We start from the raw sequence: 51,636 nt of genomic DNA on the forward strand, positions 1-51,636 counted from the left end.
AGCCCCATAAATACGCTCACTGAAGCAATTACAGCTTGCTCTAGGCGCCCCCCAACCCCGGGGGTCAGACCACGATCTGGCTGCTCAGAGAATAACTGCTCCTTCTTGAACTGTCCAGCAAAGGAACAGCCATAAGTGGGAGGTTTGGGGGACTGAAGAGTTGTCACTTCTGGTTGGTTTTTTCCTCAGGCACAGTGAGTTGTTAACACAGCTTGCAAGAGTCCCCTCTATTTCCAAAGTGGTGTCCTGTTCATTGTCTCATTGGCCGTGTCTCACACCAGCTTCCAGGCGCAAAAACAGCCTGTTTGGGGTAAACAAATGCTTAAGATAGCACAGAATGGCCAAGTCAGGTCCAGACCCTGCGTCTCTTGACTCAAGCCAGCCTCTGCCCAGCCCATGACAATGTCTGCCCGTTAGCAAGGAGGAGCCTGCACAGATGTATGAGACTCAAGCCAGCCTCTGCCCAGCCCATGACAATGTCTGCCCGTTAGCAAGGAGGAGCCTGCACAGATGTATGAGGCACAAGCGTGGCCAGGGCCCCTAGGCCTGGTCCTGGCACTTGGAGAGACTACTGTCCCTGACCGGGGAGCCCACAAGGAGGAGCAGGGAAAGCAGAATTGAGCTGGCTGGGTAGGCTGCAGAGAAGATAACATTTCCCTACCGCAGTGTGGAAAAAAGTACAATGAATCCAACCTGCGCAACCCTTCTGGTCCATAGATCAAAGGACGTGCAGAGAGAAGGATTTGGTGCCAGCTTCAGGGCTACGGCAGCTTCCCCCTTGCACCCTGCTAGGCCCTACTTCAAGGCCTCTCTTGCATCCTGTTGTGGCTGGTCCTCGTTGCCCATTTCACTGACCACTGACAAAAAGTGACACCCAAGGTCAGGGGCGTCTGCAAGCTGGTCAGTCCAATCCCCACTTGGGAGAAGTGGGCTCTAGGAATTGGGGCCTGGCCAGTGGTGCCCTGGCCAGTGGGAGGGGAGGGACCTGGGTGGGGTGAGCCCTGGCCTGTCTCCTTGGTGAGGAAGATATAGGTCTGCTCGATTCACGCCACAGGGAGCTAAAGCACGGTGACCAGAAACAAGACTCTTCCCTGTGTCTTAGACAAACCCCGCTGTCATTCCTCATCTGGGCCCTGAATGGCTTATCACAGAGGCTGCATTTCCTTTAGATTAACTGCACAGGGTTTGAGTCAGAAATGGAGTCTTGGAGGGAGGGAGGCAGGCTCAGGACAGACAAAGGGAGCCCTCTTGACAAAACTGGGCACAGCCCGTCAGATCCTGGGCTTCCAGGCAGGGGCTCCGATGTGCTGGCTCCGTTAGGGCCCCGCCTTTGCATAAGGTAGAGGAGTCCCAGACAGCATTCCTAGAGGGTAGTTCTCGGGGAGAGATACACTTTGTAAGGCAGATTATCTAGTTACACATTACACTGTGTTTTTTCCTTTTGCTGTAATCCCAGGCTTTTAGTAAAGTCCTGTTTAAAGGTCTGGACTTGACTCAGCGGTGCTGGGGGCAGCTAAGGAGGACCCAGGGTGTGCCTGTGGGCCAAGGTGTTAAAGGAGAGCAGTGGCCCCTGGGGCCTGCCCAGGGGGTGGGGAATCAGAGGAGGAGAAGGTGACTATTGCGTGGCGGCCCCGATGCCGTATCCCCCCGCCTGCTGCCAGCCCCAGAGGGTCAAGGTTCTATCCCATTAGGGCAGTGTTCCTCCCAGGTCCTCTCTCTGCATCTAGGACTCCAGCCATCCCGGCGCTTCACTTCCACAGAGATCCCTCCTGGCAACTTTAAGTTCTGGGCAAGACTTCTTGGAGGAGATAAAGAAATAATCATAGATTTGTTTAAAAAACCACAACCGCCCCAGATTTCCCGGAACGAAGCCCCTGCCTCTGCTAGGCCTGCTTTACGCCCACCCTCGACCACGCCACAAAAGATTCCATAAGATGAGATCATCCACTGAGACAGAATTTAAAAATAATTATATTAATAATAAATATGTTAAATTACATTTAAAACAATAAATAGAAAAATAAACTGATAAATAAAATCAACAGGTACAAAATGTTTCAAAATTCCAACCAAAAAAAACACACACAGCCGACAGACGAGACAAAGGACAGGATGGAGGGTGCTAAATGCAACCACGGGAACCCTTCACAGTTACGTCCCGGCTCCCGCCTCGCCTGGTCACCCTCTTCTCTCCTCAGCTTGGAGACCAGGACACTCAGTGGCTGATATCTTTGGGGACTCCAGCCAGCGTAGGAAGCATCTGGTCCCACCTCAATGCCTTCTGCAAAGCAACCCTGAACCCTGGGGAGGGGGTTCAGAGGACAGGAGTGTGAGGCGGAGGCTGGATCACGGTGGGGCAGAGGGTGGCGAGGACCAGGACGTCCCTACAGAGGCAGGTCAGTGCTGTTGTGCCGGGTTTTCCTGGCAGTGCCATCGTCTCGGGGCAGAGCCCTCTGCAGGTTAGACATGGCCACGGTCTTTTTGAGGTCAATCACGGCATAGGAGTCTGAGCTGCGGGCAGGGTGGGTGGTGGGCACAGGGGCTCGGGGGCCCGAGGGGTTCTGGGGCCCCTTGGGTCGGTCTCCACCCCAGCCCTTTAGCTCCACCTGGATGTAGTTGAGCTGCCTCGGGGGCTCGGGGCCCGGCCGGCGGAAATCAAAGTTGAAGACCCTAGGGGAGCCGCGGCGGCGGGTCAGTGGCACAGGGAAGCTGCCGTGGCTGCGGATGGAGGCCCGGGTGCTGGTGGGCTTCTGCAGCGGGGTCTCGTCCTCCTCACCATCGGGGAAGCCATTGGAGGAGGGTGTGAGCCCATCCCTCGAGTCCCCGTCATCCCCGGCCTCCCCACCCGGCTGCTGGGCGTTGCTCTCCCACACAGGGGGCAGCGGGGGCAGGTTCTCATAGTGCAGCAGGGCAGCCCGGCGCTGGGCGAGGCCATTCCAGCCCGGCTCCTCCGGGCTCAGTCTCCAGCCGGCCCCTCGCCGCGGCCCCCCGCTGACGTTCTCGTAGGTGCACTTGGGCTGGGCTGGGCACTCGGAAGGGCCCTCGTTGTTGTTGTTGTGGTGGGGGGCGTCATGCAGGCTGGGACAGAGGCCCTGGCACTTCATCATGTGCCGCCGAGCAGGGGTCGGGCCCAACACGAACTTCACCTGGCCCGGCTGCAAGAACACCTGTGGGTCCCGTTGGTCGGGGCCCCGGGCCTGCGGGGGGAAGGGTGCCTGACCCTCAGGCAGCGGCTGCAGGCAGTGCCGGCTCCTGCGGTGGTCATCCTCGCTGGCCGGCGTGTTGACATAGGTGTGGGACTGCGGGGAGAGAGTCCAAGTGAAGCAGGAGGGGCCCGGGCAGGGAGGAGGGAGAGAGCAGAAGGCACAGGATGAGAGGAGAGCAGCACACGGGAAAAGGGCTGGAGTCTCTTCTCCCCTGTCCCCCAAACCTTCCAGGGAAGCTGCCTCCCTTTCTAGGGACAGCTATCAATTTACTTCCCCTTCCTGTGATCCTTACTGGGAGGCAGCGGCCATATCTCCTATCCCCCATCCCCGCCCAGACAAAGCGGGCAGGGGCTGGCCAGCTGCGTGCTCACCTGCTCGTCGGGGGCAATGAGGGCGTGGGTGGACTCTTCCCCAAGCGAGGGGTGTCGCAGGCTGCTTGTGGAGAGCCGGCGGGGAGCTGAGAATCGTGGGCCCTCTCCAGGGCAGCCATTGGAGAAGCTGGAGACAGTGTAGCCTAGAGCTGGGCACAGGGGAGACAAGGCCAGGTGAGGGTACATGAGCCACCTGACAAGCACTGGCAGCTGCGTGTGATGTCCCAGGACTGTCCAAGGGAGGGGAGACACCGTCAGGGCCCCCACGGGGGCAGCACCACTGAGCTGGCAGCACCCACTACCCTTTCCCTTTCTCTCTGCTTTTCAATCCCTGCCCTTTCCCTCAAGGCTCAGCTTGAAGCCCCCTCCCCACTTTCTCCACTGCAGCCTTACCTGCGACACCTAACACACCTTGTCATCCCCAGACCATCCCTTGGCCTCATTCCAGCTCAGCCAGGGAGCGCCGGGGAAGCTCCTCAGACAGGGACTGGGTTTCTATTTCTCCTGCCCCCCACAGGCCAACCCAGGGAGTGCAGAGCACCGAGCGGGTGCTCGGGCTGGACTGCGCGCCTGCTCAGGCAGAAGCTGCAGGAACCTCTGCAGAACGTGGCCGTGGCCAGGGACGCCTGCACCAGCAGCCGGGAAAGGTGTCCAGACATGACCCAGTAGACACAGGAAGGAAGCAAAAGAGCTCTAGAGTGCCGTTTCTATGGAAACCCTACGTATTCCTGTCTGCTTCCCGACCATCAGTGGATACAAGGCCCAGGACTCAACCCCCTCAGCTTGAGTCACCTGACTGGCCGTGCCAAGGACGGACGCATCCTCGAGAACAGTTCTGACCATGAACGACTGTCCTGGAAGGCTGGGTGAGCCAGCGCCCCACCTGCTTGCTTGACTCGCCCTCCACGACTCGTGCTTCCCGGGGCCTGTGTGTGCGCGCGCGCGCGCGCGCGCGCGCGCGCGCGTGTGTGTGTGTGTGTGTGTGTGTGTGTGTGTGCATGCGCATGCGCACACTGGGATACCGAAGAGGGGGTCTCCTCACCGTTGGGTGGCTGGGGGGCCCGAGGGAGGTCGAGCTCAGCAGGGTGGCTATTGCGGGTGACGATGACTGGCTCCTCCATCACATTGATGCTGTTGCACTGCATCAGGTCCTGAAGGAGGTTGAAGATTTCCTCAGCCCGGGAGCACTTGAATGCAAATATTCCTGGAGGAGAGGAAGCAATGAGGCTCCTCTGACCCTGGGCTCCATAGGGAAGGACCAGAGGAGTTCAACAGGTACACAGAGTGCAGGAAATGTCCCTGAACTCTAGTCCCAGGCCTGCAGAGGGTAGGAGAGCCGCTCCTCATCCTGACCATTCTTTCCAGAATCATTTCTCTAGAATCCAAGAGCTGGAAGTGCTGGGCCCAAGGTACCCTCCTGCCTCCACACCCACACAATCCATCACCATGGTGTTTTGTTTTGTTTTTTTAAGAAATGGAGTCTTGCTCCATCACCCAGGCTGAAGTGCAGTGGTACAATCAACTCACTGCATCCTTGAACTCCTGGGCTCAAGCAGTCCTCCCACCTCAGCCTCCCAAGTAGCTGGGACTACAGGTACACGCCACCACACCTGGCTAATTTTTTTCCTGTTTTCCGAGACAAGGTCTCACTATGTTGCCCAGGCTGGTCTCAAATTTCTGACCTCAAGCAATCCTCCTGTCTCAGTTTCCCAAGTTGCTGGGATTACAAGCGTGAGCCACCATGCCCTGCGCCATCACCTTAAGGGTGAATACTTCAGCCATATTCCTCTGAGGTGCAATCATTTTGTGTGTGTGTTCAAGGGTAAGGGGAAGAGACTAAAAACCGAAGTAGAAAAGGATAGTGTCAGATGAGTGAACGTTCCACCTCATGTGTTGCCTCCATCTTCCTCCACCTACCACCCCTGCTCCCCAGGAAAATAAGCTCTTCCAGGGCACCAGCCCTCAGCTGTCTGCCCACTAGCCACTAAGCTCTCTGAGGGAAGAGGGTCTGCCCTGTTCCCCGCTGGATCACTGGAGACTTAGCCCAGTGCCCGGCCAGAGAGTGAATGCCTACTGTGTGTTGGTCCCTGACCTCACAGACCTTACATTCTGGTGCACAAGGGAAGAAAAGATAGCAGACTAGCTAAAGACAAATATGGCAAGACAATTGAGGGGCTCCTCAATGCAGCCAGCCTGACAGCCCTTCAAACTCCAGCTGTAAGTCAAGGTCCTGGGCACAGCAGGACTGGGCTCAGCACCTGTGATTCGGGAGATCCAGAGATGCCCTCAGGTACTGGGCCTGCCTGGGATTCTGCACTGTCCTCTGTACCAGTGGGACCTGGGACTTGGGGGGATCTACCTGGGGTGTGCGTGTGCATACATCCACAACCAAGATAACTACAATTAGGCTGGGGAATGGGACAACTGTGGATTGCAGGAATGGGATGGGAAGGATACAGGGAAGAAAAAGATCTATTCTGGCAAGATATGTCAAGGGCTAGAAAAGACCAGGAAAGCCTGGAGTTTTAAGAGAACCCTGTGTTGGGGCCTAGGGCAGCCCCTTCGAGATCACAAGTATAGATCAAACATCCCCAGGAGGAAGGAAGCCTCTTCCTCCCCTCTCTCTACTCACCCTTACGAGCTCCAAGGATAAGACACATGGAGGGGAAGGCTCCTCCAGCAAACACAACCTCAGAGACTCATTGTTCTGCTGGCAGCCTCGTCAGACAAGCTCGTTCATTCCACCTCTGCACAGTCACAATCCCAAACTGCATTTAACATAATCCCATGCAGGATTCCTTTTGCAGAGCTTATGTCTGGATCCTAAAAGATAAACCCAGACCACGCCGCTCCTTCAAAGAGCCATGGCTGGCTCTAGCCTCGACCTCATGGAATAACCCACCACCTGCCCTGACCTCTGGCTTCAGGGGGTGAGGGGAGGGAAAATACATCACACCCCACTGCCCATAGGTGATGGGGGACAATGATTAACCTCTCGAGGGTTAAAATGTACTTTAGGGCCCCAAGAGGGCTGCCTCTCTAAATCTCTCACTCCCAAGCCACTCGGCCCCACGGTAGCCAGAGTTTCCTGCCTGACCTTTCTTTTCATTACTCCAAGGTATATAATCTGGAGCTCAGAGAAAAGTGCCTTCCTACTTAGGGGGCAAAGGGATCCTTGAAACTGGAGTAACAGAGGGAGGAGGAGCACCATGGGCCGAGCAACCAATGTTCCCACAAAGGGACTGGACCGGAGCTGCAGTGACTGAAGAGGAAGAATACTGGCCTGGGAGTCCACCTGGTTCTGCGATAACATGCTATGTGCCCTTGGCCAAGACCCTTCCCCTCTCTGGGAAGCACCTGCCCAATCTGAGGGCCGGGTTGCATGTGGAGGCCCATTCTTGAATTCCACAACTTCCCCACAGTCCCCTGAAGCGAACCTTCCACAGTGCTGCCCCAGGTGCATAAGCCCCTATCCCAGGGTAGGGCAGGGCCTGGGACTCACCCTGGCCTGTCTGACATCGGCGGCCACTCTCAAAGGAGAAGAGGTTGGAGTCGTAGCCATAGCGCCGCAGGCAGAGGTAGGGCCAGCGGACAGCCTCACGCCGATGCAGGTGCAGCACCAGCTCATTCTGCGTCAGCTCCATCACCCCGGAGCCCAGCTCCACCCCCTCATCGTCCACATTTGTCACCTGCAGGGGACAGCAGACAAGGGTCAATGAGTAAGTCCAACAAATGTTCGCATGGGTCCCTGAGCCACTGGGAGGTGGTCCGCTGTAGGGCTAGAGCTGGGGTACCAAGGGTCTCGCCTGATGCTACCAGACCCTCCTGAGTGCCACAGGATTACTGGGGAAAGCAGGGAGCAGTCCTCTGGGCAAACCCTCCTCTCTGGGCCTCGGTTTTGGCATTTGGACAGCGAGAGAAGAGGTAGTTGACCTCCAAGGTCAGATGTTCAGATGACCTCAGACTGCGTGTGGCTTAGTATCCAAGGCCCAGATATTAATGAGGAAGGGGTTCAATTGTAAACTCAAAATCTTAAGACCCTGGGGAGTCAAGCCCAAGGCAGAACCCATGCATACTGCCTCTCCCACCTCCCCAACTGCATGACCTTGCTGAGGGCCCCCTCTTTTGGTGGGCGGGAGAAGCATGCGCCTCCACACGGCCAGTGTGAGCACGGAGGAGGTGGCTCCCCCTACAGGCAGGTGTTGAGGGGCGCAGGCAGGTCCACTGGGCCTGCCCTTGGTTTCCCAAAGCAAACAGCAGACACGGGAGGAGTGCCGACCATGTGCTAAGCATTTAAAATATGTTAACTCACAAATACAGACTTCTTGTTTTCTCCAAAAAAAGGTATATACACAGTTACTAAAATACAGTGACAGGAGTAAATGCTCTAAAAGCACCACTACGGCATTTCTTCATTTTTGTTAGTATTAAAAGCTGCAAAAATGGCAGTGGCCTGGGCCTCTTTTCCTCAGGCCAGCTCAGTGGACTTGAGCTAGAGAAGTCTTAAATCAGCCCACAACTTCCTATAGAGAGGGTGGGGCAACTCCACTACATGGGGCCCGGGCCCAAGAGGCCATGTTGGGAATGCGGGAGAGAAGGGGGCTCTGGGTACCTTGAACTTGGTGGGGTGGTTGTCTGGGACACTGTCTCTGTTCAGGCAGCTGCAGCAGCTCCCCATGGTGTCAGAGCAGCCAGCTCACCCTAGGGAAAAACATAAGGGATAAGCAGGTCACCATGTCAGTTCCAAAAAGCCCTTCTCTGGGGAACTTGGACGAAAGCACCTCATTGTGATCACCTACTCCGTCCAAGAGACTGAATGACACAGACCCTCCCTCAAGGAACTCACACTCTCAATCCAGGGCCAGACACACCTTGGATAAACATTAATTCAAATTACAACGTGTTAAGGATTAATGCTGATGGGGGGAGGGGGGAGAGAGCTTCTCGGAGGTAACGTGTGATGTGGACCTTAAGAAGTATCTAGGGTTCTGACCCATGTCATCACAGAGAAGGGGGACCTAGGCAGGAAGAACAGCACGAATATAAACAGAGGCACAGAAGTGATCTACAGCAGATGGAGTCGGGTGCCAGCCCAAGGCCTTCATTTGGATTCGGCAAAGAAATGGTCACTTGGGAGTTCCAGACACTTTGCTGTACCTTTCTCTTTTCTCCCCCACCCATTCCACTTCATGCAATCCTCTCTTCTCCGCCCTCACCACCATCCCAATGTCTACTTCAAAGTTCTCTCTCTGATGTTCTCTTCAAATGAGTTGTTACATTATAATCATAAAGATACACTCAGAAGATTGAACATTTGAAATAGAGCACAAGTTTTAGAACCTCAATTGGGTATTTCTTCATTAAAAACAAAAGTGCTGGGTTTGCTCCCCTTTATCTGAAGGAGAGACCAGAGGCCTTACTATCTGGCTTTTTCTTCCAGGATTCTGGTACTTGAATTATATGTTACAATAGTCAGGCCCGTGCTTAGGATGAAGGTGACACCACCTAGGCTTCAATAACCTAAGGGAACAAGAAACACATGGACCAATCCCATGTGTGGATTTTAAAACTGTGAGTTTTAAGGGTTTGCAACTTACTGCAAGAAATGAGTCTGCAGGGACTAGCTATCCTTCTATGACTCCTGCTGAATGCATAAAGCCTTGACAATTCAGTGAGCTGCACCCTCTGTTCCCCCCAACTTGGGAAACTCCAGAAAACGGACTCCTATACACAGCTCTTACCTCACCCAGGCCATCGGGGAGCTGACCATGGGAGGGGCATGAGGAAGGATTCCCACTTTATTCCCCCTGTCCTTGGTGGGGTGTCATGGCAAACAGTCTGCAGAGAAGTCACCTGGATCCCTCTGGGACACACCCGGGGCTCACCTAGCATAGGAGACAGAGACCACTGATTAATGGAAACCTATTCTCACCCCCAGCTGTTAATGAAACTGACCTGCTGTCAGTCCATCCTACCTGGATATCTGTTCCAGGACCTAAAGGGACAAAAACACCAATGAAGAAAGCGAGATCAAGAGCAAAAGGACCACAAATCCCCATAGGCCCTGAGAGGGACAGACTCCCCTAGTGCCAATGAGTTTGAAGTCTAAGAGTAACCCAAGACCTTTTCTGTCACCTTTCGATCCCCTTCTGAGTCCTATTATAACCAAAACCAAAAATACCACCTTACTTTTGCAGAGAACTTTAACTCTACAAAGAGCTTTCTCAAAAGGAGACTATGATATAATGGAAAGAGCACTGGCTGAAGATTCAGGAAACCAATATTCTAGTCAGTTTTGTTTCTATTAAGCATCTGGGAGACTGTCAAGTCAATCCCCTACCATTCCTTCCAACTTCCACCCCAAGGCCTTAGTTTTTAGGGGAACCATCTGTAAACTGTGGAGTTTCCAGATTAAGTAAATTCTAGAGGTAAGTAAGTAAAACAAACATCACGAAAATGGACATACTCTTCTTCCGAGACAGCCTCCTTTAATTTCACATTTGGAACCTTGATAGGTTTTCTGTTCCCCAAGCTCTTAAAGGCCTAATTTTAAACATAAATGTTAACAATATGCCAAAATTTCTGGGCATCTGAGTCCAAGGCAGACAAGTTGACAAGCCAGGACTCCGGAGATTCTTGAAAGCCCACTAATACTTCCCAGGGTCCCCTGTACCCTGCATCCTTGGAAAACTTTCAGGTAAAAGAACCCCGTATCCCCTTCCTCTGGCTTACTCTGCAAGGTGGAAGCAGGCTGGAGGAGGTGTGCACAGACTAAAGACAGGTCTCAAAAATACTGGGGCTTGAGCCAGCAATGGGGGTCAGGGAAGTAGGGGGAATGTGAAACCAAGAACGATGGGGTGCAAGATGGGGGAGGGGTTGCACTTTTCCTATCGCCATCTCTTCAACATATCAGGACATAACAGACAGCCCATTGATGGGGATTACATCAGGCAGGCTAGGGGAAGGGGCTCTGGTCTAGGATAGGTGTGGACTGGGGGCAGGAGTTAGAAGGGGTTATGGAGACTGAAAATGTATGGGAAGGCTTTTGGATCGACAAGAATTTTGGATTTAGGCATTTTGGTTAGTGCAAGGAGACACTCGGGAATATGAAGGAGTGGAGGAATTCCAGGGCAATAGAAGCATTTGGGGGTGTCCAGGAGAGAATGGTGGGTCTGTGGGCGAATCAGGGGATTTGCAGAATGAGTGAGGGGGTTCTGAGGGCTCCAAGAGATGCGAAGGTGTGCCCAGGGTGGAGGTGGGAGAGGGTGGGGTTTGGGAGCGAGAGGTAGATTTAGACTGCAGGACTGTCAAGGGGAATTTCTAGACACCCGTAAGCAATCAGGAGGTCGGGGTGCGCGTCGTCCCTGGATTCCCGCCCCCAGCCCCGGGGCTCCACCGCCCGCCCGCCCGGGGCTTCCTAGGGAGGGAGCGGAGATTGCGGCGCGGCGCCACGCGACGCGGCCTCGGTGGAGCCGCATCGTCCCCGCCCCGCCCCGACTCACATCGCCCCGCGGCCCGGGCGGCGCCGGGCCCCGCTCCCGGGTCCCGCTGCAGCAGCCGCCGCCCGCCCGGAGCTAAGGCCTCCCCGCCCCGCCCCACGGCTGCGGGGTCGGAGGTCACCGGCAACACCAACGAGACGCTGCGGGCGGGCGGACCCGAGCGGGGCGACCGGCGCGCAAGCCTAGAAGGTCCCTTTGGAGGACTTTGCAGTCGGGAGCAGGGAGCATGCGCAGACGCCAGAGGGCGCTCCCGGCCAGCGGCTGAGCGAGCCTGGTGGGAACGGGGCGGAGCCTGGGGCGGGGCCTGGGCCGGGGGCGGGCCGCAGAGGCGGGGCTGAGGAGACCGGCGGTGGAGGGTACTCCGGGGAGCGGAAAGGGGACGGAGGGTCGGGGGAGAAGCACGAATGATAGGGGAGGGGGCCTGAAGGGACAGAAGGGAGAAGGGCAAGACAAGGGACCCCGGAAAAGGGCTGAGGCGAGGGGAAGAGGCGGGGGCCCACTAGGGACAAGGGGGAGGGACTCGGGGGAAACATAGGGAGAGGGGCGGGGCCAGGAGACCAGAGGGCGGTTCTAGGGGTCCCGGGAACGCAGAGGGAAGGGTCTGGGGGGCGCGGCAGTGAGTTTGCGTTCTGCCAGTGGTTAAGAGCCCGGCGTAAACGCGGCTCCACGTGTGTGAAGGATGCCTGCGCGGACGCAGACACTTTCCACCCTGAGATCCCTTAAATGCTTTCCTTCGGCCAGGAGGGCGGGCGGGGCTGCTGGGGGCGTGGGAGAGGAAGGGCCGCCCTATCGGGGCGGGTAGAGGCTGGCGCTGAGGCCTCGGGTGGGGACTGAGTGAGGGGCCCGACGGCGGGGTGGGTCCAGAACAGCCCGGACTCCGGCGCGCAGCGAGGGTGAGACCCCAGAGGACTCCCCCCACTTCCCTTAAACTCCCAGAAGCCAGACAGGGAGCTCCGGCGGAGTCGGGAACCACACCACGTCCCTGCCCCGGAGGTGGGCCCCGCCGAATCCTTGAAAAACGTGGGGGATCTGTCCAGAGGGCACTTGGTAGGACCGGGCACTCCCTTTGCTTCTCCCTCCTACTGTCCCGGGAAAACTTCCCATTCCTCCACCTCTCTAGGTCCTAGGGCCTCTCGGGCTCTTCTCTTCAGGGCAGAGGTGGGTTGGGGAGGTTGAGCTCCTGAGCCCGGTTGCACCTGTGTGGAGGCGGGAGCGGGTAGGGGTGAGGGTGAGGGTGGCTCAGCCCTGTCCCTTATCTAATGAGGGAAGGAGAGGGGAATTATGGAAGGAATCTGGCATGTTATAAGGTGGGTTTCAGTGCTAGGTGGAGATGGAGTTTGGCCACCCTGCGTGGGGTGATAGAAGGGTGGCGGGAAGGGGCCTGGTTGCTGAGCATTGTTTCTGTGTTCGTGCAAACTAAAGCTAACCTGGAAGGGGGTGCAAGTCCCCTTCTGGGCCCCAGATGCCCCCTCCTTCCTTGCGGCCTCGAGCAGGGGCAGTGCTGTTAGGGAAATGGCTACTCCTGGCCCTGAGTGTGAACAGCCCATCCTGGCCACCTTCCACAGGAAACCTGACCTGAGAGACAGAAGAGGAAGGAAGTAGGTGGGTGTGGAGCCAGGAAGGAGGAAAGGGTGGCACAGGACATTTGAAGGGGGGGGGGTTGAGGAGGGGTTTAGGGCTGGGAAGCAGTATAACTGTTATGGTCCAAACCCTGGCCCAGACCCCAAAGCTGGGTCTTAGAAGAAGCCAGGGATTTGATGATGGCCCTCCTGTGCCCAGCTGCAGTCAAAATCCGTCCCTGGCCAGGTGTGGTGGTGGCTCACATCTGTAATCCCACCACTTTGGGGGCTGAGGCAGGAGGATTTCTTGAATCTAGGAATTTGAGACCAGCCTGGGCAATATAGCAAGACCCCAAATTTACCAAAAAGCAAAACAAAACAAAAAAGAATCTATCCCAGCTCTCAGAGGCTACCCCCTCCTAAGCTTCCCTTGGCCTTCTAATGTGATCTTGGGTAAGTTAATTAACCTCAGTTTGTTTCAACTGTCAAGTAGGATAATAGAAACTACCTCATAGGATTATTGTGAGAATGCACTATATTATTAAAAAAATCTAAAATAGTCCCTGGTACAGAATGAATATTATGGAAAAGTTTGTGCTGGTTATCTGCCCCCCCCCCCCCCCCCCCCGGTGTATATATATCTGCCCATAGCTCTGGTCCCACTCTACTTGGTTTCATCTCTGTCTTTCCCACTAGACTAAGAGCTCCTTGAGGGCAGGGCCCATCTCTTCTCTACATTAAGAGTCACTCCTTGCCCCCCAAATACTGTGGTCATATCAGGACTTGCCGAGAGGAAGGCTGAAGAGATGCACTTAGATTATCCAGTGAAATTGCTGCTATAGATAGAAGATAGAAGCACAAGATTTTCTTCTGTCCTTGAGGAACTTACAGACCAGATGAGGAGCTGAGAGAGACGCAGGGCGCAGAGAGAGAAATGTTAGGTGCTAAATCTTGGAGCATCAACTGTATTTACTTCTGGAGCTCATAGAAAGGGGAGCTGGTAAGGGCCAAAGATGCTGAGAAGGGCTTCCTGGCGAGGGGGTCCTTTAGCCAGGCCTAAGCCTACAGAGCAGGAAAACCCGGGTCTGTGCAGGGAGTTGCGAGGAAGCGGCTCACTGGGACAGTGAGTGCACAATGAGGCCGGGGGCTGGGGGTACGGGCAGTTAAGGCTGGTGAGGTGAGGAGGGAAGGGCTAGCTTGCCCAAAGGGTCACTAGAAAGGCAAGGCGCCTTCTCCTTCCACTGTGGGCCACCTTTACCTCCAGCCCAATCTTGGGAGACCCCAGAATTTGAACTTCAGAAACTCTGGAGTCGGAAGGCCTGGCCTCAAGTCCTGGCTCTGCCACTTACTAGCTGTTTGACCTTGGGCATACCATTCATGCTCACTGATCCTCAGTTTGGCCATCTGTAACATGGGGACAATACCACCTAAGTCACCTGGGTGTCGGGGGGATTGAGATGATGACTGTAAAGCACTTAGCACTGCCTAGCACATTGTAAGGGCCCAATAAATGGAGATGTTTTTATTGTTTTAGGGTAGACTTTGCCACCAATGTCAGTGCTGAACTCTGGCTGGCCCCACCCAGAGGACAGCCCCACCCCTGGGGAGCCAGGTCCCGCAGCCAACTCAGACAGTGACTCAGGCCGCCTGCCAGGGGAGGACCCTGAGGATACCTCTGCTCAGGTAGTAAGAGTCCTGCCCTTCCTCAGACCAACATGCCCTCTATCCTTCGGACCTCCTCTCTTTTCTGCCAACCAGGAGGCAGTCTGCCTTTGTGCATAACCTCTTGTGGCCCTTTTCTATTTTCAGGAGTTCCTGTCGCTATACCCTCTTAGGACATACGGTTTTGACTTTAAACTCATTCACATGAATACACATTACCTCTCCTAGGTGGTCTGTTTTCAAAGCAGACCTTAGGGGCTTTGGCTCCAAGGAGTGAATGGGGTGTTTTCAAGCATAAGGGAAGCTGTTTTGGGACGTGGGGCCTCCCCAGCCTCCCTCAGGGAAGACCCCAGAGGCAGGAGTGGATCAACTGTCCTTATACTCAGTCAGGATCTGGAAGGAGGACTCTCCAAATGGAGGGGCATGCTCAGAAGTTGCTCTAGATTGGAGGAGAGGTGGCCATGAGCAGGGGGGAAAGAAGGGGAAAGGAAGGAAAAGCCTAGCTCCACTCCTCCTCTTGTACCCTGTCTCCTTAGGGTCCTATGGTTCTGAGCTTGGGTCCCCCTTTCCTGGACACCAACCAAGCCCCCAAGTGGCCTGGACTTCGGACCCTCCTGCAGCAGCTCCCTCCACAGGACAGTGATGTGGGTCTCCCCTCCCCATCTTCCCTTGTGCCTCTTTCTCCCTCTGTTTACTTACTGTGGAAAGAACCTTCGTCCAGAAGTCAGAGGACATGTATTTAAGGCTCAGCTATACCACTGTTGGGGGAAGTCATTCCCCACCAGCCTGAGTTTTCACATCTACATAATGGGTGCAATAGCATCCGCTCTGCTCTGCCCACCACAATGCTAAGCTCAAGAGCAAATGAGAAAATGGACATGAAAGACTTTCGAAACAGAGCATGGAATGTACAAATGTAGAGAGTATGGTTGTTAAGTATTTATTGAAGCCCTACACGTGCCCAGCTTAAAGGCTTACAATTCAATTGGGGAGGCAAGACAGGAGTCTATGAAATAATACTGAGCTCTAGCTCATTGGGGAAAAGGACCTAGATACATGGTGACAGGGCTAAATGTTGTGGGACTGTCAGGACCTGAGTGATGACCATTCCTGGGGGTGGGGTGAGACTGAGGTGGACTTTCTTTTGCTCCTTTCCCCCTCCCTTCTCAATGCCCTCCCATGCTGCAATCTCTGGCTCGCCTTCCTGAGGTTCTGCAACCTTCCTCCGGCCCCGCAGCTAAGCCTTCTTTCTCCAGCAAGCCCCAGTCTTGCCCGCTGGGGCTCTCCCAGTCACAATGGAGGCCTGTTTCTGCAGGAGCGCTACTGCCTGGCCCTTGGGGAGGAGGAGCTGGCTGAGCTGCGGCTCTTCTGTGCCCAGCGGAAGCAGGAGGCCCTGGGACAGGGGGTGGCCCGTCTGGTACTTCCCAAGCTTGAAGGACACACCTGTGAGAAAGTATGTGGTGCTCCCCGGCAAAAATTCCCCTTCCTCCATTCTTTGCCCTCTTCTGCAGAAACGGCTAGCTTCTAGGACTCTGGTTGGGAAACAGGGTTTAGGGATTGGTAATTTGGCAAACGTTAGGAAAAAGAAACCAAATTTGGGGGCTCTTGATGGAGGCTGCAGTGGGTGCGGGCTTGCCAGGGTATGGGGAGAACAGGTTGGCGTTGGGGTGGAAGAGCCGGGAGGGAAGCTAAGAGGGTGGTGCCAGCCTAACCAGCCCAGCGCCCCCGCCCGGCAGTGCAGGGAGCGGCTGAAGCCAGGGGAGTACGGAGTGTTTGCAGCCCGGGCAGGGGAGCAGCGCTGCTGGCACCAGTCTTGCTTTGCCTGCCAGGCCTGTGGCCAGGCCCTGATAAACCTCATATACTTCTACCACGATGGACGTCTCTACTGCGGCCGTCATCACGCCGAGTTGCTGCGGCCGCGCTGCCCCGCCTGTGACCAGGTACAGCTCCGAAGGGAGGGGCACGGGAGGGGGGGATGTCTGCCCGGGGTCCAGAGTGGCAGGATGTAAGGGAACACCCTCCAGAGCCGAAGCATCCTCCAGTATCGCGGAGTTGGGGACCGCAAGCAAAGTCCCTCAAATTTTCTTGGACTCAGAGTATTTCTCTGGAGTAGGGACTCTTGGACAGATGTTCATCTCAGTATGCTAAAGTGCCCAGTGCTGTGCCTGATCATGCTAGAAATTCCCTTAATGTCAGGTAGAGCCCTGGGTTGGGGGTCCAGGCGGCCGGGTCGCACTTTGGGCTATGCCACCTGCTATCTGGGGGATCCTGGCTAAGCCAACCAACCCTCCCCTGCGTCCACAAGTGGCTGAGTAGAACCAATGGGAATGTCTGTGGACGTGCTTTAGCGTTAACTGAATATAAGGCGTGGTTATTGGATGAATGAATGAGTGAATGAATGAATGAACCGTTCCCCTCTCCCTCTCCCAGCTGATCTTCTCTCGGCGCTGCACAGAGGCGGAGGGACGTCGCTGGCATGAGAACCACTTCTGCTGCCAGGACTGCGCCGGGCCCCTGGGCGGGGGACGTTACGCCCTGCCGGGGGGCAGCCCCTGCTGCCCCAGCTGTTTCGAGAGCCGCTACTCGGGTGAGCGGGCTCGAGCCCTGCCGGGGCACTGGAAGGGCGGGCGTCCCTTGGTAAGGGAGAAGGCGCAGATCAAAGCGGAGGGGGCCGGTGGCTTTGGCTGGGCTGAGAAGGGGGTTCTTCCGGGTTGAGACCCTCGCCCCAGTCCCACACCGTCCCGTCCCTCCAGCAGCCCCTGTTCCCCCACCGCACCCCCCAGACCCGAGCCTCGGGGCCCGCAGCTCTCACCGCGCGTCCCTGGCCGGAGCGCTCCAAGGGCCTCCCGAACCCACCCAGCGCCGTGGTCGGGGCTGCAGCTCCGGACTCACTCCCAGGAGGGGGACGCGGCCGCCCTCTGGTGGGCGGAGGCGGGGAGAGGCGGGAGACCCTGGAGAGGACTTGCGGCGGCGGCGGCGGCGCGCACGGCCCGGGGGTGAGGCGGGAGGCTGGGACCAACCCCCGCTACCTTCAGTGGGTCGCCCGCCTGGCTCTGGGAGAGGGAAACTTGGGCTCTGAGATGGGCGTTTCTGACCCGGCCCGGAACAGAAGAGACCGGACCCGACCGAACTGAAGGAAGGGACCGCGCCTCGCTAAACGCCGTGACCATCTCCCGAACAGCCCTTCACGCTGCTGCCGGCGGTCCCCGCCTGGAAACCCAGACGGAGCTGCTTGGATCCAGCCCGGAGCAGGAGGGCCGAGCTGGGGACAAGGCAGCGGCATCCAAAGGGCGGGAGCAATATCGCCTGGAGACGCCCCATGATCCCAGGGAGGACGCCCACTGCCCCACCTGCTCCTCTTCCTCTGACTCGGAACCCGAAGACTTTTTCTTAGGCCAGCGCCTTCCCCGGCTCTGGCAGACCCCCGGAACCCTCCAACCAGGAGACAGCGACACCTCCAAGAAGCACTGCACCATTTGCTAGTGGCGCAGCCCAGAGACGGGGTGTGAGTGGGGAGGAAGGGATCGGTAAAGCAGAACAAGGCTCTCCTAGACTGAACGCGATCAGGGCCACGCCTGGGGGAGGGCCCGAGACGACAGATTTAGAGTGCGCCCCCTTCAGGACAGTGCGATCTATGACTTGATGGAGACTTTTGGGGAACCTCATCCCCAAAACTGCGCGTCCCCTGCTGATCTACGCCTACCCCCACAGGCTGGGACAGCCTCGTCTCCGCCATCCCCCTCCTGAGCCAATTAAGTGTTCACTGAGCACGCGTGACTGGCTGGCCGGAGAGCCTGAGGTGGGACCGGGAACCAGCGACGGTAGAGCGGGGCCGCGCTCCTCCCCTCGTGCAGTTCGCGGACGCGCAGCCGGGGGCTGTAGCTCTTGTCCTGGACGTCGTACCAAGCTAGGGGAACGGCGCCCTCTGCCGGCGAGTAGCTGGCGGAAGTGCCGGACCGGAAGTTGCGTGATCCGCGGGCGCCCATACAGAGCGTCGTGCGAGGCCTGTGTGGAGCCCAAGGGGACTAGCATGGCTTCCAGCGGGGTTGCCGTGAGCACTGCGGGCTCGGCAAATGAAGCTCCTGAAATTCCGGACAACGTGGGAGATTGGCTTCGGGGCGTCTATCGCTTTGCCACCGATAGGAACGATTTCCGGAGGTAACGGATCCCCGGGAGCTTGGTCCCGCTCTGGCCCTCACGTCCGTATACGCCTGTATTTCCCCTTCCTTGCGAGGCTGGTGTCCCCGGGGTATTTTGGTTTTGTGTTTTAATATTGCCAATATAGTGGGCTCTTCGTGGCTCTGACCTTGCTTTGCTGAGGCCTTTGACCAGGAGCTTTGTGTCGCGAGGCTGTATCTATAGACAGTAGCACCCTGACCAGGGAAACTGGAGAAGAGGCGCCAACACGTAAACTAGCTTTTCGGCCCTGAGCAGGTGTTTGGCTGACCTTTATATTTGATCCTGCTCTTATTAGGCACAGAAACAAACTCCAAATTCCCGTGCAGGTCTTGGGCAACCTGCCATGTAACCATGTTGTCGATGCTTCAGGAAGCCCTTTCTCCCAGTACTTTTCTTTAAACATAGAGTTAATGAAATACATTGTTTTTCCAGGAACTTGATCCTTAATTTGGGACTCTTTGCTGCGGGAGTTTGGCTGGCCAGGAACTTGAGCGACATTGACCTTATGGCGCCTCAGCCAGGGGTGTAGCCAAGTAGGTAAGCACTTAACTACAGCCTCCCATGTCTGGAGGCTGGGAGAAGCAATAATTTGTATCAGTTATTCACTAAGTGTAGCAAAGAGACTGCATGTAAAACCCGTGGCTATTCCTAGTTAAATGTGTTTCCAGATGTTGCAAGAGATTTAAATATCTCTTACCAGTTTCCCACCAGTGCTTTTACATTCCTAGTGCCACCCGTTGTCCTGTCATCTGATTGCAGACAAATGGAATCCTGTGCTGCACCCGAACCTTCCAAAAACAGAGCCTACAATCTGTGACCACCACAAGATACGTCCTGATGGCAGCTGAAATGTGATTCAGATGGGCACCTTCCCGTTCCCTGCTTGGTTTCCTTTTGTTCCCGAGTCGACTCAGAACTCCATTCTCTGGTCAACAGTTAGGCTTCAGCTAAAGCATTGCCACTGTTCTGTAAAGTTCTGTACATAGTTCCTAAGTTTCTGCAGAGGGTGATCTTTGCTCCTGTCCTGAGGAATAACAATGGTGTTTTAACAAATATTTGAAATAAACACTGTACGCAAAGACAGCCATTTTATTCTTTTAATAAGAAACTTCTGCTTACAAAAACAAGGTGTAAAAAGTCAAGATTACAAAAATCATAAAAACATGATTTATATTTCACACTCAAGAGAAATAGGAACAAGCCCCAAACATGGATTGTAATGGAGGTGGTTTGCTTTGTTTAAAAAAAAAAAAAAGGAAACTGTAACCACCATACACTGATGTTAACATAGCATGAAGTTTATTCTTGGGGAATTTCCATTGTTGAGTAGTACTGGGGGAAGAAGCCATTTGGTGTTGCATAGCATTTTAGTGCACCAGGTGGGTTTTCCAGGCACCAGGGAGGCATTGTTGCTGGAAGAGACTGAGGTTTGGTGGCAGAAAGAGGACAGTGATGTGTAGGAGGAGACAAGGTATAAGTAAGTCTGGGCAGTGGACACTAAAGTGATACTGCTGAGGAAGCTGCTTCCTTTAGAGGAAATAGATGTTTTCTGACCCTAAAATTCATGGTAGTGCTACTGTTCAGGGGTTTGGGGTTTGTGGGAAATGCAATATGTAAGGAACTGGCAATGGAAAGACTCATGTAGCCATAGAAAGAGGGGGAGATAGAGACAGGTTCCTTATGGCAAATTTCTTCTAGTTGATTTACTCCAATAGGCTTTTTTTTTTTTTTTTTGAGACAGGGTCTCACTCTATTGCCCAGGGTAGAGTGCAGTGGCGTTGTCATAGCTCACTGCAACCTGGGACCAAGTGATCCTCCTGCCTCAGCCTCCTGAGTAGCTGGGACTACAGGTGTGTACCACCACACCCAGCTAATTTTTCTATTTTTTGTAGCAACGGGGTCTCACTATGTTGCTCAGGCCGGTCTTGTGCTCCCAGCTTCACGCAATCCTCCCACCTTGGCTTCCCACAATACTAGGATTACAGGCCTGAGCCACCTTGCCTGGCCAGCATTTTTTTTTTAAATACTGCTTTCATATGCCAGGTCTCCTATGGAACGTACAGGATTAAAGGACGTGAATAGGAAAGGGTCAGTATAAATGGCCTAAATGTTACAGCTGACAGATGTTGTCTCTAGCAATTTGTTTACTAAAGGTAAACAGGACAAAATAGTCTTTCTTGACCCTGCTGGCATAAATCTCATTAATAAAGCTGTTTGAGAATTAGATTTTTTTATATGTTAAAAAAAACCCTACCATTGTCTTGTATTAGTCTGATAGATCTTATCTGATAGGAGGAGCCAAGACCCTTTAGCAGCATCTGTCTACATGGGATCACAGATGCTCTGAGAGGTTTATATTATACTGAGTGAGTATTAAGATGAAGAAGAGTCACATACATGAGAGCAAGGCTTAGGTTTGAAGCCATCAACCCCCAAACGGTGACCAAGGAAGAAACTTTTAAGCCATAGCATAGATGCTAAACCCATCAGACCTGCATCAGACTGCTTTCAAGATAAGAAATACCAGCACCTCCTGTTGTTTATAGGAATGAAACTTAGATTCTTAAAATCTGTTACCTGATCTCATAATTGTGAAGTTTTCTTTGATAAAAATTTCCAAAGTTGAAAATCCAAATCCAGCAAGAATCAAGAAATGTTACCTTTCAAAAGCAAAATTCAAACTTCACTCAAATTTTAATGTTTTGGCTTCAAGTAATAATGTTTACTGTTGGTTGGGTTTTAAAGCCATAATGCTGGTTAGGTAAAGTTTCATTTAAACTGGCTTGATTATTCAAAGTGATATAAATTTGTGAGTAAAACCACCAAATCTAAAATTTCCAAAGTTTTGAGAAATCATTAATTCTGTAAATGAAAGTGCCGCTTTCATCATTGCCAATGCAACATTCTTCCCAAGGGAAGTTAACTGTACATCCTGTCACTTTCCAGCCCTGGGTAGTTAACACTTAGTACTATGAAAATCTCTAGCTAGTTAGATTTTAAATGAAATATGCCAGCAGAAGTATGGAAAGAGTCCACAGAAATGGACTCTCCGGCCTCAATGCTGTAGTAGCTATGGTGTATTGAGAGCAGTGTGTGGACTGAACATGAGCACAGTGGTTAAAGTCACAGCCCTAGATCAAGAGAATGTTACTAAACTTGTAAGATATGAACTAAACTCACAGTCAGAAGGCGCTTTTCAGCTTTAGTGCTGTCTTTTAAAAGAATCTGTCTGAACCAACAGAGAGATGCATACTTACGTGGTTAAAAAATTAAGTGGCCATGGCAAGTTTTACCCCAAAGATACAACCTGTTCACCTAATTTGTTGAGTAACTAGGCTGAGGGACCCAATTATCAAGTGTGCTTTGAGTGATGAGCTTTTTAAACACCCTATGGGGAAGTCTCATTAGCTCAGTCGAAACCTTAAGGTTGGAGTAAAACAGGCAGGCTGTAAACAGCCCTGTGGTGAACAGACTGGGTCTTAGCACCTTCCACAGCCACTCGGCACCATCCTAGTCAGCACCTGCCAGGGAAAGGGTGCGGAGGCTTGGGACAGGGTCTTGTGCCTTCTCTTTTGTATCATTACCTTTGCATATTACACAGTGCACTGGGTTGCCTTAAAATCTAAAGGTTCACACGTGGGGGGTTGTTTTTTCCACTGCTTCCCGACACTTTTATGCACAAGAACTTCAGAACCAATGAAGGTACCACTTCAGGAGGAACCATTTTTGTTTGGCTTCTACCACATGTTGCCCAGCATTAGTTATTGTTTTGATAAAGACTAAAAAACCTTTTCTGAACATTTGTGCTCTCCCAACCAGCTGGAAAAGCAACCCTTCCGTTCATAAAACATAATCCCAGATAGGGATATAGTATACATTTAAGAAAGGGTAGCCTCCCAGCCTGATTTGAAAAGGCCCGAGTTAATGTTTGGAACATGAAAAGGGTGGTAAAAAACAATGGGGTACACAGTCTGCCTTGAAAAGCAGCCATTTGATGATCACAAATACAAAGAATCTGGACATTACAATAAAATTTTAGAACTTGCTGGTAAGAATAATTTGCATTCACACACGAGATAGGAAATGCTGTCTAAAAGTCTGTGATACCATATGTTCTTTAAACACTACACAGAGTCATTTGCCCCTTGAAATGACAAGAAGGAATCTTTTCCCTTAATGTTTTCAATCCCATGCAAACAATAATTGGGTACAAGGCACCAAATTTTATGAATTGTATAAAATTAGTTCACAAAGCTTTATCAGTAAGTAAAACAAACTCCATTTCTCCCTCCCTGCCCACCCACCTCTAACCCCTCACGGCCTACCCCCCACCCCCTCATCCCCAACCAAGTTTTCATTCTGCACTACTGTTGAACTCTCTAGGGCTTACGCCAACCCACCTCATTGGTTCTTCCCTTGTACTTGGATGGAGTTGTAAGCATAGCCAGAGTAGGAACTCATACAATCATTGACTCTAGAAACCTTGCCATTAAAAACAAAAATAAACTCTGCTATTGAGTCCATAGGACACATTAACACTTCTACAGTTTCCAATTTTATTCATGACATTTTAAGAGACATCTGGAAATTCTTTACAGTGTGGCACTGCCCCCACCCAGCCTGAGAGGAGCTGGCTCAAAGCTGGCAAGAGCTCTGCCCACCATTTAGTAACAGCTTCAATATCTGACTGCCAAGGGCATTCCTAATTTTTTTTTACACTAGCATGGATGCTCATCTCAGAGGCAACCACAAGTATGAGGGTCAGGCTAGTTTGAGGTAAAAAAAATCCTTTTCGAGGGCCAGGGTGCACTCATCCTGGCTGGCTACAGCAGCAAGTAAACACGCCAGCCAACTACAAAGGGTTCCTGGAAGAGGACTCTTAACTACTTGCCCTGGGAGAGAAGTAGGCCCATTAAGGTTCAGTTAGGAGACCTTGGGTTTGATTTGGCAGCATCTAAGTCAACGTCTACCTGGTTCTTATCTTCTTCTCTTTAGAATGTTTCAATTTACTGTAAGATGCAACTGAGACATTCATCTACTCCCAATATGTAAATAAATTAAAGGCAAAGGGACATTTCCCTCACAACATTGGCTTATGCAGCAGGGAACTCTTTTCTTTAATAAAAATCTCCTTAAATACTAACTTCCTAAGTGTCTAGTGCTGCTGCCTCTGGGTACCTGAGGTGTCTGTGACTGCAATGGGCACCTCCATGAGTGTGTAGCTCAGTGGAGACTCTGATGTTGGTTTCTTTTATCAATTTGATACATGAGTGTTCAGCTAAGTTAAGCACTTATTTCACGAAGTCCTTAATCTGCCTAATAATCCTTACAATATTTGGTATAAAACTATTTTAAAAATTAAATTTGAAGCTCTTTTAATTTTCCATTAAATGTTTGTTTATTAATAAGTATTCCCCCTTAGACAGTCTGAGGGGTGAAGTAGATGCTCTCTAGTATTCTCTATTTTGTAAGTTTTTCTTTTTCTAGAATAATAAATACAGGATTCAATGAAAGATGAGGCACGATTCATAGTTTCCTTTCTGTTTTACTCTCCTTGGTTTTTTTGAGTTACTGGGCTTTTCTATTGCCACAAAAAGTCATTACCAATCATGCCGACTTTAAAATGTGGATCTCAAGAATACGGCTTCACATCAGAGCCTCTGGCAGCATGGGCAGCTGTGACACTTTAAAACAGTGTCCAGGAGAGGGTGAGCCCAAGCAAAGCTTATACAAAGAAGCCTGCAGTAGACAATATAAACCAAACAGCATAAAAAATGCCATACGCTATCGCTTCCAAATAAAAGCTAATTATTACAGAAATCTCACAGTGTTGGAAAAGCAAGTTTAATTTAAAATATAGTCAACTCCTTCCCTATCAGGGTGAGCCTTTTGTCTGAATTTCCTCCATGTCTCAGTGCTACCTGGCAGGTCCTATGGGAGAGTTCATCTCAAAAGAGGTCAACAGCAAATGCTACAGATCTGTTTGGGAAATGTGGCTCATCAACATTGCTAAAGCTATGACCCTCATTCTTTAGCCTCACTTTCCCAACTTCCCACCCCTCCCCAAGCTCCCTTCCACATCTACTCCCTTCAAGTGACAACTGTACTTCTACCTGAATTCAAACATTAATATGATATACTCAGTCAAAAGATGAGCATTCATAGTGACAGGTTGAGGCTCACTGCAGCAACCACAGCAATGAGAGTTAGGGTTTGCTTTTGCGTTCACTGGTGAATCTAAGTGAAGGATTAAGAAGGGAAATTCATCCTCAGGGACAGTGTTATTAAAAAAATAAGGAAAAAAAAAAAGGAAATTCAGTGGTGCCTGATGGGGAGGTTTTGTGTAGGCAATTTTATTCTATTTAGAAACTAAGCCAACTTAAAAAGAAAGATGTATTTTACTAGCCCTGATGGCCAAGGCCATCAGCAATAAACTGTCCGGACATGTAGGGGTTAGATTCCTAAGCAGTTCCCATACCCTAGGAAAGCAAAAGCTACCAAATCTTGCGAGCATAAATGTTCTAGCTCTCCAAGAGCAGAAAGAAGCTGTAGGCTAAGAAGCTGCATGCTATACCAAGGTGAGAACAGGTGACAGGCATTCAAATAAGCCCTGGACCACCGGCTATCCCTGCCCCCCCTCACCTGAGTTCTGAGAAAGCCTCAGACAACTGATCTAAGGACCAATTTAAACCAAACCATGTGCTTGCCCTAGACCTGCACCAGGAATCTGTTATAGAACTGGGATAGCCAGAAGTGCCCTTTGGCTCAGCATGCAACCAAGAACATATACTAGTCTACTGCTTCTTTATATGAACTGCCCCTCCAGTCTCAAGAGGGTTAGAATGATTAAATTACAGCAGCAGCCACCAAGGGTATGACACAAGAAAACCCTCCCATTTTGCATGGGGCAATTTGTTCCATGCATCTCACTCACTTCAACTGCTAGCCCCTAAAAAAGGAAGTACACAAGTTTTCAACCCTTGAGGGTCACTTCCTTTGTGGGAATAAATCCTTAGACTTCATTTCCCACCTTGGAACCAATCCCATCTAGCAAGCTGCCAGCCCAGGGCCCCCCTCATGTGCTTTGTCCTGGGCTGCCCACATCGGGAGGGTTCTTCTGGTGCTGTAAGGAGGTCCTGATTAGCAGGGGAATCACACAATGGAGAGAAAACATGGCTGCTCTCCTGCATGGATACGATCAATTTACCCCCTTTCCTTCACCCAGATCCCTTTATCTTCACAAGCAACTGATGAATAGAAGTTATTCCTTTTGATTTCTTTTTATGAAAGGAGGGAATTTCCAAATCCATTTTCAAAAGAAAGTAACTATAAAATTTATGGTAGGACATGAATCACCTGGTACCTTCTACTCAAGACCCAGTGAGGCAAAGCTAGTAATCTGTTCCTGCAGTAAGCCTTATTTCCTACAAGAGGAAAGATGTATGGACACCAATAGTTTAAAAGCAAGTCAGTCTTTGATACATGCCTCCCATTCAGGGGAATGTCTGTGGTCTGCCTTCATCGTTGTTGCTGGACTGCACCTGAGCTTGGAGTTGGGTTTCTGAGATTCTTGCATTGCCCTGCACTGTTCTTTGAGTGTAAAAAAGGATGTAGGCCTGGGTTTTGCACACTTCCTCGACACTGCATACATTCAGCTTTGAGTCATTGCAGTGGACCCAAAAACCTGGGAAACCAAAGGAGAGAAAGAGAGAACATGACTACCCAACTTACATTTCCAGTGAGCAGGCAAAATCAGGAGATGAAGAAAGGACAGAGGAGTTCTGAATAGAGCCAACCCTGATTATTGGTGGTGGGGGAAGGGACAAGTAAATGGAACCAACAGACTTCTCTGTAATCATTGGCTTTAACCCCACCGCAATACTACAGGCTGGTCTCAAACAGTATCAACTGACTGTAATTTTTGTCCTCGTTTTACTCAGGCTTTTCCACTGTCCATTAGGGCCTTCTACAAAGACAGCCAGGCTATTGCGGGCTAAGCAATAGGAAGAGGAGGAGAGGAGAAATGGAAATAGAGGGGAGTGATAAAGGAAAATTTAGAAGGAATAAAGAAGTATTTGTTCACAGGCTCTGGCTGCCCCAAGGGCAGAGGGGTTCAAGAATAGTGCTCTGCTGAAAACACATGTGCAGCCCATGTGCCCCAGTGCAGTAGCTGGGAGGCTCCACTCTGGAGGACGAGGACTGAAGTCTCCTTTGAAGGGGCCCTGGCATCCTTGCATCCCCACACTTCCCATGGTAAGGGAAGCAGTAAGGATATAGTAAGTGCTCAGTACGTGTCCTCAGCTTTATTATGAGCTGATGCTAGTGAGAGTCATAGAATACCTCCGTGTCACACAGGTACTTTTGTTTCTGCATAACCAAGAAGGAAACTGAGGTCTGCAGAAGTAGCATTACTACAACAATAGTAATGCTATGGATAACCAATGCTATCAATAATACTACGATATCCTCCAACACTGACTGAGCAAGCACTATGTGCTAGGTGCTTTTCTAAGCACTTTTACATGTCAGGTCCTTTTCATTCTTTGAATGACCATATGCTGTTACTTAGTGATATATCCAAAATTTGAATCCAACTTTTGTAATTCTTTCTACTGGATTTTAATGTATGTAATTTCCTTCTAGGTAATCCATGGGATGGAAATAAAAAGGGAAACAATAAAATGTGGACAAATCAACCCTTTTTCGTGTCCCCCACCCCACAGAGTAAAGCGCACGCACCTCCCTCTGTGTTGTAGCAATAGGCTGTGTAGTGTCCTGAGCCAAACCCTTTCCCGTGATGCATGACCACTGCGGAGAGATCATAGGCAAAGGTCTCTTTGTCAAGAGAGGAGAGCATGTCCCTGCAGCAGTAAGGTTCCATGGTTAATACCTGGTCAAAGACGACATGGACCCCAATCTTCTCTCGATGATTACGGCCAGACCACCTAGAACATGGATATAAACTTCTTACTAATAAAAACTCGTATATGCATTCAAAGGTAGAGGTAGGTAAAGCAGAGAACCAAGAAAACTTAATCTCTGGCTTTGGTTTTCCCATCAATAAAACAGTGGTGATCAATGTCCACATATAGTTGCTGTGAATGTTTCACAAAGCACTCTGAACCTACAGATCTTTAAACAAGCAATTCAGGCAACAATCTTTTTGTAGTTTACTACTTGCCCTTCTTTTCACAGATTATTTTACACTTCATCCTGAAGATGGATCTACATAAGCCCAAGCAAGGCTAGACATTTTTTCTTTCTTTCTTTTCTTTTTTTTTTTTAATAGAAACAGGTGCTCATTCTGTTACTCAGGCTGAAGTGCAGTGGTGCAATCATAGCAGCCTCCATCCCCTGGGCTCAACTGATCCTTCCACTGCAGCCTCCCAAGAAGCTGAGACTATCAGTGCATGCCACCATACTTGGCTAATTTTCCTTTAAACTTTTTTTAGAGACAGGGTCTTGCTATGTTGCCTAGGCTGGTCTCAAACTCCTGGCCTCAAGCAATTTTCCTGAAGAAAATCTTCAAGTACAGATACCTGGTGCAGGCTAGACAATTAAACAGAGCCATCAAAGCAGAAGCCAAGTCCTGCTGGGCCCCAACATCAACATGGCTTACTGGATATGAACCATTTTATCTCCACGGAAAGCACAATGTCTCAAGGGAATAGGCTCCCCCATCCTAACATCAAAGAAGACATTTGCTCTCAACAAAGCCTTTGAAGCAACTATTCCCATAGCACACAGTCATCTGGGACTCCCAGAGCATGCTCACCTGAATCTTTTAAGGTGCAGCCGGAGGACCTGAGGTAGTCTGTAGATCATTAACTGCTTTCTAGCTTCACTCAGAACAAGGGGTTTTGGATTGGATTTTCGTCGTTTGCCTATATGGTTTGGGAAGGTATAAGACATAGGTTGTGAGGAGTCACATTCTTTTCTAGCTATGGCAGAGACAATGACTTGCCACTCAATATGCATTCTCCTTGTTTCTCAATATCTGAACCTCAATTTTAGTTGGGGCAGCAATGTGACCCTCCCTCAGACTGCATCTCCCAGCTTCACACGCCTGCATGCTATGGCCATGGAAGTTCTGGCTAAGATAAAAGGAATGACGGCGTGGCACTCTTGGGATGGGTACTTAAAAGGGGCTGACTCAGTTGTAAGGTGCATCCCTTTGTCCTTCCCACTGTCTGCAACCGCTGGAATTCCTCTTGGACCATGAGGTAACCTTGAGGATGGAAGCCTTACACTAGGATAGTAAAGCAAAAAGACAAAAGGAGCTTGGGTCCCTGATGACCACACAGCCACCATGCCAGCCCCTGAATGTCTTTCAGACTTCTTTTATGTAACAAAAACAAAATTATATCTCATGTAAAGTCACTGTTATTTGGGTTGACTGTTACATGCAATCAAAGCCATCTTTCAAACTTTTGCCATCAGCAACTTCTAAAACTGGTAAGGATTTACAATGGTACACTCCTGAGAGCATGGCTTTATCAATGGAATATAATGAACGGTCACTGCAACAACATGCACACAGAGTAGAAGCATATGTTAGGGTTCTAGGCCTTTATATATGGGCTTATAACTTAAATTATGATATAACATAACTTTAAAAAGCTTTTTGTTTTCACTAGATAGGCCTAATTCTATTTCCTGCTCACAGCTAAGTTGTGTGCTAATGCAGTGGTTCCCAACCTTTTTGGGCACCAGGGATCGGTTTCATGGAAGACAATTTTTTTCCATGGATGGTGGTGGGGGAGGGGAATGGTTTCAGGATGATTCAAGCACATTACATTTACTGTGCAGTCAAACCTCTGCTAATGATAATCTATATTTGTAGCCGCTCCCCAAAACTAGCATCACCGCCTCAGCTCCACCTCAGGTCATCAGGCATTAGTCTCATAACCTAGATCCCTCGCAAGCTCAGTTAACAATAGGTTTTGTTCTCCTGTGAGAATCTAATGCCACCACTGATCTGAGGTGGAGCTTATGCGGTGACGCTAACGGTGGGGGACAGCTCTAAATACAGATGAAGCTTCACTCACTTACCGGCCACTCACCTCCTGCTGTGCACCCCAGTTCCTAACACGCCACGGATCAGTCATGGTCCGCGGCCCAGGGGTTGGGGACCACAGTGCTAATGGATAAGTTATTCAAAACTCTGAACCTCAGTTTCCTCACCAGCAAAATAGGGAATAATGTATATGTTTCAGGCTTAGGAAAAAGATAAGAAGGATAAGATTACTAAAGGACAGAGTATTTTTTTGTTTGTTTTTGCTCCTCAAATCACAAGGACGGAGTATTTAAACAGATTTTTTTCAGCATGATTTGCTTATGTCATATTAGAAAATATTTAGGAAATAAACTTTGCTGGTTCTATATTTTTATGCTGTACCTAGTTTTTGAAATGTTTCTTGGATAAAAGCATACTGCTAGACATGCAGGACAAAGCGGAGAGGTGTCTAAATTCACCCAGTCCAAAGCAGAACCAGTGCTCAGACTCTAATTTTGTTTCTGTGGGGGATATAAATTTCTAAATTTCAGCAAATAAACAATGGAAATAAAGTTCTCTTCATTTCCATCAGAAGCCTTCTCTATAACCATTTACTGATGACTGTTCTGTTATTATATTAATTATATTGGTAAATGGATGGGAATATAAAATGAGTGGTCCACTATAGTGCCTGCTAATTGTCTTTGAGCTGTTCATATCATGGTCTCAGTGTCTGAAGAGCTTGGCATCTGATTCCAAGTCCCGTCTGTACCACTTGTGAAAGGTAGCAAATCACAGCCAGATGACGTAAAGAGCTTTCTGTGACAATAGGATGTGGAGGTGTTGCTTCTCATAATAAATTGCATCACAATGAGTGTGCCACAGGAGAAGCTTTTACTACGGTGTGCAGTCACAACATATGGGGGCATGAACAGAATTCAAAGAGGGGCCTGGCCTTATTTTATATTCCTATTCACTAGATTTTTGAAAATTACTGCAGCTTTGCCTGAGAACCCTGGCAGTGACTGCCACCCTCAGCAGAGGGAGTATGTGAGCTAAAATGAAGACAATATAGAATCTGGCTTTGTTTCCCTAAAATGAAATTCACAAAGAAAAAGAAATTACTGATTCAAATGAGATTGATCAGTTCTGTCTCCATTGGATTAAGCTGGCCACACAGAGAGATAAAAGACTGACAATTTTGAAACTTCACAAGCAACAGATCAATGCATCTCATCCCCTCACCATAGCTTTCCTTCCCTGCCATTATTTGCACCTGCCTAGAGAAATCCTGATGAATTGGCACTTCTGGCAACCAGAAAAACAATCCTTTCTTGCAAAAATAAATACAAGTATTTCTTACCTAATCTATCATATCCAAGAATGATGGAGTTAAAGCTGTTAATATCCTTTTGTTACTTACAAGTAAAAGGCTTTATGAATCCCTATTGGGAGAAAAAACCAAAACCAGATCCTTCTCCAATGAAACAAATTAACTCACCTGCCTCTGTATCTCAAAATGGAATAGGACAGGTGGCTCTATAATAACCAAGTACAACATTTCAAATTTTATTTTAAAATGGCAAAATGATATCAAGCATGACTTGATTTTTATTCTCATTCTTCGAAGAGCAGAACAGGTTTCCCAAAATTTACTATTTTAAAAAATGATATGCAAAATATATTAAGAAGTGCTACCATAAGATTTTTTTTCAAAACTTGTAGTCCAAACTATTATATGGCTGCAAATTGATTTCTAGGTCTCTGTATAATCCATTCATTTTATATTTTTAGTTTCTAAATCTTTATATGCCACAAAACCCAAACACAAGCTTCCACATATTTGCTTTGCATTTCGTCTGTCCATGCTGGGTTAGCGGATGCGTTAAGTGTTAGTGTGGCAAGACAGGAGGGCCCTGCATAAGATGCTCTCATAACCATATGGAGAGAGTTCCACTTTAACATTAAAGCCATGATAGACAAAAGCCTTATGATACTCTCTGAAACGTGAACTTTTCAGGCATGCGAAAAAAAAATACGCAGAAAATATCCATGAAGTTGCCACTTTAAGACTTGCTTTCTGGGGCCCATTGTGCCAATTCTAAGCATCACTTCTGACAGACTTTAATTCCACCAATTCAGTACCAAAGCATGCTTTTCTAATATCGCACCTTTCAAACAGTCTATGCCACCTGGATTTAGATTAAATAAGAACTGTCAGACTCTACATTCACGAATTTAATCAGAGGCCCTGTAGCACTATGAAGCTAAGCATAACATTCTCAGAGTCCCCGTTTCAGAAATCACACTTTGAAATGCCTCCAAAGATAACTGATGTCAATCAGGATGGGTCAAAGGAGGAACAACTCCTAGGCTTTTGTTTTTTAATACATAAAGTGTATGTACTTGTTTTCAGAAAAATGGGAGAAAAAGATCTTTAAAAGATGCTTTAGAACCACTCAATATCATCAGTGTTACTTTTGACTAAAAAGGAAAAAGAAGCACCTTAAGCTAATATTGCAGTTGCATGCCCCCAACTCCCCCCCACCCCCCTGCCTCCACATAGCACCCTCCACATAGCACTCACTGTTACACTGGTCACAAGCGTAGATTCTCCCTTCCAGGGCCTCTGTCTCTGTGAACTTGGCCAGCATCTCAGTGAGCAGGCACTCTGTCTGATTCAAAGGGACAAACCCCTTTTCTATGCAGTGATAGCGTTCAGGGAATTCTAGGGACAGATCCCAAAAGGGCTCAATGGTATTGGATTTGTAATTGCATGATATACATGTGACCTAGAATGAAAAGATTAATTTACAGATTATATAACTTCCATGCTTCCCACATACATTTTTGTTTGCTTTATATAAGACACATAACTTTACCAAACTAAGTGTATAATTTTTAAAAAAAATTATAATATTAAAATAATAAACATAATTTTAAAAGAATTAGAGCATGTTACCTCTGATATACGTTTCTAAACATGTGATGGTGGCTAGAACACTGCACCGAGATTATACCTATCTCCTCTCCTCTTCTCCTATCCTAAAGTACATTCTATCATTCAATGATGCAGCAGTACAGACTGCAAGTTATCGTGCAATCATTCAAGGAACCAGTCTGAGATAGAGAATCTGCAAGTCCCTGTCTGCTTCTCTCACCCTGGCATTCTTCCTTCTTGACTTTGATTCTTCCATGCAGTCCAAGTTGGCTCTCTTTTTGCCCCTGTCTTTCTTGAAGCAAGCGTATACCAATCCCCTCCCTCTGTAGAGCCTCAAAATACTGTGATAACCTAACCAGATGCATTTTTCTTCCTAAGAGGAGAGGGGATAGAGGAAATGCTGATAAATACTCACCTTTCACATGCTAAAAAACAAAAGCCTAAATAAGCTCTCTCTTTCCATCCTACTCACCATTCTTTCAAAACCCTAAAAACCAAGACACGAAACCTCAGTAGCATAGTGTAAAGGTTTTACCTGAATCTCTCTCTGTCTTTTTTTAACCATAAACATTTTCTTTCTGCATATTCTCACAAGGCCTTAGCTATAAATCTTTGCTTTGGTCCTTACATGGCTAAAGATCCAGAAAATGAAAGGTAATGGGGAACAGGAAGGAGGCCTTTGGCATGCCCCCAGCCACCTACTTTCCTTATATATAAAGGAGGAAGAAAGCTCTTTCAAACTACTACGGAACTCTGTTCAGTTTCCTAAAACTGATCAAAGGATGGCATACCAACAGTGGGTACTTAATTATAACAATGAGAGTATATTACCCATACCTTCATTAACAGTTAAAGACACTCACTGAAACTAAAGCAATGTGGCAAGTTAAACTAAAAATCTAGCCAGAAGGAGAAAGTAGGCAAGTTCACCAACAAGGCCATCACAATGTACAGAATAATGAAAAGTACAGTGGCCACCCTTGAAAATGCCTAATCACAGCAATTGTTAGCTATCCTAATTAGCCCAATAATCCAGGGGAGGCATTCACAGGAAGCTCAAACTAACATACAAGCCTCCCTCCGTTGTGCTGGGCAGAGCTGGGGTTAGGGTGGGCACACACCTACCTGACTGAGCAGCTGCCCGTGAAATATGGTATTCACCACCTTTAAGACCTGTTTGGTGAGCTTTCTCTGGGAGAAGGGGATGAGGATGCGGCGCGTGGTGCCTTCTGACTCGAGTTCCTGCTGCACTTTGTGCAGCAGTTCGCAGAGAAATTCCTGCGCATCCTGCTGGTCGTAGCCACGGAAGGCAGGGATCAGGCTCCACACAGAGTGAAGCATGGCGAAGGGCGACACCAGGGCCCACTTCCCGGACCACATGACTCGGAAGAGGGTGTGCAGTTCGCGGCAGAGGGAAATGTGCTTCGAGCTCGGCTCCTTGTTCTGGATGAGCTCCAGACTCCGGCTGATGGAGGCCCCACCATTCCAGCAGAGACCCTCCCGCTCGCACGCCTCGGCCCTGTCGTTCCTCGAGGACAGCTCGGTGGCCGAGCTGCTGGCCGGCCTGCTAGAGAGCTGAGCCTTCCCGTTGGTGGCTTTGGGAAACAGATGTTCCGTTTTGGAAGGGTCAAGGTTCAGGAAACATTCTCGGAACTTCTGGAGGTGGCTGAGCACCTGGAGGATGGAGTTCATGTAGCAGGTGTTGCCCAGATTGCGCAGGCCGGTGACGCCCGGGGCCACGGCCGGCTGGCGGCGCTTGAGGGCGGCGGCGGGTGCTCGGCGTGAGGTAGGCAGGGCGGCGGGGCGCGCGGTGGCCGGGCCCGCGTCGCGGGGCGCGTGCAGGAGCAGCCGCGCGCTCTTGCGCGGAGGGGCGCTGGCCAGCTCTTCCAGCAGCCGCCGCTTCACTTCGCGCCGCCGCTGCCGCGCCTCCTCCTTCTTGCGCTCCAGCGCCTCCTCCTGCCGCCGCTGCTCCAGCTTCGCCTGGCCCCGGGAGCTCTTCTCGAACCACAGCCGCAGCGTCTTGGCCAGCAGGCGCTGGCGCCGGTACCACAGAGCCGTGAGCATCTGCGGCTGTCCCTGAGGAGCGCGCTGCTGCGGGACCACGTCCTCGCCCGAAGCCATGGACCGCAGCGTCCGCCCGCGTCTCACGGGCTGGTCCTGCTTCTGGCCCCGGACTGCCAGGAGGGAGCTTCTGAGCAGCTTCAGGTCCCCCTCTGGGTTATCATTGAGCACGTAGTCCTTGCACAGGTAACAGAACACGTAGAGATCCCGGACTTCCATGGCTAGCGGGTGTCCAGTCTCTTCAAAGTGTTTCAGTGCGTGGTCCTCAATGTAGCGCCCGCAGGCCACGTGGGAGCACTTGAGGCAAGCCCACACCGACTCGGTGGTGGCGCACTCCATGCAGCACCACTTCTGAGGGTTCAGGATGGAGTGGTCCTGGGCGAGCCGTAACCGCCCTACATGTTTGCATCTATCCATGTCTCACAGAAGTCGCCACTCTCTCAACCTGCACGACAGAGCCCCCGAAAGAAAAAAAAAATACTGTCAGCAAAATATTTTCTTTTAGAAAGGCTTGCAATTAGTGTTTCAACTCATGACTCATTAGTTTTCAATTCAAAATTGGGTCCTTTGAAAGTTTTTTAAAAAGGCATATTTGGTATAAAGATGGAGAATTACAGGACAGTTAAATTCCTTAAAAAGGAAGAATCATAAGGCACTATATGGGAGGGGGGTAGAAACAATTTGAAACTTTATGGTGCTTCACATATCAGGAGAGACGAAGAACCTCAAATAAAAAGGCAATCTTAGGTCAACTTCAATGTATTTCAAAGCAGAGATGGATAAGGTAAAGATAAGCAAAAGAAAGTCCTCTGTCTCTAGCTAAGGAGGTAGGCTATGTGCCTCAACTTAACATTTTATATATCTGTTTTTGAAAAGAACATTTTTATCTTGTAGAAAGTGTGGGGAAAATGTTCGCCTTCTAAATAAAGAATTGGATAAATCCGACTTAGGACAAGAGGTGGAGTGGCTACTGGTATTACAGTATTTAACCAAACTACCAAGACAAAAGAAAAAAAAGCAATAAATCTTCCAGATGATATATATGAAAATGCTTTTTAAAACAATGGTAACATACTGAGAATTTTTTTTCCTCTTCCTAAAAATGCTGCTTCAAAATTTTTGTCAGAGACGCCTTGTGGGCAATTCCTCCAAGGGAAAGAAGCTAGATCACATTTTTTTTTTTTTTTTTTGAGACAGAGTGTCGCTTTGTTGCCCTGGCTAGAGTGAGTGCCGTGGCATCAGCCTAGCTCACAGCAACCTCAAACTCCTGGGGTTAAGCAAGCCTACTGCCTCAGCCTCCCGAGTAGCTGGGACTACAGGCATGTGCCACCATGCCCTGCTAATTTTTTCTATATATATTTTAGTTGGCCAGATAATTTTTAGTAGAGACGGGGGGGGGGGGGTCTCACTCTTGCTCAGGCTGGTCTCGAACTCCTGACCTCGAGTGATCCACCCGCCTCGGCCTCCCAGAGTGCTAGGATTACAGGCGTGAGCCACTGCGCGCAGCCCTAGATCACATTTTTAAAAGGAAAATTTTTATTGTTTGGAACCTTGACAGTTTTTTAAAAAACATCAGGATTTAAAATTCCCTGAAGGTAGTTCCTCTTATAAAGTGAACCTCCATTTCTTTTCCACTTTTCATTTCTGTGAGCAAATGCAGTTCCATGATTATGTGGTCAACCCAAAGAAGTTCTAAATCTAACATACTGTGAGTAGTCCCTTTAGTTAGTTTGCCAGATGCCCTTTTTAGCCTAGTCCTATTGCCAACACACACAAATAAATACACTGCACAACCAAATTAGAGATTCTTCCCTTTTTTGCTCATTCTAGATGGCAGAGGCCATATCCCTATATAAGAAACTCTCAAATCATAGAGAGGGAAGCAACCTAGACTATCCTCAATCAAGTCACATTGTGCTTTTCCTTTAATTACTATCAGTATTTAGTTTCTACTGAATTATTTTTCTAATTATTGACTTATTGTTAAGTGCCCTTAAGTCATGTCTCTGGATGTGTTTATCCATTTTCTAACTAGATATACAATAGTCCCCCCTTATCTATGGTTCTACTTTCTAAGGTTTCTGAGGTGCATACAGTACAATAAGGTATTTTGAAAGAGAGAGAGAAAAATCACATTCATATAACTTTTATTATAGGATATTGTTATAATTATTCTATTTTATTATTATTGTTCTGTTTTATTATATATTAGTTATTGTACTCTTACTGTGCTTTATTTATTTATTTAGAGATAAGGTCTTGTTTTATTGCCCCAGCTAGAATGCAGTGGCTGTGGAAGAGATAGGCAATTCCCAACTTTCTCACTAATTTAATATTTTCCAAAATATAATCCCTTAATCACCTATCAACATCAGAATTCCCTAGGCTACTTTTTATAAATACAGATTTCCTGGTTACTACTGTAGACCTGAGGAATCAGAGTCTGGAGAGAGGCCTAAAATCTCCAATTTAAATAAGTTCTACAGGTGATTCTTTTGCACATAAAAACCTTAAAACCACTGCATTTATCCAGTAAATTATGTGGGGATGAAGAATACAGAAATCAAAGACACAACTTTATTTCTCAAATTCTTCCACCTAGACCAATATTGTTCAATAGAACTTTCTGTAATGATGAAAATATTTTCCATGCTGTCCAATACTATGGTAACTAGTCACATGTGACTACTGAGTACTTGAAATGTGCTAGTGAGACTGAGGGACTGCATTTTTAATTTTATTTAATTTTACTTAATTTAAATTTAAACAGTCATACGTGGCCAGTGGCTACAGTATTAAAACAGCACAGACCTAAACATACTAGGACATACTATCTTTAGCTCACTCAGCTTTTCTTTTTGTTTTCTTTCCTTCAAAAGATTCAGTACTCGCTAAATCGTATCTGAGTAGCCTCCTCTTGTAACTCAAAATCTGATGGCTGGCAAATCCCTATTTTAGCCGTGGTATGTCTTCAGGAATTTAATTGCTACTGAGATTTTATCATATGAAATACAGCACAAATCCTACAAAAAGAGAATATTTCTATAAATAGGAATATAGCAACATAATACCCAGAACACTGATGCCTTACAAAATCAACTCCTGTGCTAGAGAAAATAGGCTGGAACAACCAAAAGCCAAAAGAGAAAAACACTAAAAAACCATTGCACACCCTCTCCATGGAGAGCTGTCAAATGGAAAGGGCACTCTGGAAATTCTTTCTTCCGATTTCATTTTCTGATCTATAAATCTGCTGATCACGCACATCCTTTCCTGCACAGCCCTTTTCCCATTACAAATCTGTCGTGGCGACTCACTAACCTGCCATATGGCAGAGTAAATCCATTCAGGAAAACACAGGGCAACTTTGCACCTCCCCACACTGATTTAAGATAAGCAGACCAGCTTCTCTAGAGGAAAAACATATCTGATTATGATATGGAAATCTCCTAAAAGTGACACAAAAGAAAAAAGCCACCTCAACCTACACACAGAATAGAAAATACAAGCGAGAACACAATCTCAGGTATGCTCAGTTCAAGAAAGACAATGTGTGTAACTCACCTCTCACATACACTCTGACCACTTTATTTCAGAACAAGGCCTAACACCCACTGGCAGAAAGAGGAATTCTATTTGATATTTTACTGATGTGTACAGCTTTCCCTTCATATTCTCAAAGGTCACAATAATTCTAACATTTCCACTTAAAATGTACATCATCCAGGGTAACAGGCACCCAATATCTAAAACTGATAAACTTACAGTGTAATTTGTAATTGGGAAAGAATATAATGTGTCTGGACAGTTCTACATCATTAAGTAGATCAGCTTTAAATAAATGTGCTGCACATCTGGGATCAATGTGCATATGGGGAAAATAAACTTGACAAAATATTAGCTTTTGCCTTTTTAATTACCATAGTTTTATTTTTAAAATCTGAATCAACTGGAGGTAGAACCATAATCAATATTTTAAACTATTCTACAGATAAATATCACTATTAAATGAAAAGATAATGGAATCTTTTCAACTTTTGTCTTTGTTCTGATTAAAAACTTCTGGATTTATCTCATTCTTTTTTTTAAAAAAGTATCCATACGAGAGATGACAGAACATAATAATCATGTGCCAAAAAAGTCTATAGCTTGACAATATGATGTCTTTTAGTTGGACTATTCCAATAATTTTCAAATAGCAAATTTATTAGCAGATCCTAAATACACAACTATATCACCAGAAATAAAATTGGAGGACGGGAATCAACAAAAATAAAATAGAAAAAAAATAAAGAGAATCTACTTTAGGGAGATTTCCATTTCTTCGCGCGTGCTCGCTCGCTCGCTCGCTCTCTCCTTGTATTGATTTCTTCTCAGTTCTTAACTATGGGCCATGGAATAATCCTGCTTGGTCTTGGTGAGACCAAGTGGCATAAATTCCAGCTCCAGAGAGAGGAGACACTATGGTAACATGCTGACAGCCTTCATTTACATAAAAGAATACTAATTACGTGGTATCATCAACATCTGTGATTCTGCTCACTGCCATATGCGACAGCACTGGGTATTTTAACCCTTCAACTCACTAAATGTACCCAGAATTAAATCTACTACAAAACCTACAGAACTGCTTGAAGAGACACAGTAAATACATTTTTACAAATAAGCGTTAAAAATCAATTTCATTTTCTGCTAACATTTTATTTCCAAGAGGTATGGGAAAATATAATTTAATATCAATATACAGTTAAGAAAAAGATTAAAAAACCTAGGTAGAAATCACATAAAGATATAGTTAGTAATCCAAAAGGGAAGAGTACCACATTCTAGAACAGTGTTCCCCAATCTTTTTGACACCAGGGGCGGGTTTCGTGGAAGACAGTTTTTCAACTGACCGGTGATAGGGGGTGGAAGGGTGGCAGTCACTGCCTCCGCCACACCTCCTATCGTATCATCAGGCGTAGGATTCTCAGGGGGAGTGTGCAACCGGACACCAGCGCATGCGCAGTTTGCAGTGGGGTTCGCACTCCGATGAGCGCTGATCTAACCGTGCCGGGCCTCCAGCGGTGATGCAAGAGATGGGGAGCGGCTGTGGGTGCAGTTTGCGCTTCGCTCACTTGCCCACTGCTCGCCTCTTGTGCGGCCCCGTTCCTGGCATGGCATGGCAGGGGGTTGGGCACTGCAGTTCTAGACTATTACGTTAGACTTTAAAAGGCCATAAATACAATGATAGTAACCTTTTGAATTTTTATATTTATGGCTAAAGCAAACAAAAAAATGGGCAGGGACTGAGAAGGGTAGGGTTAGAGAAAAACTGTTCAGAAGTCCTTTGCTAAGGGACAGTGTGGGGGGTAGAGATTGCTGAGCGGGTGGGGTGTCCTTGCAGGCTACTGCACTTTCCCTTTTTTTTCTTCATTACCGTTGTCTCTGAATGTGGGGGTGGGTGAGAGGTAACCTATAGGTCAGAGCACAGCTCAGAGACTCCTGGAGAGGCTGAACTCTCTAGGAGGGCTTTGGAAACTCTGACCAAAGGTGTTCTTTAGCTCTCTGACCTGAGAGCTGGAGCGCCCACTTAAATAGCAACTCTTGGCCACAGTTGATGGGACCTGATGTGCTGGGTGTGCCAGGGCCTTTGCGAGGTGTGCTATCACTCATTTGTCATTGGTAATCAAGTGCTGATGTTCAAGAATGAGTTTGTCTAATCATGGGTTACAGCAGATTTAAGGCTATTCCAACATGATGATGTCTCACTTGCGTTAGGATCTGCTTTCTTCAGTGAAAAAGGAGTACAGTTCATCTAGAGAACTGGGCCAGGTACACAACACTGGTGGCTTGCCCATGGGAAGGTGCCATCTTTGCTGCCATGCAGGGAAATGACAAGACGGAACAACCAGCATGGTACAAGTGCTTTGCTCCACACACCCTCCAAACAAACCTTCATCCTCTGTCCTCTTTTGTTTGCATCCTTCCTCTCGCTACAAATATTATCAGTTCTCTTCTGTTTAAAAAAAAAAAAAGACAGACAGACAAAAGTTTGCCCTGCCTCTAGACTATCCCTGACACTATTTTTAGGTTCTTTCTCCTCCTGCCTACTGTATTTCTGGCAAAGGTAATGTGGAGCTTCATCTCCCTCACAACTCACTCCTTAACACCTCCGTTTCATAGAAACTGTTTTCTTAAAAGTCACTAGCAATTTCCGTATAGCTAAAATCATTAGCCTTTCCTCAGTCCCCACACATATTTATTCTCCATTTGACACTGAACACATTCTCTCCTGAATTTTAGGCAACTGTTCTTATCTGGTTTGTTTCCTGTGTCTGTCATCACACCTTCTCTGTTTTCATGAGTACCCCATTCCTTGAAATGTAGGCTTTCCTTAAGGTCTCTTTCCAACATCATCTATTTCCTAGAACTTCAAGTATCATTTTAATACAGGATTATGTATTTTAATCCCCACAAATATTAATACTTTTTAAAAACCAATTTATTGAGATATAGCTCACATGCCATATAATTTACCCATTTAAAGTATACAACTCGATAATTTTTAGAGTACTCACCGTCCCACACATAATTTTATTACTTTTTTTTTAGTTAATTCTCTTTTCTTTCATTTTTAGCCCCCTGTCTCCATAGTCTTTGATATTATTATTATTATTTTTAGAGACAGGGTCTTGTCATGTTGCTACAGCTGGACTTGAACTCCTGGGTTCAAGCCATTCTTTTTCCTTAGGCTCCCAAGCATCTGGGGCTACAGGCACAAGCCACCATGCCAAGTTCCCACACACAGTTTTGAGTTTCAGCTTGAATTTTCACATACTGTTACCTGCATTATGGCACATTACTATTAATATTTGCAGGATGAAGATACTAAATATATTTTGCACTTTTTTGTTTGGTAGCAGTGATGATCCTACACTAAGCCATACACACAGTTTCATCCAGGACTCCTGGTGATCAAGATCTGTAGGATGACTGATGGGTTATAAGGAAAAGCTAAGTTAGCTGGCCTTCAAGGGATCAGAATTTTTTTTTTTTGAGACAAAGTGTCACTCTGTTGCCCAGGCTAGAGTGCCGTGGCCTCAGCCTAGCTCACAGAAACCTCAAACTCCTAGGCTCAAGTAATCCACCTGCCTCAGCCTCCTGAGTAGCTGGGACTACAGTCATGTGCCACCATGCCCGGCTAATTTTTTCTATATATATATTTTAGTTGTCCATATAATTTCTTTCTATTTTTTCAGTAGAGATGGGGTCTCCCTTTTGCTCAGGGTGGTCTTGAACTCCTGAGCTCAAACGATCGACCCGCCTCAGCCTCCCAGAGTGTTAGGATTACAGGCGTGAGCCACCGTGCCCAGCTGGCCGGGATCAGAATTTTTGATTCATTAACTTAATACTCTTGCCAAAGAGGTCTGTACCTAAAACTTAACCCCATTTTAGGAGGATAGTAGATTGGGGGCAAGGTAGCAAAAGAAGACTGCTCATATTAAATTCAAGGAAATTCTGAATACACAAGGAGAATGAAGACACACACGTGTGTGTGTTCTTAGAAATATTAGCTCTGACTCTGTGCAGAGAAGTGGCAGCCAAAAGTGGAAGAGAACCAGTTTGGCTGTGTAAGGATTAAGCAGGTTGTCTCAGAGCTTAGTAGTTTGTGCTGCCTCCATATCAAAGGGGCCTACTTTCTACAACCTGGTATTGGCACTGCATGTTCCAGAGGCCATTCATAGTGCTGACTTCAAACAGGCACTGCATGCATTTTGAGCCACTCCAGTATCCTGTCCTCAGTCTGTCCCACAGCTCAGGCCCTGCTCAGGAGCAGTTTCCTCACCAGCCCAGGGAATCAACTCTGTCCTTGCCTTGGTCAGCTAACTCAACTTCCCTATGAATCCCACCACAGGAACACTGCAACCAATGGAAGAAATGTGTCACTCATAGGCCAGGATTTTTCTTAAGCCAACGAAAGATTAGCCTGTGCAAAAGAACCCCTGATCTGTTCATTTGCTAATTCCTCTCCTCATTGAAGAGATTGTACCGTTTTTTTAGCCATATCCTGTATATGACTCACTGGCACATAGACAGATCAGCTTCATTAAGTGCAAAAGAAACTTCACTTCAGCATATATGCAATGAGACTTGCACAATGCAAACTACTTCCTATGTCTCATTCTGCCTGGGATTATCACATTAGTATTAAGAGTTTCCCTAAAGGAAAGGGGGGCGGATAAAAAGTTTGTAAAGGAATGAAAAGATTTCCCTTTCAAAAATACATTTTTTTTTTTTGAGATTTTTTTGTTCTGAAATGGAACAGGAAATCAGTGGGCAGAAGAGCCAGAAACAAGGTTGGGTTCATGTAATAAACCCCAGAACAAGTGCCTATCTGTAAACAGGTATTTAGGATATTTGTATAATAAAATCTGTAAGGGGAAACCAAAGAGCCAAAGTTTTTTGCTTTGTTTTGTTTTGGCATGATCTCTCTGATAAGCTAGTTATAAAGCAAGGTCCAAAACTAAAGGTTTCGTGTTCTCTACTGCCACACAGAAAAATTTCATTCCTACCACTGAGAGAATCAGGGTTTACCCCTCAAAAAGCTGACTGTAGGAATCACGGTTTGTCCCTGCAGTGTGCCTCCCAAACACCACTTCTCTACAGCAGCTAGATGGTCAGTCATCAAAAATGTGTGTGTGTGTGTGTGTGTGTGTGTGTGTATGTGAGAAACTGTCTTGAATTGTAGCCTTTAAATATGTGTGCTTTATTGTATGTAAATTACACCTCAATACGGTTGTTAAAAATTATACAGACACACCCAGTGAATAATTTACTACTAATGAAACAAGTGGCTCCTTAAACTATTAGGTGAAAACTGACAAGAAATTTTATAATGGATGGATAAGGCTGACAATACTTAACTCCACTGACCAATTTTGCACTAAAAGTCGGGCAGAATAGACCTCTCTGATATGATGTAATAAAAGGTTCATAGCAGCATCACCTATAAAGTACTCTTGCTACAAGAATTGATTCTGGTACCATTGAAAGCCTATTAACAGCAGCAAAAAAAACAAAAGAAAAAAAATTAAAAAGCGGTAAGCGTGAGTCCAGTGAAGGCTTTGGGTTTAACTGTCAGGTTATAGGAAATATATGAAATAGGAACACGCTACCACAAGGCTACAATTAGCCAAATCACCAAATCAGAATGTGGCAAGTGCTACAAGATCAATGTTCTAGGTTCTTTAACAAATAAATGGCATGAAAAGGGGAGTGGGGCTGGTGGATCTGCCCTAGATTAACAGAAACCTAGAGAAATATCAACCAAATGCAATGTGTAGTTCTTATTTAGATCCTGATTTGAACAAACCAACCATAAAAAGATATTTTTGAGATAACTGGGAAAAAATATTTTTAAATACTGTCTGATTCTAGCTACGCTGGTTTTTTTTTTAAACGGCTTTACTGAGGTATAATTGACATACAATGAACTGCACAGATTTAAAGTATACAATTTGATAAATTTTGACATATGGTGCATACTTATGAAATCCCAATTAAAATAATGAACACATCCATCACCCCCCAAAGTTTTCTTGTGCCCCTTTGTAATCCCTTCCTCCAGCCTCCCTCCTTAATCCATCCTTAGTCCACAACCAGAGAAATGTGAACACAGACTAAGTATTAGATGACATCAAGTAATTAGTTTGATGTGATAATGGTACTGTGGTTGTATTTTTTTAAATCTTTGTATGGTAGAGATAGCTCTGAAGTATTTATAGGTGAAGTATTATGATGTATAGAATTTGTTTAAAATAGTCCAGGAAAAAGAAAGTGGCAAGAAGACAGATGAATAAGATTGTGAAAATGTTCCTAATTATTGAGGCTGGTTGATGGGGTGCATGGAATTCATTATACTAGTCTCTTTATTTTGGGGTATAATTGAAAAGTTCCATAGAAAATATTTTTAAAAGGCCGGACGCGGTGGCTCACGCCTTTAATCCTAGCACTCTGAAAGGCCAAGGCGGGTGGATCGCTCGAGGTCAGGAGTTCAAGACCAGCCTGAGCAAAAGCAAGACCCTGTCTCTACTAAAAATAGAAAAAAATTATCTGGCCAACTAAATATATATATATATAGAAAAAAATTAGCTGGGCTTGGTGGCGCATGCCTATAGTCCCAGCTACTCCAGAGGCTGAGACAGTAGGATTGCTTAAGCCCAGGAGTTTGAGGTTGCTGTGAGCTAGGCTGATGCCACAGCACTCTAGCCTGGGCAACAAAGTGAGACTCTGTCTCAAAAAAAAAAAAAAAAAAATTTTTTTTAAAGACAAAAAAGCAAACAATATGGTCTCTGATAGAGGAAAACCTCGGGACACAAACCATTCACAGATTAGACAGGTTTATGAGACACCCTTCATTTCTGCCATCACTTTAGCATCATTTTTAGTTTTACTTTGAAATGCACCCTCGCTGCCCTCCCAGCCCCCACGCACATACCAAAAAAAAGCCGTGCAGTTTTTCTCAGCAGTGTCAGTCGAAGAGACTGCCAGCATGGGCCGTTCTTTCTGGGGCTCAAGTCTAACTTTTAGACTCAGGTGGCAAGCCCCCAACTCAATTTCTTTCAGTAACCTCACCAAATTTTTATCCACAAATTTGTCCATAAAATTTCCTGGGTATCTCCGTCTTTTGGGGGCATGAAGTCACTTTTGTCAGTCTCTTGAAATGCCCCTGCTTAGTCTATTGTTTTTTCTCTCTTTCTGAAATTCCTCCTTTACTGGGAAAGAAAAATTCCTAATTTTTTCACAATTCTGCTCCTTCCTCACTAACTCCAATTATCCAAGTGGAAAGGATGCTATACCTTTCTAAGTCTCACTGCAGTCTCAGCAAATAGTAGCATAAAAATTCTATTTGTAAAAATCCAAATATTTTTGTTTTTTTGACCCCAGCCACATAAAGGTTACTTCTAGTCCACATGACATTTGGTTTGGCGAAGCAAAATCTGGCCACACAGATCCAACATAATATTCACAAACACCAACAACAGGTTATTTTTCAGTTGGGACTTTGAAATATACTTTCTCATAGGAACAATGTTATGAATAGCACTTGGTCTAGTTTAAAAAGCCTACTGAACCCGTAATGTATCTATAGTATAGTGTTAGAATGCTAGTGGTACCACTATGGAAGCTAACTACCAAATGTATTTTCTCTGAGAAAATTAATTCAAACTTGCATCTTGAGACGCCAAGAATTGCTTTCCCAGCTGCAGCCCAAGCAATGAAATTGGGAATCTCCCTCCTCCCGCTTTCTCCACATAGCGGAAGAGGGCTTTCCACACGTGGTCATTTGTATGGAAGACACACATATACGCTAGGAACTGCCTGCAGAGAAATAAAGGAAAAATTTCTGTGAATAGAAAATAAATCTGACTAGAATTTACAAATGGATCCTCAGGATTAGATGCCGGTGTTGGTTATTTCAATGGCTGTTCTAAGAAATGGGAACCTGTCTTCCTAATGCCCTGCTGCTTAAATGACAGCAGTACGTTTAGTCCTGTGCCTCTTGCATGACAACCCAAAGCATGTCTGCCAGCACGGAGGCCCATTGTATTTTACATGAACGAAGACACAAGTTTTAAGCACTTGATTTCAAGAGCAAAAATGACCAATGTCCAATGAGAAGAAGACAAATACACAGGGGTATTTGTTAAATATATATTCATACAAAAGGAGAAAAATGGAAGCTACTCAGGTACTTGAATAAGGGAATAGGTTAAATAAACTGTAAATCAGCCATATAATGGAAACCACCAGTTGTCTAAAAAAAAAAAAAAAAAGAAAGAAAGAAAAAGAGGCAGGCCTCTGTGTATAACGATTCAAATACCATATGTGAAATAAGCAAAAAGGTATCTTCTATTTGTCTTCTGAAAAAAAAAGAAATAAGCAAAAAGGGAAAATGGTGTATATAATATGTCATCATGAGTGTAAAAAATACACACACACACACACACACACACACACGGATGCGCTCACGCAAGTAAGAAGATAAACAAGAAACTGGTAACACCAATTGCCATGTGGGAAACTGGGGTTGGCGATGGAAAGGAGACTCAGTCATCAACCTTTGCACCTTTTGGGAAAAAAATCATGTGTTGCCTGTTTTTAAAAAGACATGGCACTGAGGAGACTTGATGTTTCAGCAGTCTTAAAAATTCAGGCATCAGCAAGATGGCTGAAGATAAGCACAGAGCAAATATGGTTTACTGTGTTTTCCTTAGGAAATAAGATTTACAGATAGGCAATCTGATGATATTTATGGTACATGGAGTACCTAAGGAATTATATTCTAGTAGCACTAGTTATTGCAAAAAGAACCCCTCCTCACACCTCCTCCATAAGCTTATGACTGGCAAAGTGGAGATCTCTTCAGCTTATTGCAGAATGGCAATATAGCAGAGCCTCAGTCAGTCATGTGTCAATCATTTTACATTTCATATCAACCAGGGTACCAAGGCAATTTCTACTCTTCTTCCCCAGGGGCCACTACCGAAAATTGTCCATAGAAGTGAATTTGTGGGCAGACTCTTTCTTTCTCCCAACTCTCGAGAGATCTTCCTTCCCCTCATGGAACAGCTCCTAACATTATTCCACTTTACTGGGCAGTAAAAATTCTCTCTCAACACCTAACTAACATCTCTGAAGGAGTAGGGGAGTGCGGGGCAAGGGGAGAGAGAAAGAGAGAGAGACTTTGGAAATGGTGAAGGGAATCGGCTGAATGGTGAGGCACCCCTCCCCCATACCATTCTAAGTACAAAAGGTACACTAAAAGCCTCAGTTTCTCAGTCTGTAAAGTTGAGGAGCAATAATACCTACTTCAAAGAGTTATTCTGAGAGAGACTCAAATGAGATGTTTATGTACTGAATGTACTCTGAAAGCAGTTAATTCTAACCAAAATACGAGCTGACTTGGCCAGCCCTGTCTCCCATCCCTAAAAGAAGGCTCCTAGGGACCAGTTATTTTTGCTTGTTAATTCAGCATCTTATAGGATAATTTCATCTAATAAGGCATTTATAATAAGATATTCTTAAACAAGAAATTAGAGGATACTTTTAGGTTAAAAAGAAGAAAAATCATAATCTTTTCAAAGCAAATAGAAGAATTTTTCTAATATTATCTATACATTTCCTGTTTTCTATTTCTTAGGTCTTTAAAAATTGTGTTTGATAGCAACATACTGCAAGCATAGTAAAAGTCTAATTAAGATGTTAAAAACAAACCTACTGCATCATAAAATGTTGAATTAAAGCAGCAGAATCAGCCTCAACTCTTTCTTCAGTGAGGCTATGTCCATTGAATACTTACAGGTCCAATAGAATGTGCTGCATGGCAAAAATATAAAAGGAGCCTTCTTTCAAATAAGGCATAGAAGGCATTTCAAAGACGTGAACTGTGCATGAACCCTCATCTCTTGTATAAGAATAAAGCAGAAGTACTTCTGGGAACTCAACTACAGTGAGCAGGCACAAGAGGTGAGAGGACCAGGCCCTAACTTGTGCAAGAATAAAACAGGCTCACTACAAAAAGAGGGCCAGTGTACACCAAGGCAGTGAACTTTATGTAGTTTAAATCCCATAAATCCTAGCCACCTCTGCTTCTATTTTAAAATATCAACCTTCCTGGTCTACCAGTGAGTCCCATCATTTGAAATAAGACATCAAAGTCCCCAGTAAAGGCAAATATATAATCCTATAAGGGAAACACACCAAGCCAATCAACTCCTAATAACTAAGTGCAGGTTAATTTACCATAGCAGGAGGTAGAAAGCGGAGCTCTGAGGGATAGGATACTGCATAAACAAATGCTGACAGTGGGAAAGAAACCAAAGAGGGAGGGAAAAGTATCAATCACTGCCTGAGATCCCAAAGAAGGAAGATCTGAATCTTAAGGTTGTAATAGACACCAGTGAGGGAGGTCACTAAAAAAGATATGAGAACACGAAAAATAAGCCTGACTTCATCATTTTTTTCTAACATCCCTCTTATGTTGCCGGTGGTAAATGTGCTGAACGCTGTCCATACCCATCAGTGAGGTATGTCTTTAGGAAATATTCAATAATGAAACAAGGTATTTATGTAATTCATTAAGTCTAACTTTTAACAGGTCTAAATAACTAGAAAAGTAATTATTCTGAAGTTAAACATTTGATTTGTGAACAATGTTGGCCAAGCCTGACTGCTCAGTAAATTTGTTTACTATTTTTAAGTTAATGGTCACTAACGGCCTCTAGCCAAGTGTAAATAAAGAATAGCTTGTTTGAAGACAAGACAAAGGTCTCACTGAGCCACCTAACTCAGCTATAACCAACTTATCAAAACATACATATCATCACCATACCTACCACTCAAACAAGAACTTACCAGAACTAGTAAGAACTAAATTGCTTTGAAGGAACTATGAATAAGAAACATCTTATCTAATATTGGCAGAAGCAATTACACATTTCAAGAGACCTAACAACAGAGGGACCATTTAATGCATTATTAATTCTAAGAAGACAGCTTACAAGTCTGCCTATAAAGAAAATATCCCATAGAATTCTTCCAGATATTTTCTCCTGTAGCTGGTGTTTAATAACAAAAAAAAAAAAAAGAAAAAAGAAGAAGAAGAAGAAGAAGAAGAAGAAAGGATTCTTCCAGATATGATTTGGACCTTAATGGAAAGGTGGGGACAGGACCATTAAGATGACAATGTCATTGAGCAGGTTTCGTACATGGCGATGATATAAAATGCCTCCAAACTAGCAGTTAAGGCTTTATCTTCTGAGATTGAAGTTAGAAAGAAAAAATATGCAGTGGACACAATAATTCATTGTTAAAATACCAAACCTCTGAAGTGTGAGTGACTGCAGAGTTCCAGGGACCCTCAAACCCAATCAAAGTGACCTGGGTATAACCTCAGAAAGCCAGAGAGAATATGACTGTTGAGGACTGCCAGCCTGTGCCTGACCATGGACTGGAGGTCCACAGTTAAGAGGGGTGCACCCTCTGAGCAGTAATTAGGCAGTGTTCCTCCTACACAGCTGAGGAGAGCAAGTCCCTAACTCATAAATACAACTACTTGAGCCTGGTGATATCATAAGGGCCTGATACTATTAGTCACTAAAACCATCCAGCAGACTCCCTCTGCATTGATTCCTTGCACAGAAAACCAAAATTGATTTTCCACAGAGCTTGCCTTCAGGGAGAGAATGCAATAATCACAAACTCAAGTACTAGTCTGTTTAACGGTTCTATTTCTCACTGTAAATGAATCTTCACTCTTAGGATTTTGACCACGTAAGTCAGTTCCCGAGAAACTGGTCATCATATCTTGTTCTTATAAAATTGAGGCTGTGAACCTTTAGAGATAAAGTCTAGCCCCTAGTTATGACTTCACCAAGGTAATGCCACCTGGGAGGGCTCCGAGTATGCAACTAGCTAGAATTTTCAGGGGTAGGTAGCTTCTCCATTTAAGATCTCCTCAAGTAGAATACAGCGGGACAAAATTTGGGTGGGTCTGGATACTTTTCAGTATTTTTATAATTAATTTGCATCACAAATAATTAAATCAACTATCATTTATTGAACACTTACTACATTCAGGCACTGTTCTAAAACTTAATATATATTCTTTATTCATCACGACAATCTCATGAGGTAGTAATTTTAACCCCATTTTAAACAGAATAAACAAGCTCAGAGAGGTAAAGAAACCTCTCCAAGTTTGCAGTGCTGGTATATGCTGAGATGTGACACAGATTCTAAAGCTGGCTTTTAGCCAAATGTGATTGATAACTGTTAGAATTTTAAAAAATGAACTTTACTGTACATTTTCTTAATTACTAAAGTTGAACATCTTTTCATGTATCTATTGGCCATTTTCTTTTCTCTTCTGTGAACTGACAAAACACATTCACCACTTATAGCTACCACTCACATAAGAACTTACCAGAACTAATAAGAACCAAACTGGTTTGAATGCATTATCAGTAGAGACATCATATTTAATATTGGCAGAAACTAATAGGCATTATATATTCCAAAAGATCCCCAAACTGTTTTCTTTTTTTTTTTTTTTTGACACAGAGTCTCACTCTGTTGCCCAGGCTAGAGTGCCGTGGCGTCAGCCTAGCTCACAGCAACCTCAAACTCCTGGGCTCACGCAATCCTTCTGCCTCAGCCTCCCGAATAGCTGGGACTAAAGGCATGCGCCACCATGCCTGGCTAATTTTTTCTATATATATTTTTAGTTGTCCAGCTAATTTCTTTCTATTTTTAGTAGAGACGGGGTCTCGCTCTTGCTCAGGCTGGCTCTGTCTATGTTTTGATTGTCTTTTTCTTATTAAATAGAGTTCTTTATATATTCTGAATACAAGACCTCTGCCAGTTAGATGTGTTGTAAATATCCTCTGTCTATGGCTTGTCTTTTGTTTAAAGTGTCTAGTGTCATGCATAAGAGTTACAGTTAATGTAATCATATGATACACTTTATGATCTTATATTTTGTTTATGAAATCCTTTCTTACTCCAAGAGTAATACAGATATTTTCTTATAGTTTCTTCTAAAAGTTTCAAAGTTTACACTTACGTTGTTAATACATTTGGATTTTTCCCTAGTCTGTTCTATTGGCCTATTTGACTCGCTCTTTACGAGTGCCACACTGCTCTGATTACTAGACAGACAGGTTCTGCAAATCATGCTGGCCCATAAAACTTCATTTGCACCAATTCTTTTTCAAAATAGCCTTGGCTCTTTACCATATGAAATTTAGTATGAGCATGTAAAATTCTGTCCAAAAAATCCCTTTGAAATTTTGATGGGTGTTGCATTGAATTTATAAACTTATTTGGGGAAATTAACCTCTTTATGATAGTGTTCCCATCCATGAACATGGTCTCTGTTTATTCAGATCTCTCAACCATGTTTTCTCCTTAAGATATATATTTCTTGTTCAGATTATTTTCCAGATGTCTTATAGTTTTTTGTGGCTGTTGTGAATGGGATATTTTTATTCAATTTTGTTCTTTTTTTTTTTTTTTTTAGAGAGATAGGGTCTCACTCCGTCACCGAGGCTGCAGTGCAGTGGCGCAATCATAGTTCACTGCAGCTTTGAACTTCCGGCCTCAAAGGATCCTCCTGC

The 51,636-nt window shown here is 46.5% G+C and overlaps 4 protein-coding genes across 7 annotated transcripts; 2 read left to right on the forward strand and 2 right to left on the reverse strand.

The window, feature by feature from the left end:
- Window positions 1–1,953: 1,953 nt before the first annotated feature.
- FRS3 (fibroblast growth factor receptor substrate 3) lies at window positions 1,954–11,164 on the reverse strand. 2 transcript variants are annotated; one of them, XM_069488033.1, is made up of 7 exons: window positions 11,080–11,164; window positions 9,319–9,462; window positions 8,190–8,278; window positions 7,080–7,266; window positions 4,620–4,781; window positions 3,578–3,726; window positions 1,954–3,299 (listed from the first exon to the last, which is right to left on the reverse strand). In XM_069488033.1, exons 3-7 carry the CDS (start codon window positions 8,253–8,255, stop codon window positions 2,385–2,387), a joined length of 1,479 nt encoding a protein of 492 aa, XP_069344134.1. In that variant the 5' UTR covers window positions 8,256–8,278; window positions 9,319–9,462; window positions 11,080–11,164; the 3' UTR covers window positions 1,954–2,384. The 2 variants fall into 2 exon arrangements, with proteins under 2 accessions (XP_069344134.1, XP_069344135.1); XM_069488034.1 differs by lacking the exons at window positions 7,080–7,266; window positions 8,190–8,278; window positions 9,319–9,462; window positions 11,080–11,164 and adding an exon at window positions 6,210–6,516 and having other exon boundaries at window positions 2,241–3,299.
- Window positions 11,165–14,186: 3,022 nt separating this feature from the next.
- Window positions 14,187–17,839, forward strand: PRICKLE4 (prickle planar cell polarity protein 4). Its single transcript, XM_069487854.1, is given in 7 exon segments — window positions 14,187–14,318; window positions 14,834–14,941; window positions 15,613–15,750; window positions 16,034–16,237; window positions 16,728–16,886; window positions 16,889–16,934; window positions 17,407–17,839. Coding segments are annotated over 7 exon segments (1,161 nt in total). The 3' UTR covers window positions 17,781–17,839.
- A 414-nt stretch (window positions 17,840–18,253) lies between these two features.
- TOMM6 (translocase of outer mitochondrial membrane 6) lies at window positions 18,254–19,559 on the forward strand. 3 transcript variants are annotated; one of them, XM_069487855.1, is made up of 3 exons: window positions 18,254–18,455; window positions 18,909–19,013; window positions 19,236–19,559. In XM_069487855.1, exons 1-2 carry the CDS (start codon window positions 18,328–18,330, stop codon window positions 19,003–19,005), a joined length of 225 nt encoding a protein of 74 aa, XP_069343956.1. In that variant the 5' UTR covers window positions 18,254–18,327; the 3' UTR covers window positions 19,006–19,013; window positions 19,236–19,559. The 3 variants fall into 3 exon arrangements, with proteins under 3 accessions (XP_069343956.1, XP_069343957.1, XP_069343959.1); XM_069487856.1 differs by having other exon boundaries at window positions 19,205–19,553; XM_069487858.1 differs by having other exon boundaries at window positions 18,909–19,009; window positions 19,236–19,553.
- A 6,255-nt stretch (window positions 19,560–25,814) lies between these two features.
- On the reverse strand, window positions 25,815–34,891 carry USP49 (ubiquitin specific peptidase 49). The gene is made up of 5 exons (XM_069488371.1): window positions 33,539–34,891; window positions 32,060–32,264; window positions 28,252–28,360; window positions 27,216–27,421; window positions 25,815–26,160 (listed from the first exon to the last, which is right to left on the reverse strand). Exons 1-5 carry the CDS (start codon window positions 34,889–34,891, stop codon window positions 25,970–25,972), a joined length of 2,064 nt encoding a protein of 687 aa, XP_069344472.1. The 3' UTR covers window positions 25,815–25,969.
- Between the last annotated feature and the right edge of the window lie 16,745 nt (window positions 34,892–51,636).

Source organism: Eulemur rufifrons, chromosome 15 (genome assembly GCF_041146395.1).
Source record: "Eulemur rufifrons isolate Redbay chromosome 15, OSU_ERuf_1, whole genome shotgun sequence".
Classification (NCBI taxonomy): Eukaryota; Metazoa; Chordata; class Mammalia; order Primates; family Lemuridae; genus Eulemur; species Eulemur rufifrons.

Coding starts and splice junctions, on each gene's coding strand:
- FRS3 (XM_069488033.1), bottom strand. CDS start 8,255: ATGGGGAGCTGCTGCAGCTGCCTGAACAGAGACAGTGTCCCAGACAAC. Junction 3,727..4,619: donor GGCCCCCCAGCCACCCAACG/GTGAGGAGACCC, acceptor CCCTGTGCCCAG/CTCTAGGCTACACTGTCTCC. Junction 3,300..3,577: donor TCATTGCCCCCGACGAGCAG/GTGAGCACGCAG, acceptor CTCTCCCCGCAG/TCCCACACCTATGTCAACAC.
- TOMM6 (XM_069487855.1), top strand. CDS start 18,328: ATGGCTTCCAGCGGGGTTGCCGTGAGCACTGCGGGCTCGGCAAATGAA. Junction 18,456..18,908: donor GATAGGAACGATTTCCGGAG/GTAACGGATCCC, acceptor TTGTTTTTCCAG/GAACTTGATCCTTAATTTGG.
- USP49 (XM_069488371.1), bottom strand. CDS start 34,891: ATGGATAGATGCAAACATGTAGGGCGGTTACGGCTCGCCCAGGACCAC. Junction 27,422..28,251: donor CTGCACCTTAAAAGATTCAG/GTGAGCATGCTC, acceptor TCCATGTTCTAG/GTGGTCTGGCCGTAATCATC. Junction 26,161..27,215: donor TTGCTACAACACAGAGGGAG/GTGCGTGCGCTT, acceptor TTGGTTTCCCAG/GTTTTTGGGTCCACTGCAAT.